The sequence below is a fragment of the Pinus tabuliformis genome, chromosome 1_2 (assembly GCF_031772625.1).
Source record: "Pinus tabuliformis cultivar Carrire ecotype Pingquan chromosome 1_2, CPIR1, whole genome shotgun sequence".
NCBI classification, from domain to species: Eukaryota; Viridiplantae; Streptophyta; class Pinopsida; order Pinales; family Pinaceae; genus Pinus; species Pinus tabuliformis.
Genome location: NC_142298.1, coordinates 316,274,898 through 316,346,986, shown reverse-complemented (window position 1 = coordinate 316,346,986; position 72,089 = coordinate 316,274,898). Strand labels below are relative to the sequence as shown.

The window sequence follows — 72,089 nt, the reverse complement described above, 5'->3', positions numbered from 1 at the left end:
TTATTTGAATCTATTTTATTTGAATCTAATATAGTTCAAGTTATTTCAAGTAGTGATTCCATCATTCTATAATCACTACTTGAAATAACTTGTACCAGTTATTGATGTCACTTATCAATCACATAAAAGAACTGGATCGAATCTATCCTTCCTTTTCCTTCCAGGAATTCGGTCCATTTATGGTTCCAACCATCCATAGCTGTGTAACCCTATTCCTAATAGATTGACCCCCAAATAATTGATCCAAACTACAAAAAATCCTAAGGAAGCCACAATTGTCGGTTCCTCACCCTGCCAACCCTTATTCATTCTAGTATGCAGATAGATTGCGAATATGGTCCAAGTAATTAATGCCCAAGTCTCTTTTGGATCCCAGCTCCAATAAGATCCCCATGCTTTATTGGCCCATATTGCTCTAGAAAGAGTACCTATGGTTGAAAGAGAAAAACCGAGACCAATCGCACGATAACTCCAATGATCTAATTATTTAATCAATTGACATTTACGATAATTCGTTGATGAAAAATAAACAGTGTATTGCAAATCACTTTTTTGCTTTTCATGTGAATAAAAATTTTCATTGGGAAGAATGGCTCGGGAAAATAAATTGTCCATCACACCAAAAATAACTTGTCTATTTACTCCAAACATAATCACTAGAAGAGCTATGGATGCTAGGGATCCACATAAAAGGGTTGCATAGCTGAACAATATCATACTTACATGCATCATTGACCAATGAGATTGTAGCGCGGGTACTAACATTCCGGATCGTTGCATTTCCTCCGGAAGACCTAAAGTAGCAAAATCATGAGTTAACATAGCACTTGGCGCGGTGATTGCACCTAACCACCAATCATCTCGACTCCGTACTTTTAGAAGTATATGGAACACGGATGAACTCCAGGAAAGGAACATGAATGATTCATACAAATTACTCAACGGTAAATGTCCTGAATAAAGCCAACGATTAATTAATAATCCTGTTGTACAAAGAAAAGTAACTATCATGCCCTTTCCTCCCAAACTACTTAGTCCTTCAATTCGATAAACTAAGGTTCCCCAATAAATGAGAGTGACAACCAAAATTAGAGAAAAAGAGATGTGAGCCAATATATGTTCTAAAGTTATGAATATCATAATAAACTCATTTATTCGTTTTATTCCCGAATGAGATCTATGATGGAAAGATAGGATTGATCCATCACAATGAAAATAGATTGAACATATATTGTTACATAGGAAGAAGTGATTGATGAGATCTTCCTGGAAAAATACCGCCACTCGGATTTGAACCGAGATGCTCTCGCACTTCTTCCTAAGAGCAGCGTGTCTACCAATTTCACCATGGCGGCTTCGTAGGGACCATACTAGCTTATTTACACCAGATCGTCAATGTTATGGAACGTGTCTAGTAGAGGGAGTGATCTGTGAATATAATATAAGTCCAAATAAGATATAAGTTCGGGCATTAACATTTGAATCAATTTTATGTTGGTTGATAGTTATAATGGAGCATGGCATAGCTTGGTAGCGCGCCATCTTGGGGTGATGGAGGTCGTGGGTTCAGATCCCGCTGTTCCGAAAGAGAATTGGAAATAGTCACATGCATTATCATACAAAGAATATATGTAAATTTTCGCTTATTTCGCTTACGATGGGAAGAATCGGAACAGCTTGATTCCAAACAATAAATGGTTATACCAACACTTTATAATTTTTTTGATTGGATGGTTTGATTATATACATATCTAGAACGAAACTATGTTTCTGATCCATGATCTCCCATATGATTATTATCATGTTAGACTTTCCAATTTTAGGGGAGACATCCAAATATATTTATAGCTCCCAATAATATTACATACAGGCTAATATTACCATATATAAGTTGTTAATGAATGAATTGATCCTATTTTGAGCTACTAAGATGTAGAAGGGGGTTTCATTAATAGGATCAAATTGCACTAGATTAGTCAGCTCTTTTTATGTATCTCTGTCACAATGGTTTGGGCATTACGCATTATAAATGGTAGAGATACGAAGAAAGATGATTAATTTTAGTTCTCCTAAAGGATTGAGCACTTCTTTTTATCCAACCATAAAGGAGGGAAAAAATGGGACCCAATAGGGGGATGAATCACTGGGAGGAGCAGAAATAGAAGAAGAATGAATCAAGATATCTGAAACTATAGTAATTATTCGCCATAAAGCAATAACGCGCATCTATTACGAAATACATGAGCAATTCCATAATGAAATAATATCATCCCCATGCGTGATTCCATAGGTTCTCTTTATTTATAAATAATAATAAATTAATCCTAGTTTTGGATCAGAATGGATGGATTGGGATGTTGATAAGATTATGCTACATTTTCGGTAGCATAATGGTAATGTTGAAGTTCATTCGGGATCCTTAAAAAAAAAGGATTAACTCTAATCCCTTTCTAGTGGGAAGGCAGAATGGATAGAAGAATGGTTTATAAATTCATCATTTATCCAGATTGGCTGAAGGAAAGTACTGTAGTGGAACTAATTAATGACCATGTCCTTTTCGTACGACCACCCTTGGGAGTACCCGAATAAAATGATTTTGCATCACTGTTCTCCAGGGTCCTGGAGGGTGGTGTCGTATATTTGCTCGTGTTGTGCTACAGGTCATCCAAATCAATTGCTGTCAATTTTGATTCGGATGATCCAGAGGAATCATCATTGACTATGCAATAAAAACTTTTCAAATGACCGGTGGAGATAGATTTAGCTTTTTTCAACATCCAGAAAACTGCTAAATAAAAAGCATCCCAGGCCGAGATATCGCAAGTACCACCCCATCCCGGACCATCGCAAGGAAAACTATAACCAAAATCTTTTTTATCTGGCATTAACCTGGAACCACGCGCATCCAAAGCACCTTTAACTAGGATCAATGTAGTTGTATGCAAACCTAGAGCAATAGCATGATGAACCAAAAAGTCTCCAGGACCAATTGTTGAGAACAATGAATTATTATTATCATTAATAGCATTTAACCAACCGGGTAACCATATGCTCTTACCTGCATCGAATGCTGGACCACTTATTGAAGATAGGAGTATATCGAAACCATATAACGTCTTACCATGAGCAGATTGTATCCACTGAGCAAATATGGGCTCGATCAAGATTTGTTTTTCTGGAGTACCGAAAGCAAGCATAACATCATTATGGACATAAAGTCCCAAGGTATGGAAACCTAGTAATAAACTAACCCAACTAAGATGAGATATTATAGTTCCTTTCTGCTCCAACATTCTCGCCAATACATTATCCTTATTATGTTCCGGATTATAATCCCTAATGAGGAATATAGCTCCATGAGCAAAGGCTCCTGTCATAATGAACCCGACAATGTATTGATGATGAGTATATAATGCAGCTTTGGTGGTGAATTCTTTTGCTATGAATGCACAAGTAGGTAAAGAATACATGTGTTGAGCTACCAAGGAAGTTATAACCCCCAAAGAAGCTATAGCAAGACCCAATTGAAAATGAAGAGAATTATTGATTGTGTTATAAAGACCCTTATGTCTGCGTCCTAATAGGCCTCCTGGAGGAACACGTGCCTCCAAAATATCTTCCATACTGTGACCAATCCCAAAGTTGGTTCTATACATATGACCGGCAATTGAAAAAACAAATGCAATAGCTAAATGATGATGAGCCATATCAGTTAGCCATAAAATTTGAGTTTGTGGATGTAATCCTCCGAGAAGAGTTAGAATAGCAGTTCCCGCCCCTTGGGAGGTACCAAATAAGTGACTACTAGAATCAGGATTTTGAGCATAGAGATTCCACTGACCTGTGAAAAGCGGTTCTAAACCTTCGGGATGCGGTAATACATCCAAAAAATTATCCCATCTGACGTGCACTCCCCTTGATTCAGGAATAGCGACATGAACTAAATGCCCTGTCCAAGCTAGAGAACTGACTTCGAAGAGTCCTGACAAATGATGATTGAGACAGGATTCGGCATTTTTGAACCATGAAACACTTGGTCTCCGTTTAGGTTGTAGATGTAACCTACCCGCTATTAAAAAGATGACAGAAAGAAATAGCAAGAAAAGAGCTCCAGCATAAAGATCTTCGTTAGTGCGTAAGCCAATTGTATACCACCACTGATAAACACCGGAATAAGCAATATTGACCGGACCGGGAGCACCTCCTCGGGTAAAGGCTTCTATAGCTGGTTGACCAAAATGAGGATCCCAAATTGCATGAGCAATGGGTCTTACATGTAAGGGATCGCGTACCCATGCTTCAAAATTGCCTTGCCAAGCCACATGGAACAAATTACCAGAGGTCCACAGAAAGATTATTTCCAACTGACCAAAGTGAGAAGCAAAAATTTTATGATAAAGGTGTTCTTCGGTAATACCATCATGACTCTCAAAGTCATGTGCGGTCACAATACCGAACCAAATACGATGAGTAGTTGGGTCCTGGGCCAAGCCTTGGCTGAACTTTGGAAATCTTGATGCCATATACTTTTCAAATCCTCCTAGCCTTTATCCTATTGCAATAATTCTTGCCAGGAAGAATGCCCATGTTGTGACGATTCCACCCAGAAGGTAATGAGCTACTCCTACAGCACGTCCCTGTACAATGGTCAAGGCTCTGGGCTGGATAGCAGGAGCAACCTTCAATTTGTTATGGGCCCAAACAATAGATTCAATGAGTTCTTGCCAATACCCATGGCCGCTGAATAAGAACATTAAACTGAAGGCCCAAACAAAATGAGCACCTAAAAATAAAAGACCATATGCAGATAATGAAGAACCATAAGATTGGATCACTTGAGAGGTTTGTGCCCATAGAAAGTCACGGAGCCACCCGTTAATCGTAATGGAACTTTGTGCAAAGTTTCCTCCCGTAATATGAGTTACCACTCCCTGATCACTTATATTACCCCAAACATCGGACTGCATTTTCCAGCTGAAATGGAATATTACTACCGAAATTACGTTGTACATCCAAAATAAACCAAGGAATACATGATCCCAGGCAGATACTTGACATGTTCCTCCTCTACCAGGTCCATCACAAGGAAAGCGAAAACCCAGATTCGCTTTATCAGGTATTAAACAGGAGCTATGGGCAAATAGAACACCTTTAAGTAGGATTAAAAATAGTCACATGGATAGTAAATGCATGAATGTGATGTACCAAAAAATCCACGGTTCCTAATGGAATTGGTAACAAAGCCACTTTGGAACCTACTGTCACCAAATCACCACCTCCCTAGGTTAAGCTGGTACTCGTTGTTGCACCATGAGCTGTTGAACCAGGTGCTGAAGCATGAGTGTTTTGTATCCATGTAGAGAATCCTAGTTGATCAAGATCTTCGCCCCGATATTTAGCAAAGGGATAGATACATCCGGGATTTTCGATTGAACGGAAATTTTGTTCAACCCCAACAGAATGCGTTGCATTTGGATGGAGCTAAAAGTCACATGTCCGATCGATACTTTGACTGCTCTATGGATTGCTTGGAACATATGATATTGGAGAGAACTCTCGAATTTTTCGAAGAACTAGCGATAAAAAATAAATAAAAATAGTGTATAGGTTTGATCATCTGGTATCGGATCAATCTCGATCGATCCAAAATACTAATATGCCTGCTCTGGTCCAACGTTCCCATCCATCGATCTCGATAAAGACATGAGATTGATATGATCTGAAAGACTTTTCAAGGCCAAGTCATAGGGACGGACTATGAGGGGATATATATAAATAGTATCACTTAGTGGAATGTATAGGGCTATATGGGCTCGAACCGTAGACCTTCTCGGTAGAACAGATCAAAGTTCTTATTATCAAATAATTTGAACTGTTCCAAGAACCCAACATGCATTTTCTCGCATTGGGCTCTTCCATTAATTGATGGAAAGATCGGTTAGTCTGCCATTCTCCTCTTTCTGGTAAGATACTAATATGGCTCCGTGTGCTCCAAATTATTACCCTTCGGAAGCAATCCCAAAGTTATTCAAAAGGTTTATTTGACATAGGTCTGCCTTGCTCGGGCATAGATTGACTCAAATAGAGTCTCTTCTATCGCTCCAAAAGTAAAATATGACACTTCATACACCTAAAAGTTCATAGAGCGAAAAGAATCTATTTTGTGGTCCCCGTATTATACTCATTATGCCTGGCATTGAACAGAGCTGGGATTGACCATATCAATTAGATCCGTAATTCGAATCAGATCGAACTTAATCTTTGTCATGCTATTGTTCCCCAGAGAAACAAATTTATAGAGTAAGACTATTTCACATAGAATCTATTTCGTGGATCGGACGAATCGATAAACTCTCCTGAAAACCATTGGCGCACATGTAAACGAGGTGCTCTACCTTGCTGAGCTATAGCCCCTCCTTGCCAGTCTTGGTGATACACTACTATACTAACCAGATGGATCACTTTATGTCAAGGTAGATATTTCATGATCCAATACTATGATCCAATACGTTCCAATAAGTTCGATCTGTGCCAGGGACACATACATTGTCTATACATTTAATTTGATTTTGATTTAGAATCGTTTATAAATCCAACTCTACCTATGAGAATAAATGACCCACTTAACTCAGTGGTTAGAGTATCGCTTTCATACGGCGAGAGTCATTGGTTCAAATCCAATAGTAGGTAAACTTATTTATGCCATCGAGTTTTCAATGGTATCTAATAAGTTTTACTCCACGTGTTTGGATCGAGGCGGAACATTGAATCCATTTTTCAGATCATTATAGAAAATGTTAATTAGAGACGGGGGGGCTAGCATTGATAGCCTCTAATCATGTTCTAGCCCTTTTCAGAGCTAAATCAGCCTCAATTGCTTGTCTTTTGCCTTCGGCTCGAGCTAAGTCAGCTTTAGCTATTCGAAAATTTTCTTGGGCTTCTTGGGGATCGATGTCAACATCTCTCTCTGCATTATTTACCAATATAGTGATTCTATCACTGTCTATCTTGGCGAAACCGCCCATCATAGCCATAGTGGACCACTGCCCATTGAGACGTATTTTCATAACTCCTATATCTACAGCTGCCACAAGTGAAGCATGATTGGGTAATACGCCAATTTGACCACTATTAGTAGATAGAATTATTTCTTTAACTTCTGAATCCCAAATGACTCGATTAGGAGACAGTACACGAAGATTTAGGGTCATTTTCAGAATTAACTTTCCATGTTGGAGTTTATAGCCTTCGCGGTAGCTTCATCAATATTACCCACCAAATAAAAAGACTGTTCGATAAGACCATCTAATTCTCCAGAAAGGATCATTTGAAAACCTCTAATTGGTTCCATGAGACCCACATATTTGCCCGGGGAACCTGTGAATACCTCTGCTACGAAAAAGGGTTGTGATAGGAAACGCTCATTTTTTCTTGCTCTTGCCACGATTAAACGATCTTCCTCCGATAATTCATCCAGTCCAGGAATAGCTATAATGTCTTGAAGTTCCTTATAACGTTGTAAAGTTTGCTTAACCCCTTGTGCAGTTTCGTAATGTTCTTCGCCTACGATCCAAGGTTGGAGCATAGTCGATGTTGAATCTAAAGGATCCACTGCTGGATAGATACCCTTCGCAGCTAATCCTCTCGATAGTATGGTAGTAGCATCTGAATGTGAAAATGTCGTAGTAGGAGCAGGGTCGATCAAGTCGTCAACAGGTACATAAACTTCTTGAATCGAGGTTATGGATACCTTTTTTGTGGAAGTAATTCTCTCTTGCAAAGAACCCATTTCCGTGCTAAGAGTTGGCTGATAACCCACGGCGGAAGGCATTCTACCTAATAGGGTGGATACCTTTGATCCCGCTTGGACAAAACGGAAGATGTTATCAATAAATAATAGTACGTCTTGCTCATTGACATCTCGGAAATATTTAGCCATGGTTAGAGCAGTTAAACCGACTCGCATGTGAGCTCCCGGTGGTTCATTCATCTAACCATAGACTAGAGCCACTTTTGATTCTGATATTTTTTGTTCATCAATTACTCCCAATTCTTTCATTTCCATGTAAAGATCATTCCCTTCATGGGTACGTTCTCCTACTCCTCCAAATACAGATACCCCTCCATGAGCCTTAGCAATGTTGTTGATCAACTCCATAATGAGTACTGTTTTACCCACTCCAGCTCCTCCAAATAGACCAATTTTTCCCCCACGGCGGTAAGGAGCCAAAAGATCTACTACTTTAATGCCTGTTTCGAAGATGGATAATTTTGTATCCAACTCTGTAATGGCGGGAGCAGGTCTATGAATAGGAGATGTTATGCAAGCATCTACAGGACCCAAATTATCGACAGGTTCTCCAAGAACATTGAAAATTCGTTCAAGTAGCTCCACCAACTGGAACACTTAGAGGAGCTCCCATGTCAATCACTCTCATTCCTCTCGTCAAACCATCTGTAGGACTCATAGCTACAGCTCTAACCTTATGATTTCCTAATAATTGTTGTACCTCACAGTAACCTGAATTTCTTGACCGGCTGTACCTTGACCCTTAACTATCAATGAATTGTAAATATTAGGCATATTACCTGGAGGAAAAGAGACATCCAGTACTGGGCCAATGATTTGAGCAATATGTCCCACATTTTTTTCTACACGTGCGGAAACCCCAAGAACAAGAGGATTTTTTCTCATAAAAAAATGGAAATAATTTCCATGAAGAATATATAAATATGATTTTTCCAATATCATCAATAAAAAAAAATGTTCCATATTGGGTCGATCAGACCAGTAAATAATAAATGGAAGTTACCACCTTGGTAAAATCCAACTTTATTGAAAAGTTTAAATTCATCCATATTTGGAATATGAAGTAGGTAGATGGATATGAATAAGGATCATGAGGAAGTCTTCGATTTATCTATAACTAGAACCAATTTATCCATAACTAAAACTGAAAATACTTCAAAATTATGTCCAGGTCATCTGTGAAATATGAAACTTGATATTCATGACCTTTCTCTCATTGATCATTATCTCTTCTCTTCATACGCACATTTGTATATGTATTTTCGGACAATTCACACCATTATGGTCAAAGGTCCATTCGGTTCCTTGATTTCATTCATGAACTAGTTTAACCACTAAAAGGTTCTCGGGTCAATCCATGGAGGAAGAACTTCAAGAGCAAAGATTGGGTTGCGTCATACATAAAGAACATTATACAATGAGAGTGTATCTAGCACCCCAATAACGGATGACTTTTTGTAGGATATTTCTGTAAAAATTGATTGTTTACGTTCGGTCCATGTCGAGCAGACCTCGTCCTTGCGAGAAATAATTATTAATAAAGGAGGGACTTATGTCACCAAAAACAGAGACTAAAGCTAGTGTCGGATTCAAAGCTAGTGTTAAAGATTATAGATTAACTTATTATACTCTTGAATATCAGACCAAAGATACAGATATCTTGGCAGCATTCCGAGTAACTCCTCAACCCGAGGTGCCACCTGAAGAAGCGGGAGTAGCAGTAGCTACTGAATCTTCCACCAGTACATGGACCACTGTTTGGACCGATGGACTTACTAGTCTCGATCGTTACAAGGGGCGATGCTATGACATCGAGCCCGTTCCTGGAGAGGAGACTCAATTTATTGCCTATGTAGCTTACCCCTTAGACCTTTTCGAAGAAGGTTCTGTTACTAACTTGTTCACTTCCATTGTAGGTAATGTGTTTGGATTCAAGGCCCTACGGGCTCTACGTTTGGAAGATTTGCGGATTCCCCCTTATTATTCCAAAACTTTTCAAGGTCCACCTCATGGTATCCAAGTTGAAAGAGATAAATTGAACAAATATGGTCGTCCTTTATTGGGATGTACTATCAAACCAAAATTGGGTCTATCAGCCAAAAACTATGGTAGAGCAGTTTACGAATGTCTCCGTGGTGGACTCGATTTTACTAAGGATGATGAGAACGTAAATTCCCAACCATTCATGCGCTGGAGAGATCGTTTTGTCTTTTGTGCAGAAGCAATTAATAAGGCTCAGGCTGAGACGGGTGAAATTAAGGGACATTATTTGAATGCTACTGCAGGTACATGTGAAGAAATGATGAAAAGGGTAGTATTTGCAAGAGAATTGGGAGTTCCTATCGTTATGCATGACTATCTGATGGGAGGTTTTACCGCAAATACTTCTTTGGCTCATTATTGCCGAGGCAACGGCCTACTTCTTCACATTCACCGCGCGATGCATACAGTTATTGACAGACAAAGAAATCATGGTATGCATTTCCGGGTACTGGCTAAAGCATTGCGTATGTCCGGTGGAGATCATATTCACGCTGGTACTGTAGTAGGTAAACTTGAAGGGGAACGAGACGTAACTTTAGGGTTTGTTGATCTACTGCGTGATGATTTTATCGAAAAAGATCGAAGTCGTGGTATTTACTTCACTCAAGATTGGGTATTTATGCCAGGTGTTATGCTCGTAGCTTCAGGAGGTATTCACGTTTGGCATATGCCTGCTCTGACCGAGATCTTTGGGGATGATTACGTACTACAATTTGGTGGGGGAACTTTGGGACATCCTTGGGGAAATGTACCTCGTGCAGTAGCTAATCGGGTTGCTCTAGAAGCTTGTGTACAAGCTCGTAATGAAGGATGTGATCTTGCTCGTGAAGGTAATGAAGTGATCCGTGAAGCTTGTAAATGGAATCTTGAACTAGCTGCTGGTTGTGAAGTATGGAAGGAGATCAAATTTGAATTTGATGTGATTGATCGCTTGTAATCCAGTGACTTTCGTTCTATGTCCCGATTCTCTACATCCTAGGTCTCTCTATTCCATCATCTAGCTTATATTCTTTATGTAGCATTCAGAATGAATGACTTTATCAAATTACGCTAATACTTTCGTATGTTATGGATAACGTAGGAGGCATATTAAACATCTTTTTCTCTTCTCTCTCTTTTTACTTTTTTCCTCTCCCCATCTTTTTATTTTGGGAATTACTACCACTGTCCAGCTCTGAATCCGCCTCTGACCATCAGATCAAATGTGAGTAACTTGTCTTTTTAGAGGGCGCCTCTATCCCATTTTGTTCATGCTTCGGAAAAACAATCGGGTCCTCTCCATATTATTATATCTTCGGAACCAATGATCCGATATGAACAATTTTTGAATCCAATCACCTGCTGTCATTTATCCTCAGTTTCCCTTTGGGGTTCGTCTCGTAAAAGTGTCCTAGTTGGATTAGTGATAGATTTATAGGTTTCGCTGTAAAGCCAATCGGTTGCTTCCGATCACATAAATTGATAATTCAAACCACACTCAGAGGTAGGGCATTTCCTATTGATATAGGATCTTTTGGACCAGAAAGAATAGTATCTCCAATCATGACCCCTCTGGGATGCAGAATATACATCTTATCGCCATTCTTGTAATGCACCTTGCAAATGTATGCACATTTATTAGGGTCGTATTCTATGGTTACAATTTCTCCTGATATGTGTTCCTCATTCCGTCGAAAATCAATTTAACGATACAGACGCTTGTGACCCCCTCCCCTGTGTCTTGCGGTAATAATTCCTCTTCCATTACGACCTTTCCCACAATGATGTTGTCCAGAGGTCAATTTCTTCTGCGGGTCCAACTGCACTCTTCCATCGAAACCTGATACAGATCTATTGCGTGTATCCGGAGTTAAAATTCTATATGAACGGATGGCCATTTAGTTTCAAATTTGAAATCTTATTGTTCTGAAAAGAGTGGAATAGAATCACCGGTTCTAAGTGTAATAATCACACGTTTACAACGGATTGGATGTCCTGTCATTGACACTCTCTTTCCTCCTTTTTCAGGGAGGCGATAGCTGTTCATAGCTATTACTTTAACATCGAAGAAATTTTCAATCCAATTTTTAATCTTTGTTTTGTTCGATTGCGAATCGACGTTAAAAGTAGATTGGTTCCTTTCCAATAGACGAATACTTTTCTTCGTAAGTACTGGATATTTCACTTCATCCATAAATTTTTTCCCTCCTTTTCTCCTTTTTTTTCTCATAAAGCCTGTAGCTATTATTATATCGGATCATATACCAATTTAATTATACAGATATATCATAGTTTAGGTATGGAAGTGATGCACGAATGTAATGCTCACAACTTTCCTCTGGATCTAGCCACTGTTGAATCTATTTCAATAGGTGGATAATACTCTGATGGATTGTTATCGTGTATTGCTTAATTGAAGCATACCAAGCCTTTCATTCATTTTATTGAAAGGCTTGGTATGCTTCAATTGTTTGGTGTTATTCTTCATACTTCTTCCCATTCCATCAATAATGGATATGTGCAGTTCCCCTGCATCCAACAGGAATTGAACCCGCGAGTTCGCCAATTATGAGTTGGGCGCTTTAACCATTCAACCATGGATGCTGGATAAAGATCATCAACATATTCATTCTATAATATGAGTATAGACTCAGATCTAAAATTGGGTAGTTCGGGATTGGGACCCATTTACATTATTTCTCTCATACTTGATTCATGTCAAATATTCTCAATAGACATTCAAATAACATTTCATTGAATTAATTTGATAATAAGCCATGGACGAAACAAAATATGTGAATCAATTAGAATTGATTGTATTTATTGTTCGGTCCTTTGGTCTTCCACTCATGGTGGGTGGGATAATAATGAAGAAGTTGACGTAAAAATATAAGAATTTGATCTATTTCAAAGGAGTATATTCATGTTCCTATTTCCCTAATATAATACTTTTTGGCTGGATATTTTCATTAATATATAGTCTCATTCCTACCTATTCTTGCATCCTTTATTTCCAGAGCTTTGGCTCCCATTGGTCAAGAACCGGACTACTAGTTACGAATCAAGTATCGAACCAATGGGAAGATACTTGGATCCGATCTAAGATCATTATATGTTCGCTCCAGTTCTTGTTGTTCTTGATGTTGGAACAGTCTCCCTTTCTCTATGGGCTATGAGTTCTAGTATACAGGGTATATCTGCATTTATAGGAGCTTCAATTCTCGTGCTTATTTTCATCGTTGGTTCAGTCCATGCGTGGTGAAGAGGAACATTGGAATGGTCCTTAATTTCCGAGTGGGGGAGGGAAGTACAAAATGACATAAAGCCAATGATGAATCCTATGAAGTTACCTTTACTCGATCAAACAATTTTGAATCCAGATATTTAAACTACCCCAAATGATCTGTCGAACGAATTGGGCCAGACTCTCCAATTTATGAATGCTCCTTTACAGTATTAATTGTGGTTTCATCAAATTCGCTTCATTAATAGATTCGTTATTCGACTCCGATCGTTACTGTCCGGTACTAAGATCTGGACCTAGACGAGCTTACCTCATTATAACATCGGGCACTGTGACCATGAAAAAGGCTCCTTCTGTAGTGAGATTTCAAATGCCGGAACCAAAATATGTAGTTGCCCTGGAGCATGTACTATCACAGAGAAATGTTTGGTACAGATTATTATAGTACCGTTCGCAAAGTAGATAAGTTAATTCCTGTGGATGTCTATTCGCCAGATTGCCCACCTGAACCAGAGGCTATTATAGATGCTATAACGAAACTTCGTGAAAGAAAAGAAAAGATAGTTCGATGGATATATGAGGCCCAAACTCCAACAAGGAAAGAATAAAATATTTCACTATAAATCATAGGGATCATCATATTGGATCCAGTATTCATACTAGAAACTATGGTCAAAAGTTATTACATCAATCTTATGAACCTCAATTCGAATCTACTTTCGAGATACCCTCTGCAACGTTTGGATCTACTTCAACTCTGCAATTATAGATCTATCATTGGGATAATCTATCCCATTTCGATTCAGATGGAATAGGATGAATAGATTCCGACTAGTGCCGAATTATCAGTCCCACCGTCAAATCTTGAATTCTGAGTTCTCGATCCTACTTTTTTATATGTACAGAGTATCGTGATTCAATTGGAACGGACAGAGAGGGACAATACGAGCAAAGAAGAGGGAGAGAACAGATTGATCCATCTATCTATTTTGATCGGGGTGTCTCCGTATGTAGATATACATCTAGATAAAATAGATTTAGATAGATGGATATGGAGACATGGATATTGACATCTTGCTAGGAACCAAATTCGAATTGGTGGCACGAGGATTTTCAGTCCTCTGCTCTACCAACTGAGCTATCCTGGCTCTTCCCTGTGGATCATCCTGGTACAGGGTTTTAACTTGTGTCAACTAAAAAGAAGTAAAAAGGTATTTTTACTAGTTTTTAGAATGATCTTTATTATTTTCGATCTGGAAGTCACTAATATGATAAAAATGGACTGCAATTGAATAATTTCAAAATGGTCTAATCTATGTAGATCATATGATGCAGGAGCATCAAGACCATTTTTTTTTCATTTGTAAATATGTTAAAAGGGGGTGTGTTGATTTTTAATATTTTATTAATTAATTTGTTATTTTTAATAAAATAGGAGAAAGTGAGGATTTTTGTAAATATTCTTTTAAGGAATATGAGAGAAAATAGAGTTAGATAGAAATTCTAGGAAGTGGAAATGCTATGTACGGGACTTAGTTGAGTCCACACCTAAAATCTATTCAAATTAGATTTAGTTTCAATATTTTAGGGATAAAATCTAGATTGTAGGGGTGTTGAGATATTTGAGGACTTTGTTGAGTGATTAAAGGGATTTGAACCTAAATTGGTTCAATTCAATTTGTATAAATTTATGAGCCTCAAAGGCAAGGAAGAAGAAAAGGAGAGCGTGAAGGAGTGAGTGTGAGGTTCTCCTTGGGAGCCTTCGGGCAGTTGTAAAAGGCCATCAGTATCGAATATCTGGCCAAAGATAAGTTGTAAGTAGTGTCCTTTTGTTTTATGTAAATAATGTTTCAGAGGTATATATATATTATTGATTTAATGAGTAGCCTTATTCAAGGCAGAACTGATGTGTGTTCATAATGAAATCCGCTGCCCTTGTATAGTGGTAAACTGCTTTGAGTTACAGTTATGCAGTGGTTCTAATTTTCTCGATGCGCCTTTGTTATATGGGTGATTATTGAATACGCATTAACCTTTGGGTTCAATGCGCAGTTGCTGTGCGGGTAAATTATGGAATTTCCTTTGATATATATGTCAACTCTGTGGCAGACAGGGTTTAGATTGTAATTCTTTTATATGGTGGATCTCGTGTCTTTTTCAACACGCAATTAATGGTAATTGTTAACTGTTGATACGCTGGTTATAAAAAAAATAGAATCCAGGTTTTTTGGCGTGTAGACGGTTCGTAGTAAGGACTGCGTCCATACAGTCGTTGTTGGGCAATTACAGAAGAAAAGGCTTGGATATATCCCGCGGTTAGCGTGAAGAGCTGCGCCTTTATACAGTGTAGCGAGAGTTTATAACTGTCGGCATATCAGATCAAAGACATGAACAGCATGGTGGGATGGCGTAGGTAGATATCTCTATTGTCTGCGTATCTTAATAATCATTGAAGCTTCGTTATTTACATGTCTGTGGTATGTCTGATTGCCGAGGGGAAATATATATACGAGATTTTGTTTTAGAATAAAAGTCGAGCTATAAATTCACCTATATACTGCTGTTACCGTGGATATATATCGCTGTTCAGAGCGGAGGATCCCGATAACCATAAGGTGGCTTCTACTTATGTCGGTTCTATTATATCTGAATTTTATCTGCGTGGATTGGAGGTAGCTGATATAGCGTAGATACATATATCTATTGTGTAAACCGCCAGACCTAGTGATATATCCAGAGGAGCTTTATATATGATAACATGTTGTAAGCGTATCTACGGGCTGTAGGCTATGTGGTGTATATTCTATGTACTCCATATGCTGTTTCGGTTATGAGAGGACTCGTGGTGTAACCAGGGCCGAGAATGAATTACAAACCATAACTATTATATATTTATGTATAGCCTCGGTTGCGGTGCGACATAAGTTGGACATAAATCATATGAGTTAGATTTGATATGCATGCCTGCGGCCACGGTAATTTACATTGTGTTATTTGCCAATTGAAATCTGGATTTAATATGCATATATGTGCCTGCGTCCACAGTAAGATTATGTTTTTTTGATTGATATTTGAACTCTGATTAAAGGCGAACAGTAAGGCGCACTTCTTGATTGAATCCAGCGAATTGTTTATGGAATTAATGAGTGAGTTATGAATTGGGTAATGGTTTTTATAAATTATCTTTAAGTGTACACTGGCGTGTGTTGAATGCATGATTTGTATGCATGGATGTGGTCAGAGATCCTGGTAGTTGTGGCCTGGGAGAGGCCTGGGTCACAATTTTTGGTATCAGAGCTGGAATAGCTCTGTTTGAAGGATGAGTTTTTTTTTTATTAATTGCATGTGATAAGATCAGATTTTGAGACTGATGAATGTTGCAGCACAGAGATGCCGTGCAGGTGGGAGATGAAGCGAGATCATGCAAGATCTTAGAAGGTGAAATGATTTTTTCTGATTTGAAATTTGTGATGAGAGTTTCTGGTTGCAGAGAAGATGGCATTGAACCTGGCATTCAGCTAAAGGCTGGATAAGGAGGACAATTGCAGTGTCCTGAAGAAGAACGTGAGTTGAAGAGACAGCCTAGAGAGTGAGCAGAGGAGAGTGCTCAAAGAGGTTCCAGAGGCAGTGAACCAGTACTTACCAAAAGACTGAGTGAGGAGAGCTTGGTGAGGTAAGTGGCAGCAGAAGAGATTGCTGTCGTAGAGGCTAGTACAACTCATGGTGAGTGAGAAACTCATGGAGAAGATGATCATGGAGGATCAAAGAAGAGGTTCAGAGGAATGCCACAGCAATGAGATGACTGCAGAAGTCAGAGAAAGAGAGATTGCAGTAATGAAAGTGCAATTGCAGGTACTAGAGGAATGGCTGCAAGAGCAGGAAAACCAGAATAAAGGATGGATCTTTCCACTGAAGGGAAAGAAAGTGAAGTGGCAGAGGCTACAACAGAAAAGAGATCGACAGATAAACATGCAGTTAACAGAAGAGCTGAGAAAGCTCGAGCAGATAATGGATGTACAATTGAGACGTGAAGAACTCAGGGCAGCTGAGTTGGAAGAGGAGGTTTCCATTGATGAAACAGAGGAGGAGATCATTGATGATTTCTTGAACTATTGGGCAGATCCAGATCAGCTGGATAATGTGAACTCTTGTGTTTTTATAGCTGACAGTTGTGATGTGATTACAGGTTTTGTTGAAGAGGAAGTTCATGTGAATGAAGAAGATGATCAGCTGGAAGAGCTGGTATATGAACCGACGATTAAAGCTGTTGAGACTTGTAGTTTTCAAACTGACAAGTTGTGTATGAATGCAGGGACTGTAAGTGATAGTGAAATACTTCAGCAATGTCACAGGGAAATTGCATTGCTAGAATATTTGTTGAAAAATTCGGAGTATGATGTGGGAGAAAGACTAGTTGACAGTCTTGATAATTCTTCAGAGGATTCTTTGGGCAAAGAGAATCAGCATAGTGATGTGCTGATAGTGGAGGAGACTTCAGAACAGCATATTGAAGTGCTGGAAATGGAGGACAAGGCACTGATGCCTTCTGATTTTTATTCTAACAAGTGTTTTGTGAATGCAGGTATTGTTGCAAAACATTTGACTCAATTGAGTAGTCAAATGAAGGAAGAAGAAGTTTTCTGTTCTAGAAAACAAGAGGGCATGGATGACTGGATGGCTGTGAAGACTGAATAAGTCAGAACAGAAACAAGCAAAGAAGCAAGAAGTCAGCGAGTGACAGTACAAACTGAGCAAGCCGTCTTAGCTCAGCAGACAGCAAGAAGTCAACAGCCGGGAGATTTATTAGACCAAGAGATTGAAAGTATCAAAAAACTGATGATAAAAGAATCCCGGAAGAAACCAGCAGTAGCAAGGAAGAGAAGCAACAGAAGCAGTAGCAAAATGAAAATAGAGACAGATTGTGAAAGTGCAGCAAGTGGGAAGTTACAACACAAGATATGGGATCCAGGCATACACAGATCCGAACACATGATCAGGTGATCATGTTTAGTTTAACGTTGGGAGTCTGATGCAGGAGCATCAAGACCATTTTTTTCATTGTAAATATGTGATTAAAGGGGGTGTGACAATTCTTAATATTTTATTAATTAATTTGTTATTTTTAATAAAATAGGAGAAAGTGAGGATTTTGTAAATATTCTTTTAAGGAATATGAGAGAAAATAGAGTTAGAATTAATGAGGGAGCCTAAGTTGGAATTAGTTTCTAAGTCTTAGGGATGAGAATCTATCTTTTAGGGATGTTGAGAGATTTAGGGATTTGTTGAGATACTAAGGGGATTGAGCATTTAATTAGTTAAGTATGTAAATAGGAATGGTTTTCTTTGAGAAAGAGATAGAATAGGAGTGAGGAGTGAGTGTGAGAGGTGAGGAAGGTTTCTCTTTGGGAGCCTTCGGCAATTTGTAAAAGGGCCATGGATTGCATATCTGGCCATGAATATAACTGTTGTATGAATCTTTGTTTATGTGAATATAACTATGATTGCATGGATGTGATTGTGACAGTCTTTATTTTATGTGGCGCACATATATAAAGTTATACAATGTTAAACTTGCGCATATATTCAGTTATATAATGTTATAATGAATAAGCGTAAGGGGAAAATGTATGCTCATGGTGTATGCGTTGATAAGTTGCTATGAAAGGATTGATGGTCTGCGTGTTAATACAATCGAATGATTAAATCCAGGCGCAGGACTCCATTCATTGTTATTTTACTTGGGTTTTTATTTCATTGTGGTATATGTATATATATTCTTGGTATAAGCAAGGATTCTCATAATGTGGCGGAAACACTGAGCTGTAGCGGCCAAGAACATATCGGCGGTGAATTTCTAACTAAACGTGAGGTTAACGTTTAATTTAAGAACAAGATAAATTCATGCATCGATGAGTGGGACAAGGCGAAATTGAAGGTTGGCGTTCTTGGGTCATGAACGCATTCCTGGGATCGGGATTGTTGTTGCGTCTAGATTGCATGTTGATAGCAAGATTCGGCTATCCACAGATGGTAAAGATAAAAATCTTGAAACTCAATGGGCTGTTGGATCGGTTGGATATTCAAACTACAGTGATACATATCAAGTGGTGAGTAATAGATCTTCCCCTCGGCGCTTTAAGAGAAATTCAATGAGTCATGCACACAGCTGCATGCAAAGCTGTTCTGATTTCATTCTATTACGGTTGAATACAATATGTATATGCGCCTTTTCACTGAGAGGACTTATATCGCTGTGTTTGTATGTAAATCTGTGTGTTTGTATATAATATATTTAAATCTGTTGCGCAACCGATGCAGTATGAATACCTTACGAAGCGTGGTGAATTGAAGTACATGTAATGCATAAAGGTTTATTGTAGGTAACCACTTCCATAGCCTACCTGTCGCGCGGAGGGTTGCTATTTTAAGGATGAACAGCTTGTTAGAGATGTGACTGTGTTTAGGCTCCAACGAATAGTGGTTGAATGCATGCGTGAAAAGTCCGGTGTGCTTGTTCTTGTGCTTATTGAAGGCCACGTTTCGGTTTATTATCAAAACGTTTGATGAGAATGAGTGCTTCTTCGAGCTGCCTGCTCCTTCAACGGCTGCTGAGGTTGTGAGATCGATGTGTGGGTCTGATTAAATCAGTGTACAAGAGTATGGCGCGCACCATAACTACGGTTGAAGGCTGGGTTATATAACTGTGGTTATTAATTTGTTTGGAAGTCGAACTGTGGAGAAAATCCAAGGAGCGCTTGCGTATGGAGAGGGGATGCGTTGCAATGATAATTTAGATCCGGAGCAGAGGGGAGCGGGGCTTCATTGATTTTTTTTATTAATTGTGCATATGAACTGTGTTTGAATTCTGGACAGAATATATCATATATATATACGCAGAGTCAGAGTATTCGTGTGGTTTACACATGCGCTGTTGGTTGAATACAGGCCGCGTTCATGGCTTGTATATCACATATATAAAGCTGTGCTAAGATTTCCTGTAGAATATGAATGAAGGAAAACGAGAGGCATGTGTGCGCAATTCATTGGAGGACGGAGTTGGAGTTTGAAATTGCTGGTTAGGCAGAGTGATAAGGAAAAAGGCTGAGATGCATGGTTGGCATAACAAAGTATTGAAGATCCTGGTTTATGCGGGTTGAGGCCTGCATCAATTTTTGGTATCAGAGCATGATCTGGAGATCATGATCATTTTCTACCCTGGGAGTCTGATGCAGGAGCATCAAGACCATTTTTTTTTCATTTGTAAATATGTTAAAAGGGGGTGTGTTGATTTTTAATATTTTATTAATTAATTTGTTATTTTTAATAAAATAGGAGAAAGTGAGGATTTTTGTAAATATTCTTTTAAGGAATATGAGAGAAAATAGAGTTAGATAGAAATTCTAGGAAGTGGAAATGCTATGTACGGGACTTAGTTGAGTCCACACCTAAAATCTATTCAAATTAGATTTAGTTTCAATATTTTAGGGATAAAATCTAGATTGTAGGGGTGTTGAGATATTTGAGGACTTTGTTGAGTGATTAAAGGGATTTGAACCTAAATTGGTTCAATTCAATTTGTATAAATTTATGAGCCTCAAAGGCAAGGAAGAAGAAAAGGAGAGCGTGAAGGAGTGAGTGTGAGATTCTCCTTGGGAGCCTTCGGGCAGTTGTAAAAGGCCATCAGTGTCGAATATCTGGCCAAAGATAAGTTGTAAGTAGTGTCCTTTTGTTTTATGTAAATAATGTTTCAGAGGTATATATATATTATTGATTTAATGAGTAGCCTTATTCAAGGCAGAACTGATGTGTGTGCATAATGAAATCCGCTGCCCTTGTATAGTGGTAAACTTCTTTGAGTTACAATTATGCAGTGGTTCTAATTTTCTCGATGCAACTTTGTTATATGGGTGATTATTGAATACGCATTAACCTTTGGGTTCAATGCGCAGTTGCTGTGCGGGTAAATTATGGAATTTCCTTTGATATATATGTCAACTCTGTGGCGGACAGGGTTTAGATTGTAATTCTTTTATATGGTGGATCTCGTGTCTTTTTCAACACGCAATTAATGGTAATTGTTAACTGTTGATACGCTGGTTATAAAAAAAATAGAATCCAGGTTTTTTGGCGTGTAGACGGTTCGTAGTAAGGACTGCGTCCATACAGTCGTTGTTGGGAAATTACAGAAGAAAAGGCTTGGATATATCCCGCGGTTAGCCGTGAAGAGATGCGCCTTTATACAGTATAGCGAGAGTTTATAACTGTCGGCATATCAGATCAAAGACATGAACAGCATGGTGAGATGGCATAGGTAGATATCTCTATTGTCTGCGTATCTTAATAATCATTGAAGCTTCGTTATTTACATGACTGTGGTATGACTGATTACCGAGGGGAAATATATATACGAGATTTTGTTTTAGAATAAAAGCCGAGCTATAACTTCACCTATATACTGCTGTTACCGTGGATATATATCGTTGTTCAGAGCGGAGGATCCCGATAACCATAAGGCGGCTTCTACTTGTGTCGGTTCTATTATATCTGAATTTTATCTGCGTGGATTGGAGGTAGCTGATATAGCGTAGATACATATATCTATTGTGTAAACCGCCAGACCTAGTGATATATCCAGAGGAGCTTTATATATGATAACATGTTGTAAGCGTATCTACGGGCTGTAGGCTATGTGGTGTATATTCTATGTACTCCATATGTTGTTTCGGTTATGAAAGGACTCGTGGTGTAACCAGGGCCGAGAATGAATTACAAACCATAACTGTTATATATTTATGTATAGCCTCGGTTGCGGTGCGACATAAGTTGGACATAAATCATATGAGTTAGATTTGATATGCATGCCTGCGGCCACGGTAATTTACATTGTGTTATTTTCCAATTGAAATCTGGATTTAATATGCATATATATGCCTGCGTCCACAGTAAGATTATGTTTTGTTGATTGATATTTGAACTCTGATTAAAGGCGAACAGTAAGGCGCACTTCTTGATTGAATCCAGCGAATTGTTTATGGAATTAATGAGTGAGTTATGAATTGGGTAATGGTTTTTATAAATTATCTTTAAGTGTACATTGGCGTGTGTTGAATGCATGATTTGTATGCATGGATGTGGTCAGAGATCCTGGTAGTTGTGGCCTGGGAGAGGCCTGGGTCATCATTTTTTAATTAATAAAATATTAAGAATTGTCACACCCCCTTTAATCACATATTTACAATGAAAAAAATGGTCTTGATGCTCCTGCATCATCATATATCACAAAATCAATTGATCATATGATTAGCTTATTAACAGATCAACTCAACTGGTCATAAGATGGATGAAAAGATTCATGTTCTAATTTCTTCTCTTCATGAAAAATAAATAAAAAATAGCGAGGTAAAAGAATCAAGAAATTAGAATGGATTCGAACCAATGGAATTGGAGAAGATAGATCAGTCTGTTTGGGAACGAACCTGGGTGGGGATAGAGGGACTTGAACCCTCACGGTCTATAAAGCCAATGGATTTTCCTCCTACTGCAATTTGCATTGTTGTTTACATTGACATGTAGAATTGGACTCTATCTTTATCCTCGTCCAACCATTTATTCCAAAAAAGAATTCAATTCTCCATCTAGAGTAGATAAGTTCATAATTGGATTACTTAATGTCAAATCAATACCTCAACTCGAATCTGGCATCTATCTTATGAATAAAATGCTTGGAACGATTCAAGTTCTGATCGCCAGTTTTGTCTGATGTTATATAACATCTCTCTCCATTTTTGAGGTGTAAATAGATCGTTCTATAACTATAGTATTGGACCAAATGAGATTCATTCGTTAGAATAGCTTCCATTGAGTCTCTGCACCTATCCCCTTCCTATCTTAGGAGAAGAAACATTGTCTTCATGAACCGGATTTGGCTCAGGATTACCCATTCAAAATATCCCAGGGTTCCCTGGATTTGGAAGCTATCACTTGGTAGGTTTCCATACCAAGGCTCAATTTGATCATTTGTTGTGTTTGTTGCCATACATCACAAAGAGTATAAATAAGTAGGTGGCTTCCTCATTCCCACTGTGCTTCATTCCCAAGTGGAAAAGATTTCGACGTGCCCATTCATACTGGGCATGAATATAATCCTGCTAACTTTTTATCAAACTACATAAACTGTTGTGCCATGATATAACTTCAACTTCCAAGTGAAGTGTTTCTTTCCTATAACTATCACGTGTAAATTCCCTTCTTACTAATGCTCCCAAATTCTTCACCTATTGAGCAAGTAATTATATCATATTCTTTTCCATCTCAATTAATTTCAAAAATTAAATAATTTTTTAAAATTAATTTCAATAAATTTAATAAATCAAATTGTAATAACATTATTTTTTATTTATTTTTGTCCAATTAAGTTTTCTCATTTCATATGTCATCTATATTTTTTTCCATCTTAAGCATTTTAGTGATTGTATTTCAACTCATCACATCATACAATATAATTGCTTATCTCTTTGTTTCTTTTAATATTGAAAAATGTTTTTAAATAATAATAATAATTTAGTTGAGAATTTTTTATTTCAATTTTTAAGACTTTGAAAACTTAATATACCCTCTCTAAAATGGTTAGTAAAATAGTTTATCAAAATTTTCAATTTTTTTTTTTAATTTATTAAAAAAAAACACCCCATTACCATCCATCAGAGACCTAATGAACACATTTTTAAAATATATATATATATATATATATATATATAATTTTTTACCTAATGAACACATTTTTAAAATATATATATATATATATATATATATATATAATTTTTTATATTATATTTGATATTATAAAATTATTTTTAAAAATTATATGAAAATAATTGAATTAGTAATTTAAATTAAAACTTCATCATATATTTAATTAACAATTTAAATCGAAATATCCTTAAGATATTCAAAAATTTATTTCTTGAATGAAAACGTAATCCATTAACAAAATTTAAATCAAAGAACTAACGATCATAATTAATGTCATAGTCGTCCCTTCGCTGCCTTCCACTCATCTAATGTCGAGGCCCGTGGAGGAGAAGATAACTGTTCATCGCTTTAGCCCCCGCTGGATTCGATCTCGGTACCTCAGGCTGGTAAGCGCGTAATTTATTCAAATTCTTTGAAGCTCATTTAGTGCACAGTGCGTTCACAAATTTTTTTCCCAAATGAAATTGAAAATTGATCATGATAGTTGAACAAAGAAGGAGTTCTGATTCTTCAAGGATTGGATTCAAGACTCTCCAAGGATCTTCAGAAACTCCAATGCAAGGTCTATTTTGCTATTAATTTTTCAGCACAATCTACAGGCATTGGAGACCAGAAAGGTTTGTTAATTTTTTTGCTATTAATTGCCTTCTTTGTTCCCAATCTACAGGCATTGGAGACAGGAAAGGTTTGTTAATTTTTTTTCGTCTTTTTGTGTTCCAGGTCGCCTTCCACGCCTTAAGATTTGCAGCACCAATTCGAGCACTGGGAAATAGAGTGGCGAAGAGAATATGGAAAAAGAGTCCTTACATAGCTCTCCATTTACGACTGGAGAAAGATTTATGGGTCAGAACCAGAGGTTGGGTTAGAACTAGAGGCTTCTCCAGCTTAGGTCCAGAGTACGACCAGATCATCTAACAACCGCTCCACACATTTATGATTCTCATATCATATCAGAGTAACTTAACGATACACTTCATCACTTTTTATTCTAAGTTTAATGAGTTATTAGTAAATTTAAAATATAAATAAATTTATTCCCTCAAATTAATATAATAAAAAATGTAAAATTATTTATTATTTATAATTAAATATTTTTGCAATCACTTAAATCTGATCATTATTTTTTTATTTAACAATAAATTATTGCTCTAAATATTTATTAAAACATTATTTATTATTTAATTCACAATTAATAAACTAGCATTTGCATCTAATGTTGCAAAGGAAACGCCGTAAGGCATAGTGTGTGGAAGAATATTGAAATGTGAATGGGCTTTTTTGAAAGCAAGGGTCGATGATAATGAGTTTGAATTGAGGAAGCCATGCCGAAAACCCTATTCGGGGGTTAAAGTGGCTATGAAATAGAATAAAAGTAGTCATAAATATCCATTGAACTTGTTTAGATACCTTAAAGATTGCCTAGTTGAAGGTGAAGTTAAACAAATGAATTCACGTGAACAACAACTAGGTATCCATATCGATATACAAGGCCACCAGACATGGTTTGAAACACGGGAATAAAGAATGGGACCAGGTAAAACTTTCTATTTCCCTTTTCCTTTTAGTTTCATTGTTTAATATAGCCTCTCCTCTCGATATGTAGAGAAGTCTTATTCACTGAAATGCTATAAACCACCTTAACTTAGGGTTTCGGAATGCCAGACATGCTCTGAAACACGGGGATAAAGAATGGGACCAGGTAAAACTTTCTATTTCCCTTTTCCTTTTAGTTTCATTGTTTAATATAGCCTCTCCTCTGGATATGTAGAGAAGTCTTATTCACTGCAATGCTATAAACCACCTTAACTCAGGGTTTCGGAATGCCAGGGTCTTGGGCATTATGGGCTGCAACAGAGTTGTTTACAACAGTGGTCCCCTAATCCATAGTTTTTGTTGAATGTTGTTGAACATATATACTTGGCAGATTATAATCATGACAAGGCAGAGCAGTCTGTTCTGTGGACCTTAAGTGCAGATGTTGGAAATAGGTATCAATGTATGAGCCCTGTGAACAACATTAATTTGAATATGGATGCGAAAGCTGCAGATAGCCATGTTGGAGGAATACGTGATGGAAATGAACTCATCCTCTTAGAGTGGAAGAAACAGAGCAACCAGAAATGGAAGCTCCAGCCCATCTATTGTAAGCAATCTAACAATAACAAGTTGTCTTTCAAGCTCTTTATTGAAAGTAGCATCATTTCTGTAAGTTTATCAATAGAAAGGACGGAGGGTTCATGCTACTTGAAAGTTTATCATTTCTGACATTTTCTGTAAGTTTTTCTGGCATCATTTTCCACATTCTTTTGTTTGCAGGTTTGGGTGTTCATCATAAGTTTGCTTGGCCTTGCACCTCTTGCTGAACGTATAGGCTTTGTCACTGAGTAAGTGAAAAATTGCATGGTATATGTACATAGGTTATGTGTAATCTATACCTTGTACTGCAATTGTTTATACACTTGGAATGGTCACTGCAGTGCAGTGACTTCATAAAATATTATGTTTGTTGGTTCTACAATCTGATGTTTTGTTGTAAATTGTTGCAGACAAATTGCATTCTACACTGGACCAACAAGTGAGATTCTTATATGTATATGGACTATGTACTCATATTTGTGGATACAAGATATGAGCTAATTGATATATATGAGAAAGTGTTTGACATTTCAAAGTAACTGATGCAAATATATTGTTAATTAATTCTCCTATAGTTGGCGGGCTGCTCAACGCCACATGTGGAAATGCAACAGAGATGCTCATTGCAGTGTTCGCACTTTACCATGGCAAGACCAATGTGGTCAAGTATTCTCTACTAGGCTCTGTGCTTTCCAACTTACTTTTTGTGCTTGGCACATCTCTCTTTTGTGGAGGAATTGCCAACATGAAAAAAGAACAACGGTTTGACAAGGCATGTGATATATTTTTAGTTTTTCTTTAACAACCTAGGCCACCAAAACAAGTCCGACTTGCTCATGATATTCATTCATTAGGGCCTAACCATGGGTGTTGTATTGCTATATGACGTAGGTTATTTCTGGAATCGACTCTAGTCTTCTCATGATGGCTTCACTGTGTCTCATGCACCCTTGGCCCTTCAACAATCTATGGCATATAGTGAAGCAGCTGTATCAAACATTACAATTGTCTAGAGTCAGCAGCATCATCATGCTGATAGCTTATGCTGCATATTTGTTCTTCCAATTAAGGACACAAACAATTGTTTGAAGAAGGCCCAGAAACAAAGGAGCTTTTTCTCTGAATCCCCAGCAGCAAGAATTCTTTGTCTTGGGTGGTTCCACTCCATCCCCATCTCCATATACATCCATAATATTAACTCTGTTGAGAGACAATTGAGACTTCTAGGAATCTGAATTCAGCATTTTCTTGCTCACATTAGTGTAAATCTCCTTGACCACAATTTGGAATGCAGGCAATACATTTGTATTATCCAGAGCCAATTCATAGTCAAATGAATCCATGCATGATTGACTACAAGCAATGGCTTATCTAATCATGATTCAGTGTTTGAAGGCTGCCAATTTGACTTAGAGGAAGAGGTAAGTGACGCTCCAATGGTAATTGGGGATCTCCTTCTAGATTTGCATGACACTGGCTTGGAGCTTGCAGCTCTGGATGAATCTATGTCAAATGGCAAAATTTTGTATCGTCTCAGATCGAAACTAGAATGTGTCTTGGAAAGGAGAGGCAAAAATGGTGATTTTTGGCACTCTAAATTTCTCGATTTCTTAGTGGCATTGTTTGATAGACAGCGCGATCGTGTTGAAAAGTGGCTTCACTGCAACACTGCAAAATTTTCTGGGAATGTTGATGTACAAAAGTTGCAACTGGAGGCAATTTTATCACTTGCAGAACTGAAACAGGGACTCTCTATATGTGTTTGTAAATCAAGGATAATTTTAGGGGCGAATGTTCGCCCTTTGGCGAAATTAAGGGGTTTTAAATTTTTAGTGGGCGAATATTTTGTATCATAGTACATTTTTACAAATCACCTCAAATAGCCCACCTTATTTTAAGGGAGAGGGTAAAAAAGGTAAATTTAGCCCTTGAAATTAGGACTTACAACCTTCCATTCGCCCATTTTCAAGAATAGGTTTTATTTAAGTGAATCCATTCGCCCATTTTCAAGAATAGGTTTTATTTAAGTGAATCCTATGGGCCAAATACCATATTTATAAAAGAGGTATGGTAAATTAATAAAAATATAAATAAATGAGAGGTATGGTAAATAAATAAAACATTTTTTATATTTATTCCATAAGTCACCTTATATACATGTAAGGGTGTAAACAAATAAAAATATAAGTAAAGTGGAGGTATGGTAAATATATAAAACGTTTTTTATATTTACTCCATAAGTCACTTATATACATGTAAGGGTGTAAACAAATAAAAATATAAGTAAAGTGGAGGTATGGTAAATAAATAAAACGTCTTTTTATACTTACTCAAAAGGTATGGTAAATAAATAAAAATATAAATAAACTAGACGTATCGTAAATAAATAAAACCTCTTTTTATATTTAATCCATAACCCTCGTTCTATTTATGAAGGCTCAAGAAAGAAGTTTTATGTAAGTGAATCCTATGGGCCAAATACCATATTTGTAAAAGAGGTATGGTAAATTAATAAAAATATAAATAAACGAGAGGTATGGTAAAAAAATAAAACATTTTTTTATATTTACTCCATAAGTCGCCTTATATTTACGAACACTCAAAAAATGGGTTATATTTAGGTGAAACCTATGGCCAAAATACTATGGGACAAATACCATGGACTAGATTGTTATTAATACCATGCAAAAAACCATTATTAACCCTAATATTAGAATTAATAAAAACAAAAATGGCATATGGTATTGACCCATGGTATTCACCAAAATGGCACATGGTATTGACCCATGGTATTCACCTGGAATGTAGCCCGCTAAGATCTTACAAGATTTTATAATTGAGTAAAATATTCGCCATGCCTCGTGAGAGATTCGACAAAAAATTATATATACATATTATATTATTGATAAAATCGCCTTCCATTTTTCCTATATACCATGGAGATTCGCCCATTTATTATATTTAAAATTTAGGGGGGTTCTTAAAATTTTCCCTGTTGTAAATGTTCTGTATGTTTTTGGCGGTGTGTTCTAGAGAAGGGCCATTCCCCTGATCACTCTTGTATGGGTAACCATTGTTGCGATGAAAAGTGCACATATTGCTCTCTTGAATCACACCAAGGAAATGAATTGGAGGAATGCTGAAACTTGGCAAGTCATGATGGGAGTCATGATTACAAAAATAAAAATCATACATGTATGAAGCTTTGTTCTTTAGTTGATAAATCATCTAATTGTAACAAATTTTGTTGCTTGAAGGTTGGCCATGAAGGTTACAAATTGCTACAAATTGGTAAATGCCTACAAATTGTTCATTCTAATAAAATGAAAAGTTATTTGCAGGTGGGATGTTGTCTTTTAACAAGTAGACTTCCAAGGATTGCCAAACTAAAGTCCCCTTATGGATTATTAAGCAATGATGCATTTGAGATTAGGACAAATTCTATATCAGCATATTATTATACAACCTTAACTAATGCATTGACTAGCTTTTCCACTAGGCAATCAACTAGTGTAACGGATTTCACTTTGAGTGGATCTTTTCCAATATAATTGACTACAAGGAATGGCTTATCTAATCATTTGACTATGAATTCTCAGGGTGAATCTAATACAAAAATTCCATCTATAAGGGACATTTGTCTTCTCCAATGGTTGAGTAAGACAATTGAAGTTGTCGATGTTAATGTAGGTACGATAAATGACTCAAGAAAGACTTCATAGAAATAGTGTGTTAGTGTTTCTTTCATGGCATGTATCCTAAAGGAATTGATCTCAATAGACATTCAGATGCACAAGTTTAATCTAAATGGGAGAATGATATGACTAAAGAGTGCAATTCCTTTGATGAAAAATAAAAGTTGACTTAGTTCCCCAGGCATAAAGAAAGAATGTGATGAAATGTCTAATGGTCTACAAGACTAAATTTACCATCTGCATAAAGAAAGAATGTGATGAAATGTCTAATGGTCTACAAGACTAAATTTACCATCTACAAGTGTTATTGAGAAACATAAATTTACTTGTGACACAAATCTTCTCTCAACAAGATCATATTCATATTGACTACATTGAAATATTTGCACCTATTGCAAATATGAACTCTTATCTACTTATTCTTTCACACATTATTCATTCTATATAAGAGTTATAACATACATACTACTAAAGAAATCCTTTTAAACTTTGAAGCAAGCCTCCATAGTGTGGTATAAGAAGATTGATTGATTATTAGTTTTGGTTTCAAGCATCATGAATTTGATTGTAGTGTTTATATTTTGCAAATGATGATACTTACATGTTGGTGACTTAATCATAAATGTGCAAGAGATAATACTTACATGTTGGTGACTTAATCATAAATTGAAGTAGTGTCAACCTAATTTTGGGTTTGAAAAAACAATAAATAGAGATATTTAGAATTACAAACCTGAGTGTGTTGTATTTTTCCTTATAGAAGCCGAGTTTTGCAAATGGATAACAATATATTTATTTACCTAAATATAAATCGCCATTCATTATACATGTTTAGGATGGAACAATATAAACCATTTTTGGCACCATATCAATCAAGAGAGAAATTGAGTGAGTGTTCCTTTGAAAATTAATGGTACTCTCTACAAGAAGACTACTGGAGCCTCATTTACTTGATTCATAGCAGATTTGATATATTATTCGATGTTAGTGTGGTCTACAAATCCATGTAGGATATGAAAGAGAGCTGCTTAGAGGCCACAAAAAGGATTGTTTATGAAAGATACATATTAGCATAGTATGAAGCACTGCATTAAGAATATGAAACTAGTCAGTTACTTTGGTCTTGTAAGAAGCAGGCAGAACTATTGACCACTAAAATTGAATATAAGGGTGCATTTAATGTTGACAAAATCAATGTGAATCCACAATAGCACACACAAGCACCACACACATTTGTAATAAACTTTTATTATTATGGGCTGATAAAGAAACAGAGGATACAGAGCTATACAGAGGCCAACCCCCAATCAAGTCGATCACAAACAATGAACTATGATCATCCAGAGGCCAACTCCATTGAATTTGCTATACAATTATTTACATATTTTACATCATCAATACAACGGTATAAGAAGTGCAAGTGATCATAAGTGCCAGTGGATTCAAATGATTTAAGAAAGAAGGGGGAAGCACTGTATTAGTTGATCCAGCGAAAACATACCACTGACCAGGAATCTCTAAACAGAAAGGTGGGGTGCAGTTCCTATTCGATGAAGGAAAGCAAAAAATACCAGCAATTGCCCCAAATTGTCACCTCGTGCTGTACCAATCTCCTACCAAATCACACACCTTTCAAATTCAGATGTTCAACAAGAAGTCCAGAATCCAACGCCTTCTCCTTCAGTCTGCCCAATTCTTGCAGATAGACTTGGGATCGTGACTTCTACTTTTCAAAGGAAACCTCCAGTGGCTAAAAGGAGTATTTTACTTCCTACAAGGCCAAGAAGTGCTAAGAATCTATGTTAACACTGTGATTCATCAATGGTCTTTACCTGTGTAGTTTGAAGAGTTGTCATTTTGTAGAACAAAGACTATTTATCAGCTTGTAATTTGTACAACTTGTATAAGCAATTCTAGATTAGGTGGATTTAGTTCCTTTCTCCTACCACCACTGTAATTAGTGTTGTCTTCTTTCAGATCTACCAATTTTGCACACTTCTCTATGATGAGGTCAATTTCGCAATTCCTGGGTCATCAAATGACAGGGCCATGTTCGGCCAGTGTGGTGAATAGTTCTCCATTGCTGGTCTTCTGTTCGATGATCAACAAATCATATTTGGCAAATCCCAGTGGTATTGTGCTTTCTTGATCCTGGCATTGTTGTACCCAATTTCTGTCTTTAGCAAGGTAATTGTCACAGTGTAAAACAGATGAACGAGGATGGTTTTTAGAGAACCATCGTCCATACATACAACCTTCAAAGGCAATTACTTAATTCCATTGCAAGAGGCCCAAAATACAACATCTAAGAATATGATTTTATCAATCCAAGACTGTAGAGAAAACACTCTGACTTTGATTTGAAGAGATCACCAAGGGAGAATCGGATGGCAGGTTCCCTCATTTAGCAAATAAAATACTTTCAGAAATATGTGGGTCCTCGACAACTAAAGCACAGGAAGGAAAGGTCTGACAAAAAAGTTAGGAGGAGGATTATGCATGAACTTTGCAGGTGGACATTTTGTTTACGCTAATGGGTAGTTTTTTATTTGGTTGAATTATTCTATTTTATTCAGAATGGAGTGGTGGTGGAAGAGAACTGCAGTCACAGCATCCAAATGCAGGAGGGAGGGAACAGACATCAAGGGAGGAGGAAGAATGAAGGGAAGAAGGAGAAGCTGCATAGCCAGTGCAATGTCTGTTGGGTTGTTAGTAATGGTGGTGGTGGTACTGATGGCACTTTGGCTGGTTTTGTCAATGGATAACAACCCATTTCTATATCAACATGAAAAACAGGAGTACCCATCTCCAACAGATGGCAGTTCATCACCATTGCCCGCAGCCATTTCTGTTTTCAGCCAACAGGGCTATGTAACAGTAAATACAAATATCGATTATAACTTTACTAAACTGTATATTGAATGGGGTATACGCCATACGGCACTGCATAATGAGATCTCCAAGAAAGGACTAAGGGGCCCCTCGGAGCTAAACTGCTTTTTATGGCTTCTGGAATGCTACAATCTCGCAAAACATCCTGCCATTGTGAAAGTAAGTAACGTTGCTTTCTTCTCCTCTCCTGTATTTTTAGTTTCTGAGATGATGGGTGGCTGAAGATGCTTTGGTTTTTGGGGAAATTTTCATCGCAGAGCCTGATACCAATCCTGGGACCAGATATTGTTCTGCATGGAATCAAGCTGTGGAAACCCACAAATGAGACTGCAAGGAGATTGCAATTGGACGGTCAGTCAGGACAATGTGAATACCAGAGGCCCAAAATACAACATCTAAGAATAGGATTTTATCAATCCAAGACTGTAGAGAAAACGCTCTGACTTTGATTTGAAGAGATCACCAAGGGAGAATCGGATGGCAGGTTCCCTCATTTAGCAAATAAAATACTTTCAGAAATATGTGGGTCCTCGACAACTAAAGCACAGGAAGGAAAGGTCTGACAAAAAAGTTAGGAGGAGGATTATGCATGAACTTTGCAGGTGGACATTTTGTTTACGCTAATGGGTAGTTTTTTATTTGGTTGAATTATTCTATTCTATAAGGGTGCATTTAATGTTGACAAAATCAATGTGAATCCACAATAGCACACACAAGCACCACACACATTTGTAATAAACTTTTATTATTATGGGCTGATAAAGAAACAGAGGATACAGAGCTATACAGAGGCCAACCCCCAGTCAAGTCGATCACAAACAATGAACTATGATCATCCAGAGGCCAACTCCATTGAATTTGCTATACAATTATTTACATATTTTACATCATCAATACAACGGTATAAGAAGTGCAAGTGATCAGAAGTGCCAGTGGATTCAAATGATTTAAGAAAGAAGGGGGAAGCACTGTATTAGTTGATCCAGCGAAAACATACCACTGACCAGGAATCTCTAAACAGAAAGGTGGGGTGCAGTTCCTATTCGATGAAGGAAAGCAAAAAATACTGGCAATTGCCCCAAATTGTCACCTCGTGCTGTACGAATCTCCTACCAAATCACACACCTTTCAAATTCAGATGTTCAGCAAGAAGTCCAGAATCCAACGCCTTCTCCTTCAGTCTGCCCAATTCTTGCAGATAGACTTGGGATCGTGACTTCTACTTTTCAAAGGAAACCTCCAGTGGCTAAAAGGAGTATTTTACTTCCTACAAGGCCAAGAAGTGCTAAGAATCTATGTTAACACTGTGATTCATCAATGGTCTTTACCTGTGTAGTTTGAAGAGTTGTCATTTTGTAGAACAAAGACTATTTATCAGCTTGTAATTTGTACAACTTGTATAAGCAATTCTAGATTAGGTGGATTTAGTTCCTTTCTCCTACCACCACTGTAATTAGTGCTGTCTTCTTTCAGATCTACCAATTTTGCACACTTCTCTATGATGAGGTCAATTTTGCAATTCCTGGGTCATCAAATGACAGGGCCATGTTCGGCCAGTGTGGTGAATAGTTCTCCATTGCTGGTCTTTTGTTCGATGATCAACAAATCATATTTGGAAAATCCCAGTGGTATTGTGCTTTCTAGATCCTAGCATTGCTGTACCCAATTTCTGTCTTTAGCAAGGTAATTGTCACAGTGTAAAACAGATGAACGAGGATGGTTTTTAGAGAACCATCGCCCATACATACAACCTTCAAAGGCAATTACTTAATTCCATTGCAAGAGGCCCAAAATACAACATCTAAGAATAGGATTTTATCAATCCAAGACTGTAGAGAAAACACTCTGACTTTGATTTGAAGAGATCACCAAGGGAGAATCGGATGGCAGGTTCCCTTGGAGGAGATTTTGTATGCATACAGTCGTCTTTTACTTGCAAGATTGTTAGTCCAATTTCTTGGCGAACAACTTCTATTGTCTTGGCATCAACGGGGTTTCCAGCTATATCAGTCACATAGAACACATCAGCTACCTTATCACCCCGCGTTGACACCTCTGCTTTTGTAACTGACATCCCATTTTCTCTAAATATGCGAGTCACCTCCGACAGAAGCCCAACACGGTCGTTGGTGCAGAGTTCCAGTCGCATACCCTGAATTCATAAAATATCATCAACAAAACTCACACTAAGCTGACTAAAATTTAAAAAGGATCAAATTTGAATGCACTGGGAATCCCAAGTCTTAGGGTTTTGAATAAATTTCCACCATGGATTCGATCCTTGGACTCATACCTCTGATTTTCTTTGTCTAATGGCAGCCTCCAAACACTGAATCACACGCTGCTTCTCTGCTTCTGAATACACGGGGCAACCATCAGTATGCCTAATGTAGTACTCCTGTATCACAAAAGAGAAGAATGGAAATAAATACCCCAACTCTTCTTTAACCTAATTTAGATTCAATATTAATCCCATTAGGGATGTGATCTGAAACCACCTATACCTGGTTTAACAAAATCAAATTAGGAAATAAACATTTGAAAAAAAACAAAAATCCTATGAAAAATCAAGTCCCTTGTAGTTTCTGGAGCTACACCTGAAAAGTTTGTGGGCTTTGAGAGTCTATAGTGGCATGAAAGACAACATACTCCATATCTGTCAAGGTGCAAACAATATGAAAGAGAAGCTTAGGTCTGTCTTTACAGAATACCCCCTCTCCAAACAGTTGTCAACAGTGACAAGAGGCTTGGCGTTGTCGTTGTCCTTGAGAGAAAGAGATGCCCTGTCTCCAGTTCCATCGAGTTTATCATAGTCACGGTCAGCAAACATCAATTGATAAAGCCGCCTTTCTGTGTGAGTGAATCCCATTGACACCACCGTTTTAGCTTCTCTGTGTTAATTCAATTGTCGTATGTTCAGCGGCTGCATCTAGACCTACTGGTTTTCCAAACAAAGGCACTACGCAAGGGTTTGTTGCCAACCTCTGCAATACAACGCATGGATGATTCAGAGGGATCCAGAGCGGCGTGGAGGGATCTAGGGGAGGCAAGTCCTGAGGGATCCAGGGGAGGCAAGTCCTGACGCCCGCCTGGAGAACACCACTGGAGAAACCCTACCTCTGGAATGGCTATTGGCATCCCGCGCTCTTCATTACCTGGACCGCCTCAGTGACTGTTTTGATCGACGGTTCCAGTGTTTGTAATCGTCTAACATTTAATCGTACGACGTCAAAGGAGGACACGTAGGCAAAAATGAGGATGGATTTCAGAGGGAAACGCCTTACGGTATAATTAAATGAATTTAATATTATTATATTATATTATATTATATTGTATTGTATTTAAATTAATTATTAATTAATTGAATAAACTTATCAAAACTTTTCTCATTCATCAAACCATTACCATTATTATATTATATTCTGAAACCATTATTATATTATATCACAATGCTTCATAGATTTTTCAATCGAGGAGCTGTGCTATGAGGTTTTTAGTCCACGAATCCTTCATTTTACCTAAAATCCCGTGCACCACCTTTCCCAGTGTCAGGAAAGTGGGATCTACCCATCGAATTATTTTACAAGGCGCTCTCGTCATCTGCTTTGACAATTCCATCTGATCCACATTGAATAAAACCTTTTCCATCATAGCATAAATTTCATGGTATTACTAGCGTAAAAACACAGAAGATTTCCAGATAAATATGCAGGCTTCCTCGGGTAAAAGATAACAATCAGTTTCACTGAAAATATGATATATATATAAAATGAAATGTCTTAAACCAATAAATTATCATTTGTACTTGTGCTTGAATGTGAACATGAATTATTTAACTTAAGCAAAGCTTATTAATCCAAATACTCACATCTATTTCTTAATGAGACGGGTGAAAACTAAAACTCATGTTTAATCTTAAATATAAATTCAAGAAAATCATTATGTATTTAAATATTGAAATTTCTAGTTTAGTAGGTATATAATTATCTACACAACTATAAGTACCATTTTTTTAACCTGAGATAATAATTAGTAATTGCATTAAGTATTGTAAAGAAAATATGGTAAATAGCATTTGAAAAAAGAGCATAGATGAAGAGTGATTTCTTCATCATAGAAGTAGATTTTTTGAGGGAACACCCACGCTGTTTTAGAGTGAATATTTGTGTATCCCTTTGTAGCAATGAATTTTAGAGTGAATATTTGTTTATCCCTTTGTAGCAATGATTCAGACTGGACATTCCTCATTGGTTCAACTTCCAAAAGCATATCATTATAGTATTTGATTCCCCAAAACAATGCATTGTCATCTGTAAAGGCACCATCAAAGACATAAACAAGAACAGGGATATCTTAACTTATTATCATTTAAAGACATAAACAAGACCAGGGATATCTCAACTTATTATCATTTAAATGGGAAATTGATAAGGCGTCTTCAGAAATAGTGAAGTCTAAAAAGATAGGGGAAAAGGATTGAGTTACTTACTGATGCATATGGATCAAGTGGCTTGTAGTTGAAGCTGAAAATTTGGGTCAAGTTGTTGAACTTTGGATGTTGAGCAACAATATTCCAATCACTATAATTCATCATGTAATTGAAGTTTGTGATAGGATTTTTCACTCTCCAATACTCTTTGTAGTTGAGCTTGACATGCCAATGTATTCTAATTGGGCACATGTGAGAAGTGCATTGTACGAGAGGAGATGTATTGCTATTAATGAGTGTTTGTATACCCAGACTCAATCAAATGTGGGGAATATCTCTTGTAATGAATTGGAAGTGCATGAGGTTTGTATGGTGTCAATTGACTCAATTAAAAAAAAAGAACAAAATTAAGGATACCTTGCCAAAATGAATAGGGTTTACATACTCAATACAAGTCCCATGAAAAATGAGATTGTTGTGGCAGCCACAAGAATGTGTAGGGAAAGAGGCAATAGTAACAATTGAGATTCCTCTTAGCCAAAAACTCTAAATATATACATATCACATTCCAAGCCAATACAACAAAACACAATTCACCATATTACATTGATTTACTAATCTAACTTTTATTAATGAATTAATCTAGTCAAATTTATTAATTACTAAAACAAATGTATAGCATCTCTTATTTTTTCATATATTTTAAAAACAATTATTTCATATATCTTATTATTTTTACAAAATCCTATTAAAACAAAATTACAAACTTTAATGCAATTTCTCATTAGGCCAGAGTTTCTTTAAAAATCCACATTGTAGTTGCTATGGCTTTATGAGTTTTGCTTTTTTGTTTCAAAATAAAAAGACTCATTTCGTTAAAGTAAGTTTTAAATATGTTTCATAAAAAGTAAATAATAACTAAAATTTTCCTCCGAAGCCAAGATTATACCATCATAAACTTGTCTTGCAAAGCATAAATTTTATAGCATTCATTGTTAAAATTTTATAGTATTCACTGTTAATAACTATTGATAAGATGCAATAGTCACAATTAACAACTATTCATGAGATGCAATAGTTACAATTAATGATTATTGATAAAATAGGATAGTGAAAATTTATGACAATAAACAACTATGGAAGAATAGTTACATGTTGTATGTGCCTTGATATGAAAGTGCAAGCCTGTATAGTCTTAATGAATCCTTTTATTGAATCTTTTTCTCGATTTGATTGGATAATATAGGTATATATTTGAAAGTGATTTATTTTTGTCATTTATGAAAATAGTTTGGTGAATGATATATATATATATATATATATATATATAATGAAGTTAGTGGATGTGTGGGTATGAATATGTTCTCAACAAACAAGTAGATTTTTATGCTTTATTTCAAAAGTTAGTATAATTTATCTGGATTAACATCCATAATCTAATCATAATAAAGTACTCTTATATTATAATACATCACTTCAAAATTTGAAACTCAACTTTCTATTTAAAAAATTCAATCTCATTTAAAGTTCAAGTTTTGAATAATTTGATATTGATCAATGTTCATATCTAATTTTGCATGAACATTAAACACCTCTCTTCGTAAAAAAACATTAAATACTTTTCAAAAATATTTTTTTCTTTATGTTTTGAGTGGGACTACATCATCATCATGTGTAATATAGCATTCTACCAATTTCACATTAGAGAATACCTTAACAGAGCACCACATCACCATCTATCCAAATATTTTGCAAAAATAAAATACATGCCCAAGCATCCCACTACAAAATATTAAATAATCTACCTGTTGTCTATATATCGTTTGCTTTGAATAAATTTGAAGGTCAAAATAAAGAGTGTTAAATGCATTGCAACAATGTAATTCATGCTTAATGCAGAGACGTATATATGAAAAATGAAAGTGTTCATTACATATACGTGTGCCAAACTGCATTAGAAATCTCGTCTATGTACGGGTGTCAAGGCTACATAGAAGTGGCAAATAAGATTTTCACTGGACAAAGAAGTGACGAATAAGTGTTTCACTAGACAGAGAATTGTCGGGATCCGGAAAGGAACTTGCTTGAAAATGGCGAATAGACAACGTTGTTCAAAAATGGAAAAATAAAATTGAAGTGAAGAAGCAGGGTGGTAGAGATTTAAGTTTAAATCATGCGAAGTTGTGCACATCAAAGCAAACGACAAATTTTTGAAGTATAGTTTTATTCACTTGGACTAATGTTAAATATATTTTAAAATAGAGTTTTTAAACCAGAATCGCACCAGCTGTAATAGAATAGATTCAAGTCGGGCACCCTCCAAATACGATGTCGTCATGTAATAACCCCAGTAATTCACACCCCAACGTCGTTGCCTCAACGCAAAAATATGATTATCCCCTGTTGAAATTTCAACGTAGCTGGTATTCGCAGACGCCATTGTGAGCAACACACCCATCTGCACGTAGATATTCTTTTTTTTTCAAATCAAATATTATATTTGCAGAACAATCAATCTTGAAATGATTTTAAAAAGTGTTACATTAAAAGGCATCCCCTATTCTCATAGAAAAGGAACAAAAGAGGAGTGTTACATTGCCTATTCGATTTGATTTGGAAGAATATCCAAAACTAGGCTATTGCAACATGAATAATCTTAAGACCAAAAAACAATACACAATCTTCCTTAACATTTTACACAGGTGCTTTCATCAAAGCTTCCATACACATATATTACATTTCCATGCTTTTCACAAGTTCAAACCCCTATCAATATACCTAGCTCCCCTGTTGAATTTCATAGATGTCTGTCAGCTTCCAAATATTATCTTCCCATAAATACCCATGGAAGACCTCTGTAGCAACCTCGTTATATGTGGTATTCTCAGAAAGACCCTATTATCACTCCTCCGGGTATCCAAGGCTAAGGAAGAGTCCAGCTGAGGTAACTGCAGACCAACCTTTTGACTTGGTAGCTTGCCCTACCAAGCCGGAGAGGGCTCTCTCCAAGAATCACAGCCAAAAGGGCTAGATGGATTAGGGTTTTAGGTTAGGTATAAAGTGCAGAGGGTTGTTTTGATTTGATTTGATTGGGTTATAGCTAGATGAGGATATTAGGTCAAAGAGGCTGGGTCACGGAAAATCAGATATGATTGCAGACATTTAAAGGGGCAAGCTAGGTAGGAGGCTTAACACTTAAAAGGTGATTTGGTGAGATGGTTTAAGACTGATGAGGATTTAGGAAGATCATAGAAGATGTATTCTTCCTAAGCTGAAGAAAAATGGACAAAGTATGATAAATTTCCCAAAACAGAGCATGAGCAAGCATGTATTCTACCTATCAACTTGAAAATTACCATATAACATACATGAAATGGTTTATGAACTTACAAATAGCTGCAACTCATCTATTAAAACTAGCCAAAATCTGATACAATAATGTCTCTGATCACTAGTACAACATCCAACTAGTCCAACCCTTTAAACTCTGAAATTCATGCAATATATACAATAAGCTCATCCCTAGACTAAGGCAGTCTAATTCAACCATCTCCCTAAAGATAGAAACAATTGCATTAAATGGGCACTCCCTGCTAGGAATAGGCACTGAATTTATGAAAATATGGGTTAAATATTAAATCGTATCTCTTGAATCATGAAATATATTACAACACTGAAGGATATATTTGTAGATTAGCTCATTCTGGAGATAAACCTCTCGCAGGTTTCACATATTCATCTCCATCTCCTCGAAATATGTGTCACAACATCATGACTAAAACTTGAAACCGTTAAATGTTTAAATATGTAAAACTAGGCTATAAATATCTAGTCAAATATTCCAATAAATGACACTTGTGAAGACACTAAAAGAGGTTTTTGATATTTGTCTAGTTATTGACAAAACTGTCCTTGGGTTTCTAAAAATTCCTTTCCATGTGTTAGAAAAGAGCGCCAAAACACAATTACTAAAACAGTAAAAAAAATTCAAAATGACTGATTTTTTGAACATAAGCCTCAAATATCACTGCATATCTCCCACATCATAACACCTGTGCATAAAATGAAGGAGGTTTTTGTTGCGTTGTCAGTTATTGACAAAAAAATATTTCTCTTTTGTAAAATTCATTTCCATTACTTTAGAAACTGATTTTGAAGTAAAATTGTCCTTGTGTGCAACAAATGACCTCAAAATACCCATGAGATTTTCTGGTGATACTTTTGATAATGACCATGAACTTAGGCTTGTGATGAGAGTAGCATATACATTATACATTTAGACATTGACTCAAGACCATTTTCCAACCAAGAGATATGTCAAATTTAATTTGAAAATATTATAATTTGACCTAAGACCATAACTAATAGTGAAAAGAGTAATTTTGATCACTAGTGACTGACATGACTGACATGCACTAACATTGGCTCCAACTGGGGATGGAAGCTCCTTAGGATGTGTCAAGAACACCGTAGACCAAGTAGCCTTATCCATTGGGAAATGGAGTCACTGCAGATGCAATCTTCAAACTGATTCATTCTGAAATCAAAACCAAACTGCAACCAGGATGAAAACTAAATATGCACATGCTGAAACTGAAACTGAAAATGCTGAATAAATGCTCATAGTTTTGAGCTTATTGGGACACACCTACCTACCCTATACTGCTGAGAAACTGTTGAATCAAATAACACAAAACTGCCAGTTAAGCCATTCAAGTAAATGCTGAAACAAGCGGACTGCTTCACTGCTTATTAGAAAAATCGAAAGGACCACATGATAATGAGTCCACAAAATCAAAGCTATAATGTGTAATGGAAACTGCTGATGGATATATTTCTCATAGTAAAAAAATGGCTGAAAACTCAAGTTGAAAAGACCCTCCATGTAGTCTGTTATGGGATCAATAAAGACATGATATATTGGTTGATCTTCAGAGTATTCTTTGATTAACGTATTAAGGAAGGGTAGTTCAAATTTGTTCTCTTTATCACAACAGTGCTCCAGTTGTGAATTATCAAAATCATCCTCAAAAGCATTATATTCCTTAATTATAAAATCATTGGGAATCTCTATATCCTCCTGTTTTAGCTGACAAAGACTTTCTAAAAGCTGAATCTGATCTTCAAAATGATAAGACTGTATTTGAGCTTCTAAATTTTCAATATCCTTTTTAAGCTTACTAGAAAACTCATCTAAAAGTCTGATCTTATCTTCATGATTACCTTTGTATTTCTTTAAATAGATAGATAAAAACCTTGAAAAGGCTTCATCGATATGATAATCCTCAAAATGATTCCAATATTCTTTAAAACCATCAATAGAAAGGGGATCAACTGCATACCCTATCATATTGATGAATGGCGCAAGTAGATGAGTTATTCAAGCTCTGAATTCCTCGGACAATGGATTTGTCATGAAGCTTTGAAACTCTGGATTCTTTAAGATTGGAGTCACCATACGTGTTCTACAATCTGAATTCTTTGACAATGGAGTCGTCAGGTGAAATATTCAGCCTTCTTATGTGTCTAATCGTTGTTCACAATCAACAATCAGATCTGATCTTTATCATTCTTTCCCAAGGAAGATATGATCTCTCGTTTCCCTGACAATGGCACTAGTATGTTATCACTCCTCTGGATCTCCAAGGCTAAGGAAGAGTCTAGCTGAGGTAACCACAAACCAACCTTTTGACTTGGTAGATAGCCCTACCAAGTCGGAGAGGGATCTCTCCAAAGAATCACAGCTAAAAGGGCTAGATGTATTAGGGTTTTAGGCTTGGGATAAAGTATAAAGGGTTGTTTTGATTTGATTTGATTGGGTTATAACTGGATGAGGATATTAGGTCAAAGAGGCTAGGTGAGGGCAAATCAGATATGATTGCAGACATTCAAAGGCGCAAGGTAGGCAAGAGGCTTAACACTTTAAAGGTGATTTGGTGAGATGGCTTAAGACTTATGAGGAGTTAGGAAGAGCATAGAAGATGTATTCTTCCTAAACTGAAGAAAAATGGACAAATTATGATAAATTTCCCAAAACAGAGCATCAACAAGCATGTATTCTTCCTATCAACTTGAAAATTACCATATAACAGACATGAAATGGTTTACGAACTTACAAAACATTCATACAAATGATAACAAAGAAGAAACAATGTTAAACATCCATACCACGTGTATCCCAAAGAAATAGTTGCAACTTATCTATTAAAACTAGCCAAAATCTGATACAATAGTGTCTCTGATCACTAGTACAACATCCAATTGATTCCAACCCTTTACACACTGAAATTAATGCAATATATTAAATAATCTCTCCCTTGACTAAGGGAGTCAAATTCAACCATCTCCTTAAAGATAGAAACAGTTGCATTAAATGGGCACTCCCTGCTAGGAATATGGACCGAATTTCTGAAAATAGGGATCAAAGATTAACTCGTATCTCCTGAATCATGGCAGATATTACAACAATTAAGGAGGTTTTTGTAGATTAGCTTGGTTTTTAGAGAAAAATCTCTCATTTTTTGCAAATTCATCTCCATCTCCTAGGAATATGTGCTGCAACATCATGACTAAATCAGGAAACCATTAGATGTTTAAATCTGTAAAACTAGGATGTAAAGATCTAGTCAAATTTTCCAATACATGATACTTGTGAAGAAAATGAAAGAGGTTTTTGATATTTGGGTATTTCTTGACAAAAACCTCCTTTGGTTTCTCCAAATTCCTTTCCATCTATTAGAAAAAAGTGCCAAAACACAATTACTAAAACAATAAAACAAATTCAAAATGACAGATTGTTTGAACATAAGCCTCAAATATCGCTGCATATATCCCACATCATAACACCTGTGCATAAATTGAAGGAGGTTTTCGTTTCTTTGTTTGTTATTGACAGAATTGTCCTTCACTTTTGTAAAATTCATTTCCATTACTTCAGAAAGGGATTTTGAGGTAAAACTGTCCCTGTGTGCAGTGAATGACCTCAAAATACCCATGAGATTTTCTGATGATGCTTTTGATACTGACCATGACCTTAGGCTTCTGATGAGAGTAGCATATACATTATACATTTAGACATTGACTCAAGACCCTTTTTCAACCAAGAGATATGTCAAATTTAATTTGAAAATATCATAATTTGACCTAAGACCATAACCAATAGTGAAAAGAGTAATTTTGATCACTGTTGACTAACATGAATGACATGCACTAACATTGGCTCCAAATGGGGATGGGAGCTCCTTAGGAGGTGTCAATAGCACCATAGAACAAGTAGCCTTATCCATTGGCAAATGGAGTCATTGCAGCTACAATCTTCAAACTGATTCATTCTGAAATCAAAACCAAACTGCAACCTAGGTTGAAAACTAAATCTGTACATGTTGAAACTGAAACTGAAAATGCTGAATAAATGCTCAGAGTTCTGAGCTTATTGGGACACACCTACCTACCCTGTACTACTAAGAAACTACTGAATCAAATAACACAAAACTGCCAGTGAAGCCAGTCAAGTAACTGCTGAAACAAGTGGACTGCTTCACTGCTTATTAGCAAAATCAAAAGGACAGCTTGACAATGAGTCCACAAAATCAAAGCTATAATGTGTAATGGCAACTGTTGATGGATCTGTTTCTCATAGTAAAAACATGGCTGAAAACTCAAGCTGAAAAGACCCTCCATGTAGTCTACTACGGGATCAATAAAGACATGATCTATTGGTTGATCTTCAAAGTATTCTATGATTAACGTGTTAAGGAAGGGTAGTTCAAATGTGTTCTCTTTATCACAACAGTGCACTAGCTGTGAATTATCAAACTCTTCCTCAAAAGCATTATATTCCTTAATTATAAAATCACTAGGAAGATCTATATCCTCTTGTTTTAGCTGACAATGACTTTCTAAAAGTTAAATCTAATCTTCAAAATGATAAGACTATATTTGAGCTTCTAAATTTTCAATATCATTTTTAAGCTTACTAGAAAAATCATCTAAAATTCTGATCTTATCTTCAAGATTAGCTTTTTATGTCTTTAAATAGGTAGATAAAAACCTTGAAAAGGCTTCATTGATTTGATAATCCTCAAAATGATTCCAATATTCTTTAAAACCATCAATAGAAAGGGGATCAGCCACATACCCTATCATATTGATGAATGGCGCAAGTAGATGAGTTATTCAAGCTCTGAATTCTTCGGACAATGGATTCGTCATGAAGCTTTGAAACTCTGGATTCTTCAAGATTGGAGTCGTCATACGTGTTCTGCAATATGAATTCTTTGACAATGGAGTTGCCAGGTGAAATATTCAGCCTTCTTATGTGTCTGATCGTTGTTCACCATCAGCAATCAGATCTAATCTTTGTCATTCTTTCCCAGGGAAGATATGATCTCTCGTTTCCCTTGCAATGATGCCAGTATGTTATCACTCCTATGGATCTCCAAGACTGAGGAAGGGTCCAGCTAAGGTAACCATAGACCAACCTTTTGATTTGGTAGCTAGCCCTACCAAACCAGAGAGGGCTGTCTCCAAAGAATCAAATCCAAAAGGGCTGGATGGATTAGGGTTATAGGCTATGTATAAAGTGCAGAGGGTTGTTTTGATTTGATTTGATTGGGTTATAACTCGATGAGGATATTAGGTCAAAGAGGCTAGGTTAGGGAAAATCAGATATGATTGCAGACATTCAAAGGGGGAAGGTATGCAAAAGGCTTTGCACTTAAAAGTTGATTTGGTGAGATGGTTTAAGACTGATGAGTAGTTAGGAAGAGCATAGAAGATGTATTCTTCCTAAACTGAAGAAAAATGGACAAATTATGATAAATTTCCCAAACAGACCATGAGCAAGGATGTATTCTGCTTATCAACTTGAAAATTACCATATAACAGACATGAAATGGTTTATGAACTTACAAAACATTAATATAATTACAACAAAGAAGAAACAATTCTAAATATCCATACCACATGTATCCCAAAGAAATAGTTGCAACTCATCTATTAAAACTCATCAAAATCTAATACAATAATGTCTCTGATCACTAGTACAATGTCAAACTGAGGCCAACCCTTTACACTCTGAAATTCATGAAATATGTACAATAATCTCATCCCTGGACTAAGGGAGTTGAATTCAACCATCTCCCTAAAGATAGAAACAATTGCATTAAATGGGCACTCCCTACTAGGAATAGGGACCAAATTTCTGAAAATAGGGGTCAAAGATACTCGTATCTCTTGAATCATGATAGATATTACAACATTGAAGGATTTTTTAATATATTAGCTCGTTTTGGAGATAAACCTCTCTTAGTTTTCATAGATTCATCTCCATATCCTTGGAATGTGTGTCACAACATCATGACTAAAACAGGAAATCATTAAATGTTTAAATCTGTAAACCTAGGCTGTAAATATCTAGTTAAATATTCCAATACATGATACTTGTGAAGAAATTGAAAGATTTTTTTGATATTTGGCTCTTGTGTGAAAAACACCTCCTTGGGTTGCTCAAAATTCCTTTCCATATGTTAGAAAAGAGCGCCAAAACATAATTACTAAAATAGTAAAACAAATTCAAAATGACTGATTTTTTGAACATAAGCCTCAAATATTGCTGCATATCTCCCACATAATAACACCTATACATAAAATGAAGGAGGTTTTTGTTTCATTGTCTATTATTGACAAAAACCCCTTTCACTTTTGTAAAATTTATTTCCATTACTTCATAAACTAATTTTTAAGTAAAATTGTCCCTGTGTGCAGCAAATGACCTCAAAATACGAATGAGATTTTCTAATGATACTTTTGATGACGACCATGAAATTAGGCTTGTGATGAGAGTAGAATATACATTATAAATTTAGACATTGAATCAAGACCCTTTTCCAACCGAGAGATATGTCAAATTTAATTTGAAAATATTATAATTTGACATAAGACCATAACCAATAGTGAAAAGAGTAAATTTTATCACTGGTGACTGACATGACTGACAGACACTAACATACCCTAAGAAGAAATGGAAGCCATTAAAAAACCATCATAATATGGAAACTGGTTCAACCTCATGGTCAACTCATTGGTAAAGTCAAGAAAGACATTGAAATCGAACTCCCCAAGAACATTCCCATTGCCATAAGCCTGCAAGTCCCCAACATATGAACCATCCCCAATGGAAGAAGCTGAGTCCGCATGCTTCGATATTTCACCCAGTTCGACTTCTTTTGATGATTTTGCGATGTCGTAATCTCTTCAGTGCTCATTCTCGCACTCGGCTGGGCCTTGCAGGAAAATCCATCATCATCTCTATAGCTATCAATCTTGTCGATTCTGTCTAGAAGCACCAGCTCTATCCCAAGATGCCCAATGACCACTGGTTCATTTCCATGAATCATAGTACTCTAATTTTATCAAATTATCACATGGAATATCGATAGACAATTGTAACCGAATACAAGTTTTTAATCTGACGGGAGAGGCAATTTCTATCGTCTAACACCTAAATCAAAGGCACACAAAGAGACGAGTGGCATGGGAGGGGATTTCATCTCAGAATGAAATTCCTTATGTTGTAATTACATTGTAGATTAAGGCATGAAGAAAATTATCTATTAAGTTAAAGCTTTGTGCAACTCATGATGGTGAGCCTTTTTCCATCCAAACATAGGCTCAATTTTCTAGTTAATATTTTACACTTGAACAACCCCTAGCTCGACCATGATGTCATTAGAGGAACTTTCACTTGATGAAAAATGATAGACAAATGATAACCAATCTCCTTCATATAAAGAAATCAACATTTTCTTCGTCCAACCAAATTTCATATATGGATTGCAAAAAGTATGATCTAGATTAGATCATTATATTGTTTGTCATCCATATCGACACTTTTAGAGTGAAAAAAAATGAATGAATCAACTTGTAGGACCACTTTTATCGTCAGGTCCCAGTTTGGAAAATTAGGGTTTGGAACCTTCTCAAAGCAACTTGAGGCATTAAATGACATTTTATGGGGGTAAAAATGTACTACTTAATCACCACACCATTTAGCCCTGTTCTGCACATAGATACCTTTCCAATGACTCAAGAATCACCTCAATCAGAGTCTATATGTAAAAGTTATGCTACTCGAAAGTTGATCTTCCTATTTTAACCACCATAATTTGAGAGGATGCCATATCAACCCCCATTATTCATATAAAATGAGCTAGCCACATGATCATGATGAAGAATAATCTATAAGAGTCAATATTGTAACTATAGTTAAGAGTTGAAGGATTCAAACTTAACCACTAGTAGCCTATCAGGATGTGTTGCAATAAATTCATTAGGAAGAAAAGGGGTTCTATTCAATTCAAATGCATTTTGTTCCATAGATCGGTAGAGTAGCCAACAATGGTTAAGGAAAGAGAAAAAAGATGGGGTTTGCACATCGTAGCAATGCAAAGGGCGCAAACCTCACTTCTTTATACTTGCATCCATTTTCTATTTCAAAGATAGAGAATAGAGTTGTCTCACCTCCTAACTAGGATTTCTCCCGAATGGGTTTCCCCAGTTATTTCTTGTGTCAATTGTGGTTTGTGATTTTATTTCATTTTTCTCTATTTTAAACATATTTATAATTCACACACACACACACACACACATGCATATATATATATATATATATATATATATATATAGATAATATTAATCTAAGGAGAAATAAACTTGTATAGTGTAGATTTTGGATTTTACAATATATTTTAGTAGATCTATTGTGACGAATTGTTTGGTGGAATATCCATGGAAATTTCTATAACAAAGTAATATGTGGTTCCTAAGATGACTTTCACATCATAAGGAAGTCCCTTTACTAACCTAGTGGTCCCTCAATGACCTCCCCTCTCAATGCCTTTGTGCTTTCCCAACAAACATATAGAAAACATAATTCCCTTTCATAGATTTAGTGGATTACATTTTTAGTTTATTTCCTTGGGGGAAAATGATTATAACAATCTCCTATTGTTTTACAACCAACCATATTGTCTCTAAGCATAAATTTCACTTATAAATTATCCCAAGACTCATTCATGTGCATGCCACTCTCTCTACTCATGAATTGCCTTCTTTCTCTTTTTCTTAGAATCATATTTCATGGGCCAGAGTCACAATTTCATGGGCTAGACTAGAAATTTCTAGATAAGTACTTTCCCATACCTCTAAGGTTTTGTTGGTTACAATTCCCCACTCCTTCCCATAGTCATGGGAATTTAGTAATTGAAACACACATTCCCTCATTAACTAACTTGTTGGGGAAATGGAAAAGGTCAGTTTTTTCATTTCATCCCAACAAACAAACTAGAGGAAAGAGAATTTGAAAATGCAACACTTCCATCCATTTCGCTTACTATTTCCCACTCACGACATCATAATTAGTACAGGTGATCGTTCCCTCATTCAATCATTTGGAATTTTTCATTAAAATAAAATTCATATATTTTGTCTCTAGTTTTGGTGAGTTCCACTCATACATGCCAATATTGACATTTATACATAATTGATTACATCACCAATAGGGGATCAAATTGGGGTTGTTACATTTTCCATGGTTGGAAGTTCAATCAATCTATGCAAAAACATCTCTTTCTTGGATCAAAGGGTTCTTTTGTGGTGATGGTTATTAAAAAAGGAAGCATGCAGAAAAAAATAAAATAAAATAAAATAAAATAAAATAAATTAAATAAATAAATAAATAAATAAAAATAAAAATAAAAATAAAATAAATAAAATAAATAAATAAATAAATAAAAATAAAAATAAAAATTAGTATCATATTACTTGTATTTACTATGGAAAAGATATTTCAACTAAAATTGTTAAAAAAAGAACTAGAATAGCACTACAATGTTATACCTTTACTACTAGAAGCAATTTTCACTTACCTCTTCAAGGGGACAACCTCCAACTAAACATAGATACAAGTAAAAATAAATTCATTAGAAATATTTTAAATTGTTTCTACATCTGCATATAGTATTTTCAACCTCCTATGAACATTCTAGAGAAGGGGCTTTCTAGTAGGTGGAACCTTATAGTAGGCCTTCTTACATTTATATCTTTCAAATTATTACATGGGATTTATTTACTAGAGGTAGCATCCATACATAGAAATATATATAAGCATATATATCTATGTAGGGTGTTAAGTAGGTTAGGACCCTAAAATTTCCCCCACCCGTCCCCTTAAGAAGTAGCTTTGTCTTAGAGGATAGAGATGAGGGAATTGTTCAAGGATCACTATTGGTTCCCATGTGGCATCCTTGGTTTGTATATCCTTCCATTATATTATGACCTCTTGGATAGTGCACTAGCATAAATGATGCTTTCTTGTGTCAAGAATGGAGCCCTACTACAACCAAATTAACCTTCTTCATCCAATTTGGGAAGACTAATGTGAACATGGAAATTAGATTAAACCACTTTCTTTAAGCAAGAGGCATGAATGATTGGATGGATTTTACTAGATTAAACTTTCTAAATCCTAAGCCTCTGGATCAATACATTTAAGGACCATATAGGGACTATAAAACTTTGGATCAAAATTCTAGTGGTGATTTTCGATGAGGGAGGTATACTTATAAGGATACATATGAAGGAATACATGACATATTTCTTCAATATGGTGATTAGAGTGATGTTTATTATCTTGTTGTTTCATATGGTTTTGATCCATGACTGGGTTATTTTTTAGAGTGCGCAAAAAATGAACCTGATTTATGAGGGTTTTGTTGACCTCCTATACCTTAGTACTAATGGGGGCCTTTGTTCGTCGATAGTCTCAAGAGTGTCATTTGAGTGGCACCATGATGTGTTGTTTTATACCACCATTCTACTAGGGGTAGACTTTGAACCCATTTGGATTATCTTCAAAAGTAAATCACCTCAAATATACTTCCAAAATCTTGTTGGAAATTCCATCTAACCATTAGTTTGGGGGTGAAAGGTGGTGCTAGGATGTAATTGAGTTCCCTAGATCCTAAATAGTTATTTCCATAAATTTCTAGTGAAATTGGAATCGTGATCTATGAGAATAAATTATGGCATACTACAAAGTTTAAATGTGTTATATGTGAATACTTGAGTGACTATGGAATCTTTAAATGAGTGTTGTAGGGCACACACATGACCATGTTTAGAAAGATAATCAACCACAACCACGCTTATAGATTTATTGCAATATTTGGGTAACCCCACAATGAAATCCATATAAATGTTAGTCCATAGTGGGTGTAACAGGTAATGGTTATAGTTTTCTTGGAGTTTCAACTATTTATCCATTGTGTCATTGGAAAAGGATGCTTTTGGTTGCAAAAGTGTGAATGTAATTCTTCATGCCTTCTTAGAAATTGAGTGTTTCATTTATTCATATGTTTAATGAAATATGGAATGACCTATTTTTAGAGATGAATGGGATTTAGATAACATTGACTTAATTTTATTTCTTTGTTCAAATATAGATGCCCTTTATAGCAAAGCTCTTTGTTGTGCCATTTCTATCCCTAAGATAAATGTGGTGACTACAGAAGTTATTGGATTAGGAAGAAAACATTTGAAACATATGAATCATTCCTTGAATACCTCATTCAACCAATTTTCTATGATGAAGGAGATTGAAAAGGAGGACCCTTCCTTTCATATTTTCAGAGAGTGTTGGCTATCACATTATTCTTTGCCTTGTTATAAATGATATCATAACAATGTACTAACATTTTGGTTAACCTTTTTTGTTTCTTTAAGGATGAAATACTTTGCTCTAGAAACTATATGAGGCTAAATGATCAATTTTAATATGGAAACATTCCCAAAGAAAGTAGTAAACTAGATATCCATAGCATATAGGATAGCCAACATTTATTTTTCATACATGTATTTTCCCAAGTGCCTCTCATAAAGTTATTGCATTGAAACCTTTACCCATCACATTCCAAACTAGAAATTTAGTGAAATCTAGAAAAGCAAGAAATGAGGTTGTCAAAATGACATTCTTCATATCGTAGAATGCTTGATTTGTAGCTCCATTCCAATTGAAAGCTTTTTTATTATTAAATAATACAGTGACAGGAGTATAAAATTTTCCATTGTTCTTTAATGTTTTTTTGTAGTACCCAATGAAATGGAGGAAACTTGATAATTTTTTAAGATTCTTAGGAGATGGACAATCCTTCATTGCTTCAATTTTGTTTGGGCCTGCTTGGACACCATCATTACTAATAATATGAAAAAAATATTCCACTTCAAGGACACCAAAATGAAATTTAAACCTCTTGAGAAAGACTTGATGATGAGAAAGAAGTTATAAGATTTGATCCACACAGGTGACATGGACATGCCAAATTTTACTATAGATTAGGATGTCGTAAAAAAATGACAAAAACATGACATAAAATGTTGAAATATGTGGTTCATGAGACAACGGAAGATGTAACACACACTTGAAAGGAAAAATGACATCAACTAGAACTTATAATGGCCTCCATGTGTGTGAAAAGTAGCTTTTAGGTATATCAATCTCTTTCATATGAATTCAATGATAATTAGAATGGAAATTAAGTTTGGTAAAAAAATTTATTTTCTTTGAGCTCATTCAGAATATCATCAATTACTAGAATAGAGAACCTATGATTGACAATTGAGAAAGAAAAATTCAAGACACATGTGCCAAGTTCTCTCTTTTCTATGTACCATGAAGACTAGGGATGAAGATAACACCAATAGCTAGAGATTCCTAAACAATCTTTTCAATTTAATTTTTTTGAACAAATGGGTAGCAATAAGGGCATATTTTAGGTGGGAGGATAACTGTTATGAGAAAAATAGAATGGTCATGCACATTGCAGGAGGGTGAGAGGCCTTGGGGGGATTCAAAAACTAATTGATATTTGTGAAAGACTAACTACTGTTATGATCAATAGGCTGGGAGGGGGTCTCAAAGGATTCAATTACATGGAACTGGGAAACAATGACAAAATTTCATTTTTTAAGAAGTTTTTCCATGCAACATGAATTGATGATTTCTAGAAAACTTGCTATGTTTCCTTGAAAATTTCATCAATGTCATTGTTGTTGGAAACTAAAGTCACAACCACCTATTTTAATAGAAAAAATGTGTGTTTTCAAGGTATAATCACCCATTTGAAGTTGTACTAACAATGCCCCCCACATTTCATGGAACCTCCATTAGCAATCATGATGTTTGAAATTGTTTACAAGATGGATGTAACAATGAGTTTCTTGGTATACCTAGTGGTGATTAATGTTATGGGTGCTACCACTATCAATTAAGATAGTAATTTTATAATGATTTGGGTAGTTGAAGTACCATTTAAGTCACATAGAAAGATTTTGGTTGCCAAATTCAATTGATTGGAGGGAGGAATGTCATCAACTAACATAGGAAAAGGATTGCAAGTTATAACATCAATATTTTCCACTAAAACTTTGTATGAAATGGCCATGAATACTTTTTCCTCTTTACATTTATGCCTGAGAAAATATTTCTCATCACAATTCCAGTAGACACCTTTAAGTTGGTGCTCTCCCCCTTTCAACATGAGTTACTTTGTGGAGCTTCAAAGGAGGAGAGGGAGGAGAGGGATTCATGGGATTGGGAAGGGAAATATAGGATTGTTTTCTGATTTGGGCATTCATGACCTTTTCAGATTCCTTATATAGTCATCCAGTAGAGAAAGTCATGACTTGGGCATATATCTCTTCCTTCATACCGCATATAAAGCATTCACTAAAGATGGTATTTGACATTCCTTTGATGTGGAAAGAAAGTTTCTCATAAGTAGAGATTAAATTTTCAATAGTACCAAATTGCTTCTTCTTGGTTAGGGAGCCCAAATAATGATTGTTTGGTTCAAAACATTGATAAAGATAGGCGGAAAATTGATTCCAATCAACATAACCGCTATGATAGTTCTTATTCCATTACCACCATTGCTAGCACTCAAGATCTATAGATATAAGTCACTAACACAAAGTTTCATTAAGTTATAGGTGATGTTATGTAAGGGAAAATAATGTTGCATCCAAGTGACCTAGACTATGTGATCATGGCCATTAAATTTCTTTAACAAAATCCAAGTTTTGCTAAAAAATAGAGTGAGTACAATTGAGTTGGTAGTACAACTCCTCACACATGGTTTCCATGGTCGAGATGTTATTCCTTGATGTGTTTATATATACAAAATGTTGCAACAAGGACTATTATGTTGTTGAAATTCATTACATGTGATTTCATGCCTAATGAAAAAAAATCTTCATATATATTGGGAGCCGGCGTCGAGGGACATTTCAGTGTTTGAAAATAATTCCTTTCAATTTTCTACCAGTCTATATCTCTCTGCCCCACATAAAAATTACATTAAAATCTGAATTTCATCCCACGCGTTGGGTTGGTGGAAGCATTACATATACCACCATAAAGGTTAAAGTTAAGGGGGGCTGGTAAGAGTGATAGTGAAACGCGTAGCCATAATGGCTACTTATCTAAAATTGTCCAGTATTTAAAAAATAATAATTCCATGTTAAAATAAATTTATAAAAAAACTGAGAGGTTTATTCTACAGCTCAGTATGAGGGGTGTGTCCATGCCCTTTTAAAATAAAAATAAAAATAAAAAATTATGTTCTAAATAAAAAAATAGTGTTGATTACAATTTAAAAAAATGAATATTTTATAAAGTAATTAGAATAAATTAATTAATTAATTAATTAAATTTTATTTTTTTCAAAAATATTTCAACAACCCCCGATCAGGGTGCAACAATCCTTGCAGGTTAGAGGGGAGAGAGGACGGCCAGAGGTCATGGCAGGGCGAGGACAGAGAAGACGATCAGATGGTATGATGGGCAGAGGGAGGAGAGTGGTCAGGAGGCATGGGAGCCAGCAAACAGAAGTGGAGTAATGGGCAACACAGGGCAGGGACAGTTGTCAAGGCGGGTAGAGGCAAGAACAGTCGGCCAGATGGCATAACGGGCAGAGGGATGAAGGCAAGGAAAGTTGGCACGGAAGCTGGCAAGTGGTGAGGGAGAAGTAGGAAACTCGCAGCAAGAGCAGCCGATGGTAGGCAAGGATTAATGATCAACGTTTATGGGAAGGACAATGAAACCCCATCCCGAGACCCTCATGCAAGAGGAAGGGCGGAAGACAATGGAGCTGATCACGTGGCAGATTTCTTGGAAGGGATGTCGTGCAGGTGGACAAGAAAAAAAAATGGAAAGAAGGCAAGGATGAGAATCATTTGCATGCAGAAAGAAAATGCAGGACGTGCAATTGAAGGTGGTAAGAGCCGAGTGTTGGGGGACATCGAGCAGTGTTCAACTTTCGACTGTAAAAATTGGTATGTGCTCCCTGCCTTCACTTGCGTTGGTTTGGAAAATATGAATTGGCTCCCATGAATACTTTAGTTATAAAGAGGCACTGTAATGAATTTAGATGAAGAAAATTGTTTAATTGTAATGGTGTTCCCTGTTGATTTAAAAACTGAGGCCTCCCGGTATTCTTGGGTAATTAGCCTGTCAACCTCGGGTGGGATTGACTGGTTTTCCATCTGGGGAGGGGGGGTTGGGACTTCTGATTTTAGCCTCGGGGTAGATAGGTTCTGGGGAAAAAGAAAAAGGCTGAGTCAAATTAAAGGTAGTAGGGTCATCCCAAGTGGTTTCAACTGCATTTGTAGGAAAAATTTATTTAAGCAGTTAAGGATGGGTATGTGGATTAAGAAGGAAGGTTTCACGGATAATTGCAGAAGGCTAGAAGTATTATTTGACCTTTGCACCTACCTCAGCCCGTTGACAGGGCTGCATCTCCTCAATCCAAAGTTGATTCATGACTTGGAAAATGCAAACAGACGAAGGTGTAGTAACTGGGCCCGAAACTGGGGAAGGGAGAATGCCCAATTTGGGCTTTTACTTAGCTCCTTTGAGGAGACCCAATGGCGAAGGGTGGGACCTTCATGGCCCGGGGATAGAATTGTAGTCTGGTGGGAAAGTGAGAAGCACTGTCTTGCCCTCTAGGGTGTTAAAACCCAGGGAAAAATGAAACCTGGGAAAGCGGGTGGCAGGGTCACGATAATAGTATGTTGGAGGTGCAAGATAGTCTTGCGGGATCCGGAAAGAGGGGCTATTCAATTTCTCATTGGAGGCACCTTGGAAGATGGTGCGATTATTATCCTGCAAAACCTTGAGGGGAGCATGGGGAACCTGGGTGTAGATGGGGGTCAAAACAGTCTTCAGGGCATAGAGCAGATGAAAGTGCTTGCTCCTGAGAAGTTTCATCCAGATTGGGGGAAGTATGTGGGGAATCCTGAAAGGATCAAGGCCAATTCTCAGGCCGAGTATCAAAACAAGAACATAAGGAATGATGTCAATTTCAAGACCAACTTACAGAGCACAAAATATTATGAGTTCACTATGGTAAATTTGATGACGGTTCATAATGCTTTATTTCTAGTTTCTGTTATAGGTAGCTTAAAAACCAGGGTGCAGAGGACTCTGACGACTCGACACTTAAACCACGCCAGTGAGCACCAAGCCCTGGTCTAGGCGAGCCACTTAGATAGGAAAGTAAAAATCAGAAAGAAGAATTGGATAGTGAAGAAAGGCAACCAACGGGTAAGGAAAGGAAACAGAAGACTGGGAAAGACGAAAAAAAGATGAAAGGCTTGGAACTGACTATAAGAAAAGGATCGAGAAAAAGAGGCAGGAAAATAGGGAAGGAGAGTATGCAGAACCTTATCAATGCATACTACGTAGGAACCCCGACTGAGGTGAAAGTCATTATCTCTAAATGGGAAAGAGAACTAAACACAAACATCGAAAATGAAGAGATCCAGGAAGAGGAATGGGAGACAATCATCAAAGATCCAAGTAATACCGGAGGTCGCCAAAATTTGTTTCGCCAAACCATCCAACATTATTGGATCATGAAAAACATCCTGGCCTCTGCTATGAAAACCAGTAAGGAAAGAGAAGACCCGAAGTTGGATAGACCAGAAGACCCAAGTCTGAAGGACCTGTAGAGGGAGATACAATCTGTCCAAATGCAGGTGTATCACAACAACCTCTGTCTGAATAGGATAGAACAAAGTCTATAGAATATGATACGAAGTGAAGTTCCGAGATCAAGTGCAAAAGCCCCAACCCTAGTTGATTCTTCAGATCAATGAAGCAGCTTGGGTAGTTTATTTTTGTCTTGACGACGGCTAACATTTACCTTTTTTATCAAGAACTATATAGATGATAAAGTCGCCAATGTGGCATGCATGATTAGAAAAACACTTTTTAAATTTTGGACATCGTTCGATGCAGACAGGTGGCCAACAGACCTAGTTTCTTGCGGACAGGTTGAGGCCACTTGCAGTTTTGTTGAAATCAAACTTATCGTTATGAAATATTAATAGAAAAATGGATCTACCAAGCTTACACAAAAGAATAAAAAACAAAAAAAATAAAAATAAAATAAAATTCAACAAGAGATTTAAATAAACTATTTGAAGATCTATGTTAAATTTATGTTGATATCATTTTCATATATATATATATATATATATATAGAAAGAAAGAAAAAAAATTAAGTTTTATGGTTGAAATTTTTATTTGGTCATATATATACTCTATTTAGCATTCAAAAATACAATTTAAACGATGAAAAATAACACATTGTATTTTGTACTCTAAAAAAATTTACACGTGAAGAAATTTGATCCTTCTAGGCTCAAGTTAGATTCATACTTAAGATAAATCTATGCTAATTTAATAAATTTTAATATAATAAGCTTTTTTAACAAATTTAAATATGATGGAAACATATATACTACTTTATGCATGCGATAAAAAAAAGCTATATAATTCACTAATAATATTTTAAAAATATATATTTTTGACTAAACTTTTAAAATATATTTATAAAAAATTATTAGTATATTTTTAGTGATTTTTTTTTTAATAATTTTAAATATGATAACTTTATTTACATTTTTATTTTTATATAGATTTTGCAAGTTGTTAGATTTCAATTCATTTTGTTGTTTAAGTTGGTGGATGTCATTTAAAGCAATTCAATGATATTAAGATAATAATAATAATAATAAAATAGTTGAATATAGATGTTTTCAATATATATAGAAATCCCTTTTATGATTTGTTTTCATAGAATATAAAATATTATTACTATATTTTTAATTAAGCATTCATTGTAAAACACACATTAGTGAAATTATAATTTTACGTGGGATAAAATTATAATTTTAATGTAATCTTAAAATTCATATTTTAATGTAATTTTTATGTGGGGCAAAGAGACATAGACTGGTAGGAAATTGAATGGAATTATTTTCAAACACTGAAATGTCCCTCGACATATATGAAGAAAACCTTTTCATTCGGCATGGAATCACGTCTAATGCATTTGAACAATAGAATAGTCCTTGACGCAGCATTCTGTATATATAAACATATCAATGACTAACTAGCATGTGCCCATCTCATCTCGACCTTGGAAACTATGTGTGAGGAGTTGTACCACCGACTCAAGTGTACCCACTCTATTTCCAAGCAAAACTGGACTCTGTTAATGGAAAGCTCAATAAAATGGACGTACCCCTAAATTATCTCATTTAACTCATGACAGTGTACCATTGATTCAAGCAATAATTATCCCAATTATAAGGAGTTGAATCATCCAATCGTATGGACTTAATTCTCACTAATTTGTTTGTGAATGAAGATTCCTTAAAGTTGATATAAACAAATTTAATGTCCATGGTGACATAGGCTAGGTCAATTAGATGCAACGTTCTTTTCCTCTATATGGCATTACCTTTAACTTAATAAAACTTTGTGTTAGTGACTTATATATAGATCTTGAGTGCTATTAATGGTGGCAATGGAATAAGAACTCTCATAGAGGTTATATTGATTGGAATCAATTTGTCTCCTATATTTATGAATGTTTTGAACCAAACAATCATTATTTGGGCTCCCTAACCAAGAAGAAACAATCTGGTACTATTGAAAAGTTCAACTCTACTTCTGAGAAACTTGCTTTCCACATCAAAGGTATGTCAAATACTGTCTTTAGTGAATTCTTTATATATGGTATGAAGGAAGAGATATATGCCCAAGTCATGACTTTCCCTATTGCATGACTTTTTAACGAATCCCAAAAGGTCATGAATGCCCAAATCAGGAAAAAAAAATGCAATATTCCCCTTCACGATGCCATCAATCCCTCTCCTCCCTATCCTCCTTTGAAGATCTAAAAAGGAACTCATGTTGAAAGGGGGAGAGCAACTTAAACTTGTCGACTGGAATTGTGATGAGAAATTTTTTCTTGGGCATAAATGTAAAGAGTAAAAAGTCCTCATGGCCATTTCATGTGAAGTTTTAGTGGAAAATATTGATGTTATACCTTGCAATCATTTTCCTATGCTATTTGATGATATGCATCCCTCCAATCAATCGAATTCGGCAACCCAAATCTTACTACATGACTTAAATTATACTTCGACTACCCAAAACATTATAAAATTACTATCTCAATTGATAGTAGTAGCACCCATAACATTATTCACCACTAGGTATCCCAAGAAACTCATTGTTACATCCATCTTGTAAACAATTTCAAAGAGCATGATTGCTAATGGAGGTTCCATGAAATGTGGGGGGTATTATGAAAGTGCACAACTTCAAATGGGTGATTATACCTTGAAAACACCTATTTTTCTATTAAAATAGGTGGTTGTGACTTGAGTTTCTATCAACAATAACATTGATACAATTTCCAAAAAAACATATTAAATTCTCTACAAATCATCAATTTATTTTGCATAGAAAATTTTCTTAAAAGAAAAATTTTGTCATTGTTTCCCAATTGGAAACCATTCCATGTAATTCAATCCTTTGAAACCCCCTCCCAACCCATTTATCATAACAAGTAGTTAGTCTTTCACAAACATCAATTAGTTTTTAAATCCCCCACCCTCCTGTAATGTGCATGACCATTCTATTTTTCTCATAAAAACTATCCTCCCACTTAAAATACGCCCTTATTGCCACCCATTTATTCAACAAAATTAAATTGAAAAGATAGTTCAGGAATCTCTAGCTATTGGGAGGTGTCGAAAGTGTTTATAATGTCGGAGCAATGGGTTGAGAAAATGAAGGCAAATAAAGCGTGGGTTAGTGGCCTGATAAAACCATTTTCGATGATTTTTGTTCACATTGCCTTTCTTTTAAAGTATTTGAAAATGTGGGTTGGATAATTCTGGCCATTTTTGTTCACATTGTCTTTCTTTTAAAATATTTGAAATTGTGACTTGATCATTTTGGCCGCAACAAAATTGAATACTAATTGGGAAAGTGCATGGTTTCCATTATTTTGGAGACAGACCTAAAATATTCTCTAGAACATTTTTTCTATCTGACAACCATTTAACAATTCATTATAAATTTAATCCGTTAAATGTGAAACTTATAAAATGATCAAGCAGTCTGTGTGAACTTTGGCAGTTTGCAGAACTTGCCAAAATTTTTTATAGCTTATCTCGTGCTTGAATTGTGATTTGATTTATTTTTTTAAATTTATCACATATATAAAATATCAAATAATTCGTATGATTTCAGGTGTGTATAAATGATTTATTCTATTATAATTTGTTTGACATGGTGATTTGATTGTTATCTTAGAGTTTAGATTTTAAATTGAATTTCATTATTCTATAATAAATTGAAGCAATATGTTTGGATAACCCAATTTAACGATGTTATGTTTGTAATAGTAAATTGAATTTCATTATTGGATAATCAATTGAAGGAATAAATATAATTCAAAGTTTTGATAACTAAATTTAATAATGTTTGTAATAAATATAATTCAAAGTTTTGATAACTAAATTTAATAATGTTTGTAATGGTGGATTGTATTATTAAAAAAAATAGATTTAAAATATTAAAAAATTAAATTTATAAATTTGTTTAAAATTTGGAATGAAAAACATCTCAATGGGGATGGAGGCTCATCGAGAAAGTGAGACTAGGGGCACTTGCCACCCCACTAACCTCTTGTGCATTTAATATGGGGTGGCATGAAAGGCTTTCTCATACATTCATTCATGAATATTTATTTGAGTTTTTTTAAGTTTGGGGTGGGTTTTTGGAGGTTTTAAATTGTGGCTTTCATTTGGGAAGGAGGATGATTTATCATGGCCTCTTCCTCGCCACTCAGGGGGAACCTGCCATTGTTAACAGTATGCTACAATGTTGTTTCGGTGGATGATATGGAAGTTATTTATGTGGGTTAGGCCTAGTTTGAAGCGAGAGGGATCTTTCCATCCTTTTTATCCATCCTTTATAAATTCTCGCTCGTATTGTCCTACCCTGCATCTTAGCGATGGAGTTCATAGTTTTATTGGTAGTGACAAGCTATGTCGGTCCTGGATTTTTCGTGGTGGTATTATAGAGATCCTCTTGTGTCATTGGCTGGATGTGAAAGTCACTGATTTGGCATACCGATCTTGCTTTTGGGGTTTGAGTTTGAGCAAGTATCTCCTCTCATGGGTAACTTTCTTTCCTAGTCTCTATTTGGTGCCTTGGTTGGTGTTTGGATTATATTGGGTTCAACGCCACTTTTCTGTGGAGGTTAGGTTGTGTAATCTCTTGGTTTTCTCTCTACTAGTATTGGTAAAACTAGGTACCGAGGCAATCTCCTTTTGTAAGGCTCAAGAGGTTTTTTTGGCATATGTTGGATCTATAAATCTGGTTCAGAGTAGCGTGTTTTATTGGGAGATATATCTGTGTTAGCCCGTGTTGATGTGGCCAGGAGTGATTTATTCAGAACTTCAATCGCCCTTTTAATTTTACCTGTTTGTAGACTTGCAACTCTTGCAGTCTTGTGGTCTATTGGGTAGTGGGCCTACATTCTTTGTTATCTAGTTTTCTCTTCCCTTATTATCTAGCACTATGCCATGGCTTCGTGCTTGGAAACTTCACAAAGAAGGAAGACATAGTCATCCATGTAAGTTGTGTACTGAGACACAAGACAAGGAAGTTGTTGTTCCTTTCCTTGTGGCGACCCCTTTAATCACAAGAAAAGACATCAAGAAACTAGAAGAACAAGTTAGGAAAATCAGGCCCTCTCAACTTCTGAGTTGGTCAATGAGATATCTCATTAGCTTCCTAACCCTGGAAACACCAAGAGAAGACAGAATCAATATATGCAGTCTGTCACCCTCCATTGGTGGCTCACAACACTATATAGTTGCATTCTTAAGGAGAAACATGAAGACATAAAATATATTATCTCCTTCTTAAATGACATTCAAAGGGATTAGTGGAAGCTATAGGATACTATGGAAAATTTGGATGCTTGTCTAGCTCACATGGAAAATCACATCCAATATGATTTCAAGATTGAAGACCTTGCAAGCACCAAGGTACATGACCCAACTCTAGTTTCTTCTTTGTATTCTTGATCCAGTTGTTATGTGGTGGTTTATCTTGCAATATATTTTGATTAGTGTTTCCTTATGTTCTTTGTTGTTAGTCTTGCTAATAGTAGTTTCCTAGACTCATTTTCTCCTGGTCTCTATCTCTGGTTTCCTATATGGTAGAGTGAGATCGAGATTTCTATGATGATCATCAATGTGATCCTCTATGAAATGTGATTTTTGTAAGCAATATATTTAACTTACAAACAAAAAACTTGGAATGAAAGACATCAAAAACAAACACTCATTATTAAGTTTTCATTTAAAAAATAAATGAGATTTGAAATTTAGAGTCTAATGAGAAGTCATTTAACCTTTTGGACAATTTTTATTTATTTATTTTATTTTATTTTTATTTTTTATTTTTTTATGATTTCTCAATTATATATAATTTTTTTAAGCAAAATATTCTATTGACTGATCAAGAAAAAATGTACATTAGACTTCAATCTACCTTGTTTTTTCACTAGGGAATTTAGACCATAAACAAAAGAATATTTCTTTCATTCAAAATATTACGTAATAGCACTAAAAGATATATGTAGGCCAAATATTGGCATATGTTTTAAGTATTTCATGCAAACATATAAATCTAGAAGCACAAATATGGAACCAACACTACTAAAGACTTGTGATATCAATATTTTGCCTATTCCATCTAAAACCAATTTTACATGTAGAAATTCTGCAAATTCTCTACAAATCTACCTCTAAGATCATGTATAAAATCTAACTGTAGATTAACCCGATAATGCAATATACCAAAGCAAAATACTATAATCTACTTCTACTATCAGTTTGCTTTGCGGAAGCTTAAAGATCTAGCTGAATCATAGCTAAACACATATAACCATAAGAAGAATAATCAATGCACAATACACATGAAAATACCTCGGGGAAAGCCTCAGCTAAAACCCCACTATCTGTATTATCATACAAGGTGGAAATACATTAGAATTATACAAAGCCTTAGCTCTCACAGATAGCCAACTCTCGGTACAATCCTCCTAGATGCTCACAGGCAATTAAAGCTTCTCACAAGCCTTCTCCTCTACCCTCCAAGCCTCCTATTTCCTTGTGCAGTTCCTCCTTGTGGATGATTCCCTGTTACCAAGTGTAACACTGATCACACACACTGCTCTAACACCCTGTCAGAACTACGCAATCCTCAAGGAACCTTTCCCTTGACTACACGGATGAGTTTCCTTTATAGGAAAACACATACAACTGATAGTAACCTGTCCTTGACATTTAGATCAACTGGGTATTTCTCTGAATAGACATGCATGAGTTATTGATGAGAGAATATTCAATTATCTCGAGTACACTAGTTGGATGCATGCATGCATTAAATGACTGAACTCACAATTAGTTCCTCAAATAGTTTGGAACTAATTTAACTAGACTTAACTTAGTAAACCGAGCTAACTAATTACAACTCAAATATAACTCAATATTATCTCCTTAATTAAGGGATAACCGTTGCATGACTTTAGAAAGACTTCTAACTTGATTTTCTCCAACTAATTAATCCATAATGAATTAATTAATTATTTCCAAGTAGCTTGTGAGACTAAATTCGAATTTAATTCACAATTTTAATTCAAGGACAAATTAAAATTGGAATATTCTGGATTCTATTTTTATCATTTCTTGTTGTTATTTTCAACACTCCCTCTCAACAAGAAATGAATTCAACTCAATCCCGATCCTGAACCGTTGGAATGTTCCGCATGCAAAACTTCTCTCTTGTGTTGTTGCTCCAGCAACTCCAGAAACAAAAAAACATCCAACCTGAATGAGTATGATGCATCTGTCATCAAAGTCTTTGACTACTATTTCCTTTGTCAACTTAAAACTCCACGCTGTTTCTGACTCTGCCTTTCTGCGCTGTTGTTAGTCCTTCTCTTCGCTCTTCAGTATCTAACTGCTCTAGCCTCTATCACTTTGATCTCTGACTGCATCAATCCCACTGATTCCTCCCACTACTATATACTTTGGGCTCCCATAGCAAGGTATGACCCATGAGATAAAACCTCTCAATGGACTCTGTCCAATTTCAGCCTTCTTGGGACTATCACTTCACATTGCCCCACCTCACACCTGGAGGTATGGCTTCATGTGATCCCTCTGCCCACTTGGATCGAAATTCCCCCTTAATGGAGGTATTTACATGAGTGGATCTCTTAACTCAGTCTCCTCTCTGCTTCTCCAATTGTGGCTCCTCCACAGTTGTCTGAGACTTCTTCTGGGACTACATGTTGAGAGGCAATTTACTCTCCCTCTCAACCACCAAGTTTCTAACATTTTCCTTTCTCCTCAAGGCTTTGTATGCATCTTGAACCTCAAGAGCATATAGGTTCTTAACTTGTGAACTAATCTATTTCACCTGTCTCGTGGTGATGTGTCTAAGGAAAACCTTTCCCTTACTAAAGACAACATTGCAGCCTTTGTCCTCCAACATCGTGATTGATAACAAGTTCTTCTTTAGACCAGGCACATACTTCACATCTGTCAAGGTGATAAGAGCTCCATGCTCCCTCTGAAAAGGAATCATGCCCACTCCTGAAACACTATACCTTTCATCGTCACCCATATCTATGCACATCTTGAGGTCTTTCTCCTCCAAGGTACTGAATAAAATTTTATCGCCGGTCATGTGGAATGAGGCTCCAATGTCAAGATACCAACCACAACCCATCATCAATGACACCATGCATGCGATGAGGGTGAAGTCCATCTCGAACTGAGAGGCTAATGCCTCACCTTTAAATCCTTCCGAGGATCCCTTCTTGGACTTCTTTGATGGGCAATTAGTCGCATAATGACCCATCTCGTGACAATAAAGCATCTCACTTTAGACTTGTCAACCTTCTTCCCCCATGACAAGAATTTAATTCGGAATGGGACACCTTCCCTTCCCTTTCCTTGCCTTACCTACTAAGGCCAAATTTTCTTCATCATCATCCTTGGATGAAGAACCATCTCGAGTGCTCCTCCTGATCTCATCCTACATGAGATCCAACCACAGTCGTTCCCAATCCGACATTTTCTCCCTTCCATTCACAGAGTCCTGGTAGCTATTCCAGCCCTTTGGAAGGCCAAGGAGAGCAAGGCTCACCATATCATCATCGACAATAGTTATTCCCACACTGTTAAGCTCATCTCTACATGTGGTGAGCTTGTTCATATATGTGGAAATAGCATCGCCATTCTCCATCTTGATTCTTTGAAGCTTATCCTTGAGTGCCAATTTCCTCTGGTCGCTACTGTTCTGGTAGAGGTCCTCTAATGTCTTCCACATTGAATATGGAGTATCCTTCCCATGGAGACTCGAGACAATATTGTCTCGAGCTCCCTCAAGGATGATCTGTCTCGCCCTCACCACACACTTCTTCCACTCAACCAACTCTTGTTCATTAGTTGAAGCTGGCTTTTGGATTTCTTGATCAATGAAATCCTTCAAGCCGTTGTCTTCTAATACAGCCTCCATGCGATCTTTCCATGCTATGTAATTCAAGCTTCCATCGAAGGCATACTCGAGTCTCAAGCCGTAGAACGCCATTGGCCAACCTTGAAGTATGATAAGAATTCGATTTGCACCTGCAACCTCGAACTTCAAACTTCAATTTCTCTTCTCTGTATACTATTCACTGCTCCGATAAACTTGGCTTCGATACCATGTAGAAATTCTCCAAATTCTCTACAAATCTACCTCTAAGAACATGTAGAAAATTTGACTATAGATTAACCTGATAATGCAATATACCAAAGCAAAATACTATAATCTACTTCTACTATCAATTTGCTTTGTGGAAGCTTAAAGATCTAGCTGAAACAAAGTTGAACACATATAACCATAAGAAGAAGAATCAATGCACAATACACATGAAAATACCTTGGGGAAAGCCTCAGCTAAAAACCCCAATATATGTATTATCATACAAGGTGGAAATACATCAGAATTATACAAAGCCTTAGCTCTCACAACTAGCCAGCTCTCAGTACAATCCTCCTGGATGCTCACGGGCAATCAAATCTTCTCACAAGCCTTCTCCTCTACCCTCCAAGCCTCCTATTTCCTTGCACAATTTCTCCTTGTGGATGATTCCATGTTACCAAGTGTAACACTGATCTCACACACTACTCTAACACAGTGTCAGAACTGCCCAATCCTCAAGGAACCTTTCCCTTGACTACATGGATGAGTTTCGTTTATAGGAAAACACATGCAACTAAGAGTAACCTGTCCTTGACATTTAGCTCAACTGGGTGTTTCTCTGAATAGACATGCATGAGTTATTGATGAGAGAATCTTCAGTTATCTGGAGTACACTAGTTGAATGCATGCATGCATTAAATGACTGAACTCACAATTAGTTCCTCAAACATTTTGGAACTAATTTAACTGGACTTAACTCAGTAAACTGAGCTAACTAATTACAACTCAAATATAACTCAATCTTATCTCCTTACTTAAGGGATAATCTCCTTAATTGAAGGGATAATTGTTGCATGACTTCAGAAATACTTCTAACTTGAATTTATCCAACTAATTAATCCATAATTAATTAATTAATTATTTCCAAGTAGCTAATGAGACTAAATTCGAATTTAATTCACAATTTAATTCAAGGAAAAATTAAATATAGAATATTATGGATTCTATTTTTATCATTTCTTGTTGCTATTTTCAACATTACAAACAAAAGGAGGACTCATAGTTCAAATTAAGTAGAGGTTGATATGTTAATTGGTGTCGTCGGAGTGCCTCGTGAAGTAATGCATTTTCCCTTTGAAAGGAAAGCTTCAATTCATGCAAATTTGTGGGCCATGCCCTTGTGTTCTAAGGACATTTCCCTATTTTTTGCATTTATGATAATCAATTGAAGAGAGATATTACCTTTTTTATCCTCTTTCTCCTCCAAGGCTTTTCCAATGAGTGTTTTAATGTGCCAATAGAGTTCCACTATGCACAAGTATCGATTTTGACAGCCATGAGTGTGCCCTGAATTTGGAATCCACTCAGTAACTAAGGAAGGGATTTCCTCATCTATATTCACATTCCTTTTAGCTATAGCTTCTACTTCGGCCCGATTCACTGCATATTGAATGTGCTCAAGGGTGTGCTCATGATATCTTTGAGATGTTTTTTGTGCTCAAAAGAAATTACATGAGTTTCCTTCCCCTCATCTAGTTGATCCACACCGAATTCTCATTCGCTGGCAAGGCATAATGGACCAATGTGAAAGGAAATGAGAGATAAAGTTGGTTGGTTATGTTTGAATTGCCACGTGTGGAGGTGGAGGACACCATGGTAGGAGTCTTTGTTAAATGCACAAATGCCAGCCAACACAGGAGGTCTGATGAGAGTGGAAGAGTATATATTAAACTTTAAGAGATCGTAGTTGGATCATCCTCAATAACAATAGAGGCACCCCATTGGCCAAGCAATGATGGCCATAGTCCATTGTAGGCAGAGAGATAGGGTGCTAATGAGTGGAAATTCTAACTAAGGGGGAGGGTGAATGCACTAGGAGACTTAAATATTAGATTAAGAGAAATATATACCCAAAAAAATGTGGTCATGCCTCGTAGTTAGTAATATTCAAGCAAGCAAGAATCACATATACACATACATTGAATAGGTTTAAAAGTATACTTAGGAAGAGAACTTGTACCTTAGCACTATTGGGTGGACACTGAAGCCAGAACCATTATTGAGACTCTGTGGAACTTTGAGTTCTTGTTGCTTGTTGCAAGCCTAGTGCCTTTAGAAATCTCATGAAGAACAACCCTAGTTGTCACACCCCCAAAGTGTCCCTCAAGTCAAGGTTTGTTGAGTCCTCTGAGCATGTTACACTAGAAAGGTTCCTCATAATGGAAGTCACCAAGTTAAAAGTACTTCACTCCTGGACTACACCTCTATCCCTTATACTTCTCTCACATGTTAGGTACATTATGTTTATGGAGTTAACATTCAATCTTAACACAGGTGTAATTCCAAACATTTATCCATAAACATCATCCATCATCCACATGTATAAGTGATCCATGATAAAAATGTCGTAATACAATGTCATAATGTTACATATACACATCCATGTAAAATGTACACAAATAATTTTTGTGGGCTTTGAACTTCCTGGTCCACCCAAATATATGAATGTAAAATATGATATTGCTACAATAATACAATGTTCAACAATGGCCAAAGTTTTCAATTATCCTAGGTCTACGCTTCCCAAGCCTAACCTCCCAATATAGTGTAAAAATCCTACAGATCCGAGGTGAGAACCTTTACAGTAGGAAAAGGGTTCTCCACCCATCCCTGTAAAACATAAAAAAACCTCTAATATTATTGTAGATAGGTGCAGTAGGCATTCCCCAACCTTTATCTGTAATTAGATATCACATTGGATAAGAACTCACCTTGAAGAAAGTGGTTAGGGTGGCTTTCACGCTAACAGTCCACCCTAATGGGTCATAAAGCCACTTGACCAATGTTTTCAAACTTGCACTTAGAACTATGGTCTGATTTCAATCTGTTACGTTTACAACAACACATGTACACATCCTCCTTCATTGCTACACCAAAATTCCGCTTAAAACCCCCCATCCTTCTCTGTTCTTCCTCCACTCTACCTCACAGGTAGGTAAATCCTCTTAACCATATATGGTGGTTCCAACTGTAGTTTTATCCCACACTTTGAAGAGAGGAACAAGCCATGAACCTCCCTCTAAGCCACTCCTCATATTCCAATAGTTTGAGTGTAGCTATAGTGTGGTTATGGGCAGTAGGGTGGTGAAGTGTTGCATCTCTTCACTTTTCCACCCTAGTTAACCATGCATGCAACCTATGGAGTGGCAGTTTAAGGTGAGGCTTCCACATGTCTCCCCATGCATATTAGAGCTAACCAATGTCACTCAAAGTCATCCATACATCCTCCATCATGTGAAACCTCGTTCACCCTAAGTAGTCCTAGTCCACCTTATGACCATTCGTGTGACTTTATTTGAAAGGGTGAATGTGCCAAGTCATGAAATGAGATGTATAGCTCAAGGGATAGCAGAGCACAAATTAAACAATTGCCCCAAGCTATATCAAAGGTAATACCGCATCTAGTCTTACCCAATGAACTTGTCCAAACGTTGAAAATATCATCACAAACATATGTCACACATAAAGTGAGAGACCTCTATAACATGTATTGTGTTCTCTCTCCAAGATGCAAGATGATGGCATGCACATCAATAGTGTAGAGGCATGACACTGAGGATCCCAATGTGTTGTGGTGGAGACCGCCACACAAAAATAAGAGGTGCTTTAATAATCAAATTAGCCATGGGGGAGGCTAGGCCATGGGGAGCTAGGCCTTCCCCTCTCCTTGGAAAGGAAACAACTAGGAGCTACAAAAAGAAGAATTAGATGGCGGCAAGTTACCCCTTGTTACACTAATTCAACTCAGAGTAACCCATAGCACTCATGGTGATATCCTTTGCCAAATGCATATGAAGCCTAGTAATGTTTGGGGCATAGGGCATATCTTGCATAGGGAGTAAATTATATAAGCTAGGTGGACTAATGTTGAGTAGGGTGACGATAGAGTATTTGACCCCCTCCCCCTTCACACACTTGATACTTAAAACACCTCAATGAGGGATACTTGTATGTAAAAAATTTAAAATAGATCATTAATGTTCATATTTTTATAAAGAAAGAGGTGAACATTTATAAAAAAAATATGATGGAAATTTGAAATGTGTGTGTTTATATAAAAATAAGAAATAAATTTATTATAATTTAGTTGTCAATTAATAATAAAGACAATTTATTTGTAATATAAATTAATTGATTATTATTATTTAAAAAAATATAGCTTTTGTTTAATTTATATATATATATATATATATATATATATATATATATATATATATTTTGGGGGAATTGGTAACATGTTGCCTCTCGTACTTGCATGACACAGGGTTGATCCCCGATGGGTGTCATTATAACTTTCAGGGGCACTGCAACCACCTCTAAGCACAACACAAAGTTAAACTAAGGTTTGAACCTATGACTTCCACAACGGCACGAATGCCTTAGCAACGTGTTCGCTAACCAACAAGTTGTACCCCTAAAAGCTTTTAAAAAAACTATGATATTTAAAATAATTCTCTAATAATAATAAAAAATTAACTAAATTTTTAAAATAAATTTATAAAAAACCATATTTTTTATAATTTTTTATTTTAAATAAATTTAAATTCAATAATATTTTATCAATATATATTTTTTAAAGTAAATTTAAATTTAATAAATTTTTATTAATATTTTTCATTATTTTTAAACCATTTTATATGATGAAAACTTCCATTCATATTTTTTTGAGGTCGTGAGATGTGAATTCAAAAAATCTATGTAATTTAGAATAATTCTCTACTAATTTAAAAACAGACTTTGACTCAACTCTTAAAACAATTTTATAAAAACATACATTTTCTTAAATTGTTTAAATTTGATATAGTTCGTAAGAAAAAAAAAATAGTTTTAATAGTTTTGAATATAATAAAAACTTTATTGGTATTTTTTTTGGTTTTTCTTTTTATTTTTTAAGTAGTTAGATGTCATTGTTAAAGCACTTCAACGATATCAAGATACAAATTTAGTTAAAATATAAATGTTTACATTATATTGAAACCCTTTTTATGATTTGTAACATTTTGGCTGGATTATTATTTGTTTATTGTTATTGCATTTTATTTGGGTCATATATATTATGGTTTCTTTATAGTTTTTATTTGCTAATAAACAACACCTAAAATTCAATGTTTATAAATAGTACAATTATCTAGATAGTTAAATTTTTTTAAGGGAACAAACACACATAAAATGTAATAAGTTTTATTTCGTTGGAAACTTTTGTAATTTTTATTGGTACTTTTTTTGAGTAGTAAAACACTAAGATAATATTTACATGTGGAGTTTTGCTTCCATGTATTTTGGGTATATTGGAAGTTTTATAAATTTCCTAAAATCAAACATGGATAAGTTCATTGACCATTTTGATGCACAACATTATGGAATATTACTCTTTGGTACATAGGTAATTAGGTAGTATGACTAAAATTGCAATTGAAGTTTATTAATTATAATTTTAAGAAATTTAATTGAATATTAAAATTAATTTAATTGAATATTACAATTAAACACTATATACATATATTAGATAATTATAACACCCAATATTTCTTGTCATTGAGACCCTCAAAACCATACTCTATACTACCAATTTTAAAAACGCATACAAAATGTGTTTCCTTAACCATTTACACATTTAATCAGTAGAAACGCTTTGGAACGAGGCACGTGGATAAATGTGTAAGTCTACAAATTATTCAGCAAAATAAAAATTAGCATGGCATGCTATTCTTTTTTTCCTTATTTTCAATGCTTTTATATAATAGAGTTTTTTTCTTTCTTAGGTTTTCTTGTTAATTTTATCAAATTAAAAACATTAGAGCTAAGTAAAGGTGGGAATATACCCTTAGGATAAGAATCGAGAGACGTTGCATGTT

The 72,089-nt window shown here is 35.9% G+C and overlaps 1 protein-coding gene and 1 pseudogene across 1 annotated transcript; one reads left to right on the top strand and one right to left on the bottom strand.

Moving 5' to 3' along the window:
- Positions 1-32,142: 32,142 nt before the first annotated feature.
- On the top strand, positions 32,143-32,994 carry LOC149205637 (uncharacterized). The gene is made up of 2 exons (XM_089397460.1): positions 32,143-32,710; positions 32,809-32,994. Exons 1-2 carry the CDS (start codon positions 32,237-32,239, stop codon positions 32,992-32,994), a joined length of 660 nt encoding a protein of 219 aa, XP_089253586.1. The 5' UTR covers positions 32,143-32,236.
- Positions 32,995-39,758: 6,764 nt separating this feature from the next.
- On the bottom strand, positions 39,759-47,377 carry LOC149205636 (uncharacterized; annotated as a pseudogene).
- Positions 47,378-72,089: the final 24,712 nt, after the last annotated feature.

Bases quoted from the DNA above. Each gene is read 5' to 3' on its own strand.
- LOC149205637 (XM_089397460.1), top strand. From the start codon at position 32,237: ATGGAGTGGTGGTGGAAGAGAACTGCAGTCACAGCATCCAAATGCAGG. The intron at 32,711-32,808 runs GTAAGTAACGTT...TTTTCATCGCAG, and splicing joins AACATCCTGCCATTGTGAAA to AGCCTGATACCAATCCTGGG.